Source organism: Eumetopias jubatus, unplaced genomic scaffold (assembly GCF_037043125.1).
Source record: "Eumetopias jubatus isolate StellerSeaLion01/CBP00866 unplaced genomic scaffold, mEumJub1_p1.0 scaffold_4, whole genome shotgun sequence".
Taxonomy (NCBI): Eukaryota; Metazoa; Chordata; class Mammalia; order Carnivora; family Otariidae; genus Eumetopias; species Eumetopias jubatus.
In genome coordinates, this window is record NW_028274810.1 from 136,779,703 (window position 1) to 136,851,791 (window position 72,089).

The following is a 72,089-nucleotide window of genomic DNA, read 5'->3' on the forward strand; positions in this document are numbered from 1 at the left end:
AAAAGATTATAGAAAAACATATAGGCAGGAGTTACCAGTTTTTAACGTCAAGGAATGCAGGTAGGAGGAACTTTGATGGACAAGATGGTTTTCCTTGAGGCTACTCACTCATACAGCAGGTGTACAATGCATGCTTGGTGGGCCATAAATGAGGCTTTGGGTTTAAACAAAGTTTATGTACAGTCATGCTGACTTTGAAATCAATCTAAAATGGCTTCCCTTACATATCAACCCTTTAGAGAGAGAGTTTTTCTCCCATCACCCTTGACCAAGGCCTTGCTCCATTTTCCCAGCCAGGCACGGGGTGCTTCTGCAAGCCCAGACCAATGCCTCTCTGCACTTGTCCTCAGCTCTTTTTATAACTGACAGCTTGTACCAGCCCCACTGTCAGGCGAAGCACAATGGGGCGAACACGTGTGTTCTGGGTTGGGCAGGAGTTATGGAAAGTATAAAGAGCAGTGCTGAAGCCAGGTAGTCAAAAATTCAGGAAAACCCACTTTTAGAGCACAATTTGGCACTTTCCCCAGGGGTCTTTCAGCCATGACATTCTGCCCTGGTGCTTTCTGTCCTCTTTCTGACCCAGGCTAATGTGTCAGCACCTGCACCCGAGTTGCAAGTTTCATCCATTTTTATTTTTCTATTTGCAAGTACCTGGGCTCCTACATTTTACTGAGATGCACTGGCTTCTGACTCTATTTCTCCTAAGCCTTCTTGGATCTCCTGGAGACCGGGCGCCTTTCCTGCATCAGGTTCTCTTCCTAATGAAGAGGCCGCGTTGCTCTGCCATTTATGCAGTCATTCATATTCATAGAAAAGCATAAAGACAATTTTCTTAATTACAGTACTTGATGCTGCAGTGTGTCTCCCAATTTTCTGTGTGTGGTTTCATCTGTGTAACAGGCACTCTGCCTGAATTCAACATCTTTAATTGCTGGGCAACGTGCTCCAGGAGAGGGAATATGCAAGAAGAGAAACAGGATTCCATTTAAAGAATGCTTCTTTGACTCCGGTCCTACAGGGTTCAGGGGGCCTGGCTGAGCTGCTGCTTTGTGATTGGCATGTACAAACCCAAATTAAGCTTCTGATTTGCATCCTTCATTTGCTAACAGAATTCTGTTCTGTATTTACCAGCAACTGATGACGTAGACCTCTCTCTCCTGAGACCGCTGTGAATGGAAGGAATGAACAATTGGATAGTCTCTAGCACGTGGAGAGAGAAATGCTGCAGCTTTTCACCATAAAATTGAATTTTGTGAAGCCATCACTAAACGGTTACAGATTGTAGAGAAAGTAGAGTGTAGCAGATTCTGTGGCCTCCCTCCAAATGCACTGAATAAAATCAGCGGGTCTAGGTTGTTGGTTGGAATGCTGTCCTCTCAGTCTGGCCTGTGGGATTTCAGAGGAACGGCTGGAGAGCAGAATGAATACCACTGAATATATTTGCTTTTAGCATCTTAACAGCTACATTTCCCTGTGGGGTTTCAAAATTCCATTTTTATCAGATGTCAGTTTTGGTTAAACTAAGCAGTTTGCAGGTTTTTTTTTCTTTCTGTTCACTTATAGGCTAATGAGAGCCAAATATGTCTCATTCTGGCCCTTCCTCATTCATGCCACCTGAATGCTTGAGGGACCTGCTTATGCAGAGACAGTCTGAGGTCATGAATGATCAGGTCTAAAGTTGGTATCAAAAGTTCTTGTTTGAAAAGAAAAACAAACAAACAAACAAAAAAACCCTTCTTGTTCGGGTAGGGCTGACCTCAGATTTGCAGCAAGCCAAGGAACCCTTGAATTTTTCTTTCCTTTAATAGTTGCTCTTTCAAGTCCCCAAAAGAAGTAGTAAACCAGCAACACCTACTTTGTCCCTCGTACTTAATCCGTCTTCAGTAAAACTAATTTTCGCTGAATTGAAACTGGGATTCAGTCTGCTGCTCTGCTGGGCCAGGGAGCTTCATCATTTACATTAGTGAGTTGATTTATATTAAAGGAGAAAAAGACCTGAGGCAGAAGTCTTCTGAAAAGTATCTGAGTCAAGCAGAGATTGGAGGGAGGCAAAGGACAATGTGGTGTTTTTCCTCAGCCTTGCACCTAGGTTGGATTTGATCTTCTAGCAAGAGAACATTTGCAACCCATTTTCATAGGAATCATTGTTATACACAGAACATAAACAGTGGTATACAGAACCAGGTTTATTACAAAAGACGATATGAAGTAGGGGAGAGAAGCATTTTATGTGGAGCAGAAAAGAAGTGCAGTCCTTCCTGGCAACTCAGAGGCTTTGTATCTTTTGAAGTCAAAAGTGATGGTTCTGTACGCAAAACTACATTATCATGGTGAGAAATGGCAGTATGGCAGCTGGGCGATGATGATAACCGTTGGTGGTTTGGATGAATGAGGAGGCTGAGGTTGAAGAACAAGATGACACAGGATCTGAGCCATGTGATACACCCTCAGGTCCGCACCTAATAACTGAACAGGATGCTGATGCCCCCTGGTTAGGCAGGCGGGTTGACCAGCCAGTGAAATTGAGTATTAATGTGACTTCATTTGTGTTTGTGGACTGGTGACACCCAGGAAAATTCAGAATATATTTGCTTCTATTTTAGATAGTACAAACACCTATTTGGGACCCCAGATTTCAATTCACTTGGAAATAGAGACATTGCACTCTTGCCTTGGGGCAGTTTGAGTTAATGTCAAATTATTAGCAGAGAACATCACCCTTTTTGCTGCATTTCCATTATTTTGGTATATTTGCATTTGATATCTTTTTCTAAAATCTGATAAGAAAGGTTTTTTTATTTGCTTTGTGTCATTTCAACAATAGGAGACTATAGAATGCAGTATCCTGTGGTATCCTCCCTGGAGTGACACCGACAAATGTAAAAGCTGCCTTTCCGCAGTCTGGGTGGTTTGTGGGCTGTGTTCACTGTCCTTTGACAGAGGGATGAGAATGGAGGATGCTGGTGTAGGAAGGGAGTTTCATTGAGACTTCTAGAATGTGAACAGTAAGAAGAGGAGGTACTAAGAGTAACCCTTCAAATATTTAAAGAAAGAATCTGTTACCCTTTAGCAACTTAAGTATTCCCATAGCTGCCCATCTAGTATACATAGTGCATTTTGTATACCACCAGTCATAGTGTTGGCGCATTGTAGATGCTCAGTCCCCACTTGTTGTCTTGAATTATGTGGATGCCATTTTTCCTAATGGACCGGATTCCCTTTCTGATTCTGTAGATAGATGGCCTTCACCTCAACTTCCCTCTCATGCTTGCTTCATGGAAGTAGCAGTTTTGATGCTGGGTCTCAATCCCTCTGGATTTTCTAAGTATCACTCTATTTGACTATATCATTCCAGTCATAAGATACAACAATATTCACTTTTATAAAAATCCAAATATATGTAACTGACATATGAAATTAAAGGACAGAGGGACACGTGGATGGTTCTGTTGGTTGGGCCACTGGCTCTTGGTTTCAGCTCAGGTCAGTGTCTCAGGGTCCTCGGATGGAGCCCTGCCTCAGCCTCCACACTCAGATGGGCAGTCGGCTTCTCTTCCTCTCCCTCTGCCCCTGCCCTCACTTGAGAGCATGCATTCACTCTCTCTCTGAAATAAATAAATCTTAAAATAAAAAAAGAGGGGAGCCTAGGTGGCTTGATGGGTTAAGCGTCTGCCTTCGGTTCAGGTCTTGATCTCAGGGTCCTGGGATGGAGCCCCACAGCAGTTCCCTGCTCAACAGGGAGTCTGCTTCTCCCTCTCCCTCTGCCCTCCTGCCCACCCCCCCACCACTCATGTTCTCTCTTTCAAATAAGTAAATATAATCTTAAAAAAAATAAAGTCTTAAAAAAGAAATTAAAGGGTAGCAATTCATACTAATTCATACTAATAATGTCCATCACTCTCTTATCAGCAAGCAGGACAGTGTGAATTATAGCCTAGATGAACAGTGTGTGATGTGGGTAAACTTAGCAAATGTCTGATTTGAAATAAGCTGCAGTTCACCATTTAGCTGTAAAAATCAGTGTTTCCACATCCTTCACATCTTGGCATTAAAAAGAATGTGTTCAATGTTCCAAGCCAGGGCACTGATTCTTTCAGCTGTCTCAAGTCCTTCTGGTAACTAATTACATTCTTCCCAGAGAAAATGACTGATTGTGTATGAAATAAGGGTGCTTACATTAAATATTGACTATTAAACACTAAAAGAACTCTTTCTCCAATAGATCTAACACAGAGTACGTTATTTGGAAGAATTATCTTCATTGATCCTGAATTTTTTGTTGTTGTTGTTCTTGCGTTTCTTGCCTTCATCTGACTGTTGGGGCGGTGTCTCAAGATATTTCTGTAAACTTCTATCCAGTCACAGCTGATAGGACTAAGAAGCTAAACAAACAAACAAATATTCTAATTGTTATTATTGTCACCAATTTTTTTTTTCAATTCAAGACTTAGTCTTTCTCAGAACTTGGAAGTTGACACAACGATGTCACCTACCATAATAAGACATGTGACATTCAAGATTTAGTGTGAGGTAAAAGTTGAAACGTCATTTTAATCATCAATGCTGGAGTTTCTCTGAGAATAAGTTGGTAAAGGCGGTCATTAGAAACAAGCTGGAGTCAACCAGAGTCTGTTTTGTTTTGTTTTGTTTTAAGATTTTATTTATTTATTTGACAGAGAGAGAGAGACAGCGAGAGAGGGAACACAAGCAGGGGGAGTGGGAGATGGAGAAGCAGGCTTCCTGCCAAGCAGGGAGCCCGATGCGGGGCTCCATCCCAGGACCCTGAGATCGTGACCTGAGCCGAAGGCAGATGCTTAACGACTGAGCCACCCAGGCGCCCCAACCAGAGTCTGTTCTCTAATACCTGAGAATGACCAAAGTCGTACTAGATACATAATATATTTTAGGTGATGAATAAACGTGTGGATAAAGTGAAGAAAAAATATGTCTATGGTTATTCTGAGTTTCCTATTATTTTATACTTCTATAAACTCTGTTATCTGGGAGTGTGTGTGTGTGCGTGTTTGGGGTTAAGTGGGAGCTTTTCTGGCTTACACTGCTATATAACAAAATGTGAAGCTAACTGACTCAGGTGAGAGCCATTTAAAAAGCTCTCTAAAAAAAAAATCCCTGTTGCACTTGAATTATAGTTTGACAGTTATAAATTGTGTTAGTGATTCTGATAAGAGGATTGTCCTAATTTTGCCATTTGACTAATTTTAAAAAACTGTAAATGTCAAAATAATTTTGGGACTCATCAGGAAAACATTCTAGATCAAACTGCTTTCCTCCTTGACTTCCATGATCAACATTTAAATTTTGTTTTAGTAAACATATTATTTTGGAATAATTTAGATTTATAGACAGGTTCAAAGATAGTACTATCATTCTGTTTACTTTCTATTTATTCTAAACCAGAGACAAGTTAAGCAAGATAGTATTTGTCTTAGCTCATTTGGGCTGCTATCACAGAATACTATAGACTAGACGGCTTATAAACAAGAGAAATTTCTCATAATTCTGGAGTCTGGGAAGTCCAAGATCAAGGCACTGATAGATTTGGTGTCTCATAAATAGATGGTAGCCTTGCTGTGTCCTACCTAACATGGCAGAAGGATCAAGGGAGCTTCTGTGGTCCTTTTATTAGGGTGCCAATCCCATTCATGAAGGCTCTATTCTCATGACCTAATCACTTCCAAAAGCCCTACCCCCAAATACCATCACCTCTCGTGGTAGAATTTCAACATATGAATTTCAGGGGGACACAAATATTTGGTCCATAATAGTGTTATTATTTTCATGCCTGATATTTTCAGAATGTCTTAGTTTGAAAGAAAACAGCCCAGCAAAATTCCTTTTTCAGATGAGCACTACCTGATTTAGACTGTTATTCGGCTCTTGATATCCTATTGTAAGCAAGTTAATTTCCCATAGTTCTTATCACATTCCTCTGTCTCCACACCATCTTATTCCTTCTCAGTTGCTGAGGTGTGCTTCAAATGCCTCCCTTCCTGTCTATTCCAACTGATACCTTCTCTGCTCTTTCATATCTTACTATGAACATTCAACTGAAATTCTACTGCCTCCTCTTGCTGGCTTAGCCTGGAAGGATTTCTCTCTCTTCTCAATTTTCTTGGCAACTATTCTCTATGTTAATAATTGGGGGATTTACCACGTACTTCCTTTTTGCTTCTCTTGGCATCTTGAACTGCTAGTTAAATATTGTGCTGTTACCTAAATCTTAAGGTTTGCATTTGTATTTTTTAGTAAGATCATAAATTATTGAGGATGATTATTATTGCCTTTTTGTCTTATCCTAGCTTGTAGGAAAGCGCTTTGCACACAACATTTCTCAATGAATATTTGTAACTTGATATGGTTGGAATTCTGATTAGTTTTGAGTCTGATTAGTAATCGTTAATGTTGAGAACATATCCTTGGCCGTGTATCTTATAACTACTTTTATATATCATTTAATTTAATCTCCACAGTGCATGCATAAATTAGGTGTTTCTATCTCTGTTTTACAGATGCAATGATTATATGTTAAGTACTTATGAATTACATAAGAGAGAATGAGGAGACAAAAATGAATTGACAAGATCCATTATGGTTCACTAGTATAGAGAAGCAACTTTTTGGTGAATCATAAAACTGTACCATATGAGGGGTGTAATAACTGATATATATATATATAAATATATAAATGCATACAATGTCAGCTTTTTGAGATTTTAGAAGGCAATCTGATTAGAAATACAATGAGATCTATTCTTGGTGTCACTATCTGATGATGGCATCTAATTCACCACTCATTAGAAAAATTGTAGCACAGAATGGTACCTAAAGCAAAGCCTCAGACAAGGATTTGGGTGGACATATTACATGTTGGAGGTAAATTCAGGAAACAGAAGTGAGAAAGCTGGGAGAGTGGGACAAAGAAGGAAGAAAAGTGAATGAAGAGTATGTTTTTGAGTTGGCTACCAATGTGGAGAATGGCGTCTCAATCATGCTGAACCTAAAGAACCATTTTGAAGATGATTCAGAAATATTCCACCAAAAGAGAGGGTGGAGTATTTGTCCCTCACTGTTTCCCTCCCTTTTCCCTCCTCAGTTCCTGTCTCTCACCGAAGGGGTGCTTAACCCCTATCTAATTCTTGGCTACCTATGCTCAAGCTGAGTAGTTTCCACAGCTCTGGAGAAAGGTGTGAGGAAGAAAGCAGTCACTTTGGTTTTCCTGGAGATGGGAGAGTGGCTGTGGGTGAGGAACTGTCCACCACAGCTGTGCTGAAATCTTGGGGGCTAAAGAGGAGATGGAGCACGAGGCTCCACAAGTGGCTTGCTACCACCATGCAAATCTATTTGCACAGATTCATCTACATTACCTCAGCTTTTATGACAAATCTAGCAGCAGAGTTGGCAGGTTTGTGGAGTGGATGGAGTGGGCAGATTGAGCACTGAGTGGATTTTCAGGTCAGAGGGAACAGTATTTAATCATGAGGCTGAACATATTTTAAGGTTAATATGAAAAGGTAGATGGTTTTTGAGATTTAGGAGGTCTAGGACTTTTCAGTGTCTATATGCAATTTATACTTTTAATAGTTATTATCTGTGGTATGAAATTCTTTCTTTTCATTAAATTTAATCCTTTAATAAACACATTCATTTACATCCATTAATAGATATTTGTGGAGGATCCATTTTATGCCAGGCACTGTGCTAGTCACTGTGCTTTGCTAACCACAGTGAGCAAAAAACATGTCCTCATTGATTTTTACAGCATTTTCAGGAGTTCTGGGACTGAGGAATATGCTATTTGGTATAATCACACTAAACTAATTACCTGGGGGAATTGCAAAAAATTTACATAGGCTGGCAGTGTTATACATCATAATATAAGAATAGTTTGAAAGGTAGATAGTGTTAGTGGTGGCAAGGTTGCTTTATTCTTGAATAAAAAGAATTCAAAGAATCCTCTCTTGTTCACTGAAAGTTACAGTGCTTCAAGTATATTTTTTATTTTATTTCCCCCATGTTTTCCAAGTATGAAAGAATGATGTCATTCAAGCAAAGCTTGAGATTTGCTTAAGCGAGCACTCCCTTTTACATGCCAAAATGAACTTTATCAAATGGCATCTGTTTACTAGAGCGGTGGCCCCAGGGACTAACTAAATCCAGTTTCACACAGAGCCGAACTTTATAGTCTGTATATTTTTGCCTGTTTATTCTGGGTATATTGAAGATTACTTGGAATTACAAAGGTAATGGAGCAATCTGCTTTACAATAACACACAAGTGTTTGAGTTTACTTTACTATTGTTAAAAAAGGGACAGCTAGAGACATTTGAAAGACTTACTTCGGTCTTGCCCAAACTTCAGCTTATTTAACCCTCATGGTTTTTGTCTTACCTAATGTCAACATTAAGTGAATTCATTAATAGCAATGACATCATGAATTTGATGAGGTAGTTATATTTGTTCCATCCAGTACACATTAAATTTATTATTAAAAAGGGAAATGTCTATCTGTGTATTACTTATAATCATCTCAACCAACCAACAAACAAACCTAAAGTGGATCATGTTGAGTGCCACTGGATTAAAATGAAGTCTTCTAGGCAAGTGGTTTAGGGTTAAGTAACACCAACAATTAAGTAATCGTGAAGAAAAAGAAAGCTGAAGAGCCGGATCTCTCAGTTTGATTCTTTATTGCTCACAGTACACATATTGGGACAGACACACAGTTTCCCACAGCAGCACACGTAATACTGCCCTTTCTTATAGAAGAGACTTTGACTATAGAAGGACACAACAGTTAATTCCCAAGTAATGAAGCGAGTCAGCATACAACTTTCTAAAACTGATAGAAGGAAGCCAATACATTCAGAAGCACATCATAAGCAACATGCGAGTCTATGATGTTGTCAGAAGTAATCTGAAGCTGAGCACTAACATGCTTTTCAATTTTATATTTAATCTTGAAGCTTAAGCTCATGAAGGGCCTAGGTCCCTGAGCTAGCTCTGATTTCTATGGTTAGGATAACTTGATAAGTCCAGAGTTGTTAAGGACCCCTGAATAATATACACAGGTATAAATACTTTTAAATATATTATAATAATATAATATAGAAACAAAGATATATATATATATGTATACAAGTATATATTTTCCCTTGGAAAATCAAGACTATAAGAACACTTTTAGAATTATAACACCTATAAGACAAATCGGGTACTGTATTTTCTATAAATAATAAATGAGATTCACAAAGTTTAGAAAACAAACATGCTGACCTAGAAGCTTTTATTCCCCTTCATATTCATACTCATAGCGTATGGGTGGAATATTTTCTCACCAAATATAAGTGGACTTCATTCACTTTTCCCTTAGTTGGAGCTTTATTGGTAGTGGCAAATATTAAAGGACTAGCTGCCTTCCTTAATTAATCCCTCATGATATGGACATGACTTGGATATCTATCCTTAATGTCCAGAGGCCTTCCCTAAGATCTGTTGCGTCTGTCTCCACTCATCTTATTTCTCCCACATGTATTGTTTTTCCTTTAAATATCTAAATCGAATGTATCCTTGAAAGAAGTTCTACCTTCTCTGCAAAGTCTTCCTTAATTACTCCATGTCCCACTAATGCCCCTTTTGCTCTGAAGCACTCAGTTTTTTGTAGTCTGAAATCATACAACTTGGCTTCCAATTATGTATTCTGCATTTCTTATATGTTTCTCTGTTAATATGTTGTCACTAAATTATAATCTCCTGAAACAATGTGTAAGTCTATTTTATTTTTCATTATTAAATTAGGAGAATTATTAATTAGGACACGAAAGTGTTACTGAAATTTAAAGCATTATGCATATATAAGGGATAGTTCTGACCATGATCCAGTACACTTAATACAGTGCCTTTCCCTGAGCTGAAAACTGTTTAAAAACAAACAAAAAAAAACCCAAATAGAACTAGCTATCTTATTGTGAGGCTAAATCTACCGGCAAATTGGGCATCACCAGAAAATTTTAGAATATATGCTTATAGTTTGGGATTGACTTGTTCATTAATTTAACAGATACTTAGGGACATCATCCAAGTTTAAATAATTTGTGGAATACAAAGATGAAATACGCTTACTCACGAGAGGTTTTCCGTGTAGTTGCTTATCAAGAATTGTGCAATAAATAAGAGCCTTAAAGGCTCTACGTGAGGGACCAGGACTCAGTAGTTTTCAAGGTGTGGTCAGGGGACTACAGGCATCAAAATCACCTAAAAAGGGAGAATCTCTTGGAGGGAAGGGCCAAATAAAGTGCGTTTTAAGATAAGCTTCCAGGTCATTCTTATATGTACCAAAGTGGGAGTGGTTTATTATTGCTAGCTAAGGAGTGAACACTTGGCCTCTTTACTGGAGCATCTAACGCCATTCCAGGAATCTAGAGAATATGCTTATTGACTTCTGAATTCAGACCTCTGGTTAGGTGGATTCTTATTCTGATACCATGTTGTATCTCTTTCTCTTTTTTGGAAAGTTTCCATCTTTATCAGTAACAGTCCATAACATTCTTGAGAAAGTTCATACTTCCTCTTTGTTGCAAGTCAAAGAACAGTCACATGCACAAAAGTTAAGTCCATTATTCTGAGAGGAACAAAATAATCACTTAAGAGTGTTGCTTCGGGGCTCAAATGAGCTGCAGGAGCTCTAGCCAACTCCACTGCTTATCCCATCCTTCTTTTATAATTTTCAAAGTGCTTTCATTTCCATTATTCTAGTAGAGAGCCTGCAGTATGGACTTGACCCAGATGCTCCTCCATGAGGACATACAGGTGAACATTACGCGAATTGGCTTTTTATTGGCCACAAAACTGTCTTTTGTTTTCTTGCTGAATCCAGATTTGACAGTTCCAACAATGTGCTGTTCCAGCTGTACCATTTCCCTGAGCCCCTTTAATTTTCCAGACCGGATTTTCACAGCATAAATCAATCACCCCAGGTTGGATTTTCCATGAATGTGTTTGGTGTAGAAGAATGTAAACAGGCCTAACAACATTGTATACAAACATTCATGGCAACTCTTTTCAAGAGAGATTATTTGAATATCAAAATTAGAACCACCAAGATTTATTTACGTCAGGAGAGCCCATTTGGTGCTAACCATCTCAGCAACAAAACTATTCCCTAGTGTGCAAATTTGTAAATGAGATTTTCTGTTAAGTGATTTGAGGTTATACTTACAGACCGAACATATAAACAAAAATATTACAGGGCCTTATCTGACCTTTTTTCCCCTGTATAATCAATGAAATTAACAATTAAATTGATATTTCTAATTATAGTTCACAAAAAAGAATCACAATACATAAATTATCTTAGCAATTGCTTCTTTAAAACATTTCTGACACCTCTATTTGTATTCTAAATATTGACAGCTGTTATATCTTGAAATGGTATCACGTTGGTTTTGTTTTTCCTCATTGGACTATGAGATCCTTAAGAATGGGCAGAGCCTTTTTTTCCCTTAAACACGTTTCTGCAGTGGCTTTTCACATATCAAGTGTTCTTCCATTGGCTTCTCACTGAAGCTCTGAGATGCAAAACCTCTGCTTGGTTCTGTGAGGAAGAAGCCACATCGAGCTGCTCAACGCTACACCTGAGCCCCACCATGAAAATGGGGACTTAAGTTAAATAGAAATGTCAAAAGCATCCGTTTTTCCATACTTGGAACATGATTTTATGAAAACATGAAAGTATTCAGAACAACAAAATATTCTCTTACATATAAATATATTTGAAAGAATATTTGCACTTTTCCTTAAGCTAGTTCATGTCCAGGTTTAATCTTGAATGAAGTCAGATGAAATTGCCTGCTCTAAGGAAAACCATGTTTTAGGAGAGATAGGAGTTTGATTGGGAGGAAGGGGGGGGAGGGGAGGAGGGAGGAGAGAATGTATTTGTTATTATAGAGCTCTGTAAGACTTCTTCATGAGTATTATTCTGAACACGTACATTCCCTCAGCCAAATCTTGGTTTTGATGGCTATTTACTGTAGACAACTAAAGATAAACAGAAAACAAATGGCTAGAGCTTTTCATCTTCTGCTTCTTCCAAGAGAAATGAGTGATTCCAAACATTTGAAAAAGTTTTCTTTGAATCTGGGACTGACCAGTTGTTTCTGGTTGCTCTTTCACACCTGGTTTCCTTACTCTATGTACCAATATTCCAACTCCTTCGTGAGTTTTAGTTGAGAGGCAAAATAATGGTAAATATAGTATTTATACAATTCACAGAATCATGGGTAGACTGTCTAAAACCTCCTTTTCCTCCAAAAGTTAATATTGTCTCTCTTCTACCAAGTTTACAGATTTAACATAGTTTAGAATGATGTAACTCTTTTAATCTTTAAGAGCAGACCAAAATTGTATGGACCCACTTTTACTAAGACATACTGTCCCTGGTATTCTAACACATTCTTCTGAAAATGAGACAATTCAAGTTTAAGATTCAGTTACGCTAAACCTTATGGTTAAAGTTTTCCTTTTACTTTACTAGTTGTTTAGCTCAAACCAGCCATTTGTTTTGAAATCTTTTCAAAGTGTATTGTTTTGTGCACTTCGCTTGTTTAAGAATGAACATGGTTTGGACTTTTCTCTTTTCTCTTCAGCATATTTGCGTTGGAGTGAAGCTCTAGAAATAGACTCACAATACTGATGGAAGAAGTCTTAAGAGGTAATTTACGTTTACTTGTTTTATTTGTGATCTGTGACCTTTAGCTAATTACTTCAGGTGCAAGATCTAACCAAAGACACTCAGCAATTAGTGAAATTGGAAGTAATAAAGTAACCCAAGGGGTTTTATTAAGGGAGGCCCTTAATAATATTGCTCTACTCCATCAGCAGTGTTTTTCAAGTTCTTTATTTTTCATTTGATGGTGTATTTAAGTTTTGATGATTTAAGGAAATACTTTTTGATGATTTAGTACACTGTGATAAAGAATACTTTAGAAAGTCCTAACTCTTCTGTGTAAACCCAACTACCTGTTGGACATCGCATGGGAACATTTAATTTCATAGTGGCATTTGCTTTAGAGTTGAAACACTATGAACTATGTTCTCTTGAACTTCCCATGTGGTCTAAAACTAACAGGTTATTAGCAAATAATTCTTTAAAAGTGGAAATGGAAAAACTGAGCCCCTAAATTAAATTTCCAATGGTGAGAAGAGTACATTGTGTTCTGTGTGTAACATGTAAAACTAATTATAATTTCTTTCAACAGCTAATATTACCACTCAGCAAAATATTTATGTTTTTTAGTTATTTAGCCCATCGGGTCACAAGCTGTCATCAGAACAAAAAAGAAAGACGACTTTTCTCTCTTCGGTATCTATACAATTTAGAGAAGCTGCATTGATCCCTGATCCCTGATCCCTGGTTTTATCATCAGAGAGATCACAGCTGTAGTGAGACTGTGATGAAGATACCGTGGTTTAAGTACCTACCAGCAAGCCTGAGACATAGCTTGTTATGATATCAGCTCCTTTCCCTAACAAAAAAGCGAATATATTCCAACACCATCTGTTAAACAACTTAGGCACAGGTGTGTGTATGTTTGTATGCAGCTGCACATGTACCTGTGTGATTTGGGGTGGGGTCACTCTGGTGCTTCTATCCATATGATTCCAATGTTAATATTTAATCCAAGATGAAAAGTCAGTTAAAATAGATTTCTTGGTGTCATGCAGATAGACTTTTAGTGTATTTCCCATAAACATTTGCTTGCATTTGTTGACTAATACAGTGACAGGATAAGAGTGTCTTCCTGGAGTAGATGAGGCCAATTTTCTCAAAAGCATATTCTGGTCTGATATTCTGGATGGCAGAGTCTCCACATAGCAGAATTTTAAAACCGAAGTTTCCAAAATAGAAATGATGTATATTCTTCATAAAGAAGGTGGGGAGGGGTAATTGTCATTAGTGATTAAGTTTACAAAAAATCCATGAAACAGGAATATAGGCTGGAAAGGGCAATTGCCAGTACCCAGTACTTTCTGACTTCACCATTAAAAATGAGCTATTATTGAACCATCACCAAGGAGATACACTTGGAGATACTGATTGGCCAAATCCTAGTAGGTGAGCCATCTGGAAGGGATTAAATTGGACCCTGACCCTATGTCTTGGGCAAATTCACATTCACACCCTTCTCATAATCACTGCAATAGAATAGCAGGTATAAGTCATACATAATAAAGATATTAATGATGAGATGAAATCAGTTTTAGCTCTATTAAAAGTAAAGCCAACAGAATTCTGCATTGCTTTGACTTAGAATCTGTAAACAAACTATCACTAGTATAAAAAAAAAAAAAACAAAACAAACCAGAAACCTACAAATGACAAGCAGGCAGGAAGAAAAGACGATTGCAGACAAGTTAAAAATCCATAGACTACAATGCTCCGTGGGGAGTCTTCATTTGGAAGTGTGATAGACTTTGGCTGACTGAGAATAGCAACTAAGCTTTTGAGAATGTTTCAGACTTTTAAAGCTAGATTCACTTGAAGGATTCACTTGACATGGCTTAGTACTTTTTACGCAAGAATGCTCAGAAAGGATTTTCTTCCTTAAAAATTTCAGAGAAAAAGTAAAGCCTTATCTTAAATACTGGGTCTTGTCTTGGTTCCACTTTTCAATAATTACTTACATTGTTAGTTTGAATCATCAAGTTCTTTAAGCTGCTCTATTCTTTTGTCTCACGCATCATTTTGGAGGCTCAAAGAGCTGGTTAAGAACTGGATTCACCTAAAAATCACAGCTACATGTCTTCTCAACTTGTAATTCTGGCTATTTTAAGGTTTATTTTACAGTAGAGTGGAATGGTGACATCTACTTTATAAGACATAAAGATTATCTCAGGGGATGAAAGGTGCCGCTGAGAAAATATAGTCTCTGATAGGGTAGCAGCGTTGCACAGTGACAGATGGCAGCTCTACTTGCAGTGAGCGCAGCATAATGTATACAGCTGTCAGCTCACCGTGTCGTACACCTGAAACTGATGTAACACTGTGTGCCAAACACACTGGAATTAAAAAAAAATCATCTCAGAATTTTATAAGGATTATGGCATGTGTTTTTGTTTTTCTTACAGGGACTCTATTTGAAATCTCATTTTCACTCAATAAATAATTTTTTTCCATTTTTCCCTGTAGTTTCAGATATTCATGAAATAGCACTATACTGTGTTAAAATGAAATGCTAAATGCAAACATTTAAACATTTACACGTTGCCCAATTCCTAATTGTACCAATAATTTGGGGGAGTTTGAGAAGTTACATTTATTATGAATAATGTTAAATCAATGTCTAGATTTTATCTAAACTTCACAGCCCCAGAAAATGCAGTGAATTTCTCAGATTCAATGGAAAGAGCTACACTTTGTCTCTATCATTTGGCTTTTTCACAAATCTCCATTTTGGGGGAAACATTTTTGTGATACTAGAAGGAAAATATGAATCATTCTTATGGGTTAAAGTATCTTGGGCCAGGATTTATTAGAGCCTTGGCCAAGACTTTATCTGCTCTCTCTTCATGTACAAGTATTGGCTGTTTCCTCTTGGGCTGATAACGGCACAGATTCTCATTTACTCTCTGGTCCATTTTCTTCTCATTCATGAATCAGCTTTGGCTAAAGGTTATTTCAGAAGCCAAGCAGGTATCATCAAAAGATACTTTTGTGGCAGATAAATAAGTGTCAGTGACAGTGATATCATCAAGCTCTGTGCTGAAGGGATCTGACTCCTTGATGACACTGTAATTTAGGGCCACACTGTAGTTAGTGGGTTTCTCCACTGGTTTCTGCTTGCATTTGCAGAGCTTGCTGAAGGCTGCACGGAATTTCTGGGACATGAGATTGTAAATCACCGGGTTGATGGCACTGTTGAGATAAATGCAAATTCTGCAAAAGAGCAAGAACCAATTTTCTTGGAAAGGGCTGGAGAGAAATGAGTTGACAACCACAAGAGTCCTGTAGGGCATCCATAAAAGGGCAAACAGAATTACAACCACTGCCAGCATCTTGGTGACCTATGGAGAAATAAAGAGAAATGCAGTGCAAACACAAATGAAAACAAAACAAACAAATTAAAATAAAACACCTCCCTTCCCCTCCCAACCCCCGCCAACCATTAGTTCCCAAGAGGTAGTCTGAGACAAGGGCTTAAATGCAGGCAGTTTATTTGTGAGATCATCCCAGGAAGCAGGATTAAGGGTAAAAGAGAGAGTGTGATAGAAGAAGAAAAGCTAAAACAGGATGTATTATTGCAATGACTCTCCTTGTGGGCAACTGTGGATCAAGTAATGCATTTCAGGATTATCTGTCCAGGGAAAGAGAGGCTGGGGCATTTATCCACTGGCTGCCAATCTCTGCTTTGTTGAGGAGTGCCCTTGGGGGCTTTAACTGGCCCACACTTCCTTGATTCTCCTGCATGGAAGCTTATGGGGGCTTTAAAGAGAAACTTGAGGCAGAGAAGATAGACAGGGGACAATGGATCCCAGAATCAGGATGTTTTCTGCAAGCAGGAACCATCCACTGTAGCAATGGCTGCAATCAGGGGCCAGCTAAGAGAATGTGACTCAGGCCACCAAAAATGTCTACGACAAGTGTTAGGAGACCTAGATCTAATCCCGTCTTTACTTACCTTATATGTGGCCCTGAGAAATGATCTTAACGTTATAGCTCATCTGTAAAATGGAGCCAATATTGCTCCCCTAAATCAAATGAGGTAACATAATAGTTTGAAAAGGATAAAATATCTTTTAAAAAAGCCAATGGTTGTTGAATGTCTACTATGCTCCAGATGCTAGACTAGCTGCTTTACATATGTTATCACATTTCAAAGGCTGAAAATCCTCCAAAATAGGTATTGCATCTTCCATTTTTCAAATTAGAAAATGAAGTGCAGGTGCTGGTAAGTACTTTGGCGGAAGTGGTGGAGTCTTAGAGCCGGGATTGGAAGCCAAGTCAGCCTGGATCCAAAGTTTTGCCCTTCCCACCATACAGCTCTCCTTCAGGGTAAAGGGAGATGCAGGACAGAGTAAACAAACTTTGAAATTTTACATAGAGTTGACCCTACTCCTAAGAATAAGCCATGCACAGGAGCTAGGACAGTAGGTAGGATGATATTAATATCCAAGATTGCCCAGGGACAAGATTATCAAAGAGCATAATTTAGCAGATTCTGGAGACTGACCTGGACTGAGTTAAATCATTTGGTTTTGTCCATGTTAAGTGGTTTTAAGACCTTAATGAAGTCATTCACCTGTACTTCCATGTCTACATCTGAAAATATGCCTGATTATATTGTTCATTTACTTCACAGAGATACTGAGAAAGTAAAATTTAAAAATAATGAACGTGATAAGGGCTTTGAAACTCTAAAGCACTATGGAAATATTACCTTTGATTAATGACAATATAAAGAGACCATAATATTTCAGTTCTATGGAGGACATATTAAAATTGTAGCAGGGGTTACCTTTGGGTGGAGAAGATAATAATTGATTGCTTTTCTTCAAAAGCAACACTTTATACATTTTAAAATAAGTTTTCAGGGGCACATGGCTGGCTTAGTCAGTGAAGCATGCAACGCTTGATCTTGGGGTCATAAATTCAAGCCCCACGTTGGGTGTAGAGATTACTTTAAAAATAAAAAAATCTTTTACCTCTGAAACAAATAATACATTATATGTTAAAAAAAAAGAAAATAGCAGGAAGGGAAAAATGAAGGGGGGGAAATTGGAGGGGGAGACGAACCATGAGAGACTATGGACTCTGAGAAACAACCTGAGGGTTCTAGAGGGGAGGGGGTGGGGGGATGGGTTAGTCTAGTGATGGGTATTAAAGAGGGCACGTACTGCATGGAGCACTTGGGTGTTATACACAAACAATGAATCAGGGAACACTACATCAAAAACTAATGACGAGCCCCACGTGGAGTGTGGAGATTACTTCAAAAAACTAATGATGTAATGTATGGTGATCAACATATAATAAAATTTTTTTTAAATAAATAAATAAAATTTTCAGTTACCTTTAGTCTCTCACAGACTTTGAGAAATTCCAGCTTCCTCAGCCCAGACTTTCTAGATGTTCTGAACTTGGAAACTACCCAAAATGGAAGGAACAGATTCATCCCCCCCCCCCATCCCTTTTGACCTTCCGGCTGTTTTACTAAAGCTAGTACTAGCAGCCTCTATCTTGTTCTGGCATTGAGGGGGATCCTGTTTTGAGAGAGGGCTTTTTAAAGGTCTTTAGTGTAGAAATAAAGATTCTACATCTAGACACGTACTCTGTCATCAGTATCTACTATAAATTCATCTCCCAACCTTGTACTTAATCCTGGTAATAGAATCCATCTTGATCTGTGTTGGCAAATCTCCCTTGTCTCCCTAGCACATTTAGTCTTCTGATCCTGGGGCTCTGTTTTACTCTTAGCCATATCTCTTCTACCTTAGCTAGGAAACCCCTTGTATCCTACATTGTGGGAGTGAGGCTACTCTCTTGCTGTTATTCTTCCTGGATCTGTAGTAATTGCCTCTTTCCTTGGCTATCCAAATATTTGCTGTAAGACTTTTCATCTATGGGCACAAATAGACTTTGTCTTTTTTTTTTTTTTTTCTTTTTTAACCATTACTATCTCTTTTTGAACAACTCCTACTACTTCCTTGCAGTGCCACCTATGAGCTATCCATCTACTCTCAAGGCAGGAACTAGTATTTCCAGTAGATATTAAGTACTCCTAGTGTCCACTGATTCTAAGAGATAGGTACTGAGTATGACAGAAGAGGCTTACTTTGATTTGTGTTTGAGGATAACAGAGACAGCTTCATAGGATTTTTAGGTAGACTGGTGAATTCTCCAAATGCTATAGTTTCTTGGGTTAGCCATAACATTAGTTCTCTGGAATTCCTTTCATGGAATAAGATCAATCCCATTGTGCAATTATTTTCCCAAAAAAACTTCATAGGTAGATCTTGTAATACCACATAAATATCCCATGTGTTTTGATGAACTAGCTAAAATCTTTATAAAGTATACTAATCACCATAAATTGATCAATTATTGCCAGTACTCCTCTGAATGCATTGCTCATTGCTGTATAATCCATCCAGCGACATAATCATAGAAGATAAATATGGAGATCACTAGAATTGAATCTCCAAAAGATATATCTTAGAATTTTCCTTTTATTCCTTTGCATGCTAAGCATTTAAGACTGGAATTAAAGTCATGTTTAAGAAGAGGGTTAAAGGGCGCCTGGGTGGCTCAGTTGGTTAAGCGACTGCCTTCGGCTCAGGTCATGATCCTGGAGTCCTGGGATCGAGTCCCTCATCGGGCTCCCTGCTCGGCAGGGAGTCTGCTTCTCCCTCTGACCCTCTCCCCTCTCATGCTCTCTCTCTATCTCATTCTCTCTCTCAAATAAATAAATAAAATCTTTAAAAAAAAAAAGAAGAGGGTTAAAAGAACAACTGGGGAGAGAGAACCAATACTTATTGAGCACCTACTATGAGTTAGGTATAACTCTTTTTTTAAAGATTTTATTTATTTATTTGAGAGAGAGAGAGAGAGCAAGAAGGGGGAAGAGTCAGAAAGAGAAGCAGACTTCCCGCTGAGCAGGAAGCCTGATGTGGGACTCGATCCTGGGACTCAGGGATCATGACCTGAGTCAAAGGCAGTCGCTTAACTGACTGAGCCACTCAGGTGCCCTAGGAATAGCTCTTTATAAATATCTGATTTGATATTCACAACTTCTTGTAGATTATAAAATTTATTTTATGATTGAGGAAACTTGAAAAATACTAGTGATATTCTCAGGATTTGAGTCCATGTCCTTCAGACTATTGAGGTCATTCTTTTACATTTATATTTCCTCTATATAAGATAAATGAAGTTGAAAGTTGTGTTTAACTCTTGATCTTCATGTCAAAACCACATCTATTTAAAATATTTCAATTCATTCACTCAACAGCCAACATTTGGAACATCTGCTGTGTGTAAAGTGTTAAATTAAACCTATCTCTATACTGCTTATTCTCTATCATCTTGTCCTGAGCAAAGAACTGTTCTTGCTCTCAAGTTACTGTTTCCCTCCCTTCTAGGGCCATTTTGTCACTTTCCTGAAGCTCTCCCTGACCTCCAAGAATGTGCCCCAAGTCCCCTGTTCTGCCTCACTCACTGTTCCCTGAGCTTCTCTTCAGACTCAGTGCATGGAGGGTAGTTACACTTCATATTTTGCTCACTGGGGGGTAGAGAAGTTGTTCTGTGTGAGAAGGTGTAATTTTCACATTGGTTCATATAATACCAGATAAAATATTATTCCAGAGATTCTGACTTCTTTCAGAGATTAAGAAGGATTTACTCAGTCAAGAGGTTAACTGAAGCCTAATTTTTTTCTGAGCAGACTTTTAAGATTATGAGTAAATACTTTAATTGGTCCTAGGAAATCAGACTTAATTCAGTGATAAATATTCTGAGCTTTAGAAGAAGCTATAGTAATTATCATCTTTATCATCATCATCACTCACATCCCTGTCTTTGTCTCCTGTCTAGTACTCCAGGTTCTCTGACATCAGGTCACTACTTCATACCTGCCAAAATCCTCCCACTCCTTGCCAAGGACTAAGCATCCTGTATTTGAATCTCTGCTTGCTACACAATGAGGTTGCTACTATCACATTTGAGTTCTTTATGATGGCTCATGGTAAAGATATGTAAACATTATCTTATTTAATGCTTAAAATAACTCTATGTGTAAGCTAGTATTAGCTCTATTTTGCATATGGGGAAATTGGGGTTTACAGAATGTATGTGATTTGTCTAAAGACACATGAGTAGTCAGTGACAAAGCTGTGATTCAACCTAAGTCTACTTAAGCCAAAGCCCATGCTCTTTCCTTTATAGTTTGCTCTTTCTCTCTTTGAAAGTCTTTTGCATTTCCAATGATGAGATTTCTACTGTGTTATCCCCGTTGTGGTCACTTAAACACTTAACTTCTTCTAAGCATAAATCCAACATACATATTGCTGCTAGATTTCCAAACTTAAAGTTTGAATTTCATCTGTCTTTGTGTTTTTCTCTACAATTGTCAGGTGAAACATTGAACCCACATTTAATATCTACCTACCCCTTTTCACTTAATGTCAGTGAGGGAGCATTGTCTTTAAGAAAAGCTACAGTTTCAAGGTTAATATCTCTGCCATGTGCTTCCATAGCCCCCCCGGGCAAACTTTGACAACACTACCAAAACTTTTTATTGCAATGATCTATATTTGTCCACCTCTCTAATACATGGTAAGCTTCTTCAGGGACTGGGTAAGTTTATTAATTTCTTTGTCCTCAGAGATTTAGTACAGTGTGTGACATAAGAAAGCCCCCAGTAAATGTTGAATAAATTCAGGCATGGAAAGAATTATTTCAGAATTGTAGACATGATCCTTTATTGGATTTTAATACTCCAAAATTTTGTTGGAGGATTTTTGCAAACATTTTATTTTTTAATATTAAAAAATCTCTTTTAAGTGGAGATTGGCTAATTAATAAAATGAGTCCTTAATACATTTCAGCTTTTTGTTGAAATAAATATATTTAAAAATTTTAAGGAAGTGTGGAGTAAAATAAATATAATGATGTTTCTAAAATTAATCAAATGGAAAATACATCTCCAGTGGGATAATAGAGAATACATTTAATCCCACTCATAATTATTTTTAGTTAATTCCCAATACCTTTGATTGACCCTAATCACTTTCTAAAATATTCACAAGTTTTTAGTGTATCCATAGCTTGGATTTTAACAGCTCTTATTCATTACAGATGTAAACACCTAGAAAAAAATGTTCTGGAGATCAGTTTTCATACACTGTTGTTGGAGTTTTATTTCTATTGCTATTCCTTATCCCAAATAAAGGGGCAAAGATGCAAATCTGAAAATATCTTTGGACCATTGTTTTAAGCCTTGACAATTTTGCTAGGACAATGCATGAGATATGTGATGAGATGAAAGATTGCTTCTTTACAAACCTCTGTACCAGTATGTAAAATTCCTTGAGAAACAGTATGACACAATCTTCAGGGGAAAATGATTTTACAATATATTTGGATGGGGAAAGAATTTATCCATTCATTTAGGAGATTCATTTGCATCTGTCCTATGTTCCAGTCAATGTCCTGGCTCTTGATTTGATAACGATCCAGAGAGACATTGCTAATGGCTTCACGTAACTTATAATCTGATGAGTAGTTATAATACATTGTGACGAATCCAAAGACAGAGAAATTTTGGGTTCTATGAGAGCACCTGATCTGGAGTTGAGGTCAACGGGTGGTTTGTAAGGGCTCTCTGGTCTCAGTGACATCTAAGCCAAAATCTGGAGGTAAAGAGAGGCAGGAAGAGTGTTTCTGCAGAGACTGGATGTGTGTAGCAGTCTGGAGGCATGAGATAGTGAGGTCTATCATGGGGACCAGAAGTAATTTAGTATGCAAGTTCTGGGGTGCCTGAGTGGCACAGTCCATTGAGTGAACAACTCTTGGTTTCAGCTTGGGTCTGATCTCAGGGTCATGAGATGGAACCCTATGTTGGGCTCCGTGCTCAGCACTGAGTCTGCTTCAGATTCTCTCACCCTCTGCCCCTCCTGTTCATACCCTCTCTCTCTCTCTCTCTCTCATAAATAAATCTTTAAAAAAAATTTTAGTATGCAAGTTCCAATTGCAGGTCATGTGAATAAGTGGAACTCCATCTTTCTCTAGGAAGCTTGTGGAAGCCATTACAAAAGTCATCATTTTTACCTGATGAGGTGATGTCACACTCTGTGGGGTGCTTGGCCTTCCATTGCTACGACAAGAAGGAGAGATGCAGCTGTCAAAGGAGATACAGTGTCGAGTTCTGAAAATGTCAGCTCCATGAAGCCTTTTAGTAATGAGGAGGGAGGCAGCCACTTTTGCACAGTATAGTGAGGACAAGAAAGGAGGCTGATTAAGTTGATTAAATTTAATCGATTGATTAAAACATAGTATTGAGAGAGAGAGAGAGATTGCAGACATTGATGGTTGAGGAGAAGAGCAGGGAGGGAACAGGAGTTGCTAAGCAAGGGCCTTTGTCCTTGGCCACCATGGTGAAGGGTTATCTTTCTCACGAGGATCAGCTTGAAAATTTTAAGTCAAGCCCTACTATATATATTTTACTTTTCATTATATTTAATTATGTGGAATAGTGGCATATAGCTCTCATAAAAGAGTTTGGATTCAGTCCTTCTCAACACATCCTTTAGTAATCTTTATAAAACCTCTAGATAATGATCCTACTAGGGATTTCTTTTCTTCTTCTTCTTCTTTCTTCTTCTTTCTTCTTTCTTCTTTCTCCTTTCTCCTCCTCCTCCTTCTTCTTCTTCTTTTCTTCCTTCTTCTTCTTCTTTCTTCTTCTCCTTCTCCTTCCTCTTCCTCTTCCCTTTCTCTCTCTCTCTCTTTTTTTAATGTGAACTGGACAGATTTCTAGCTTCTGATTTTTAAGGTTGAGATTATGGTTCCTTCAGGGGACACTAGTTCAACTTGGCATGTATGTGCTGCATATGAAAAACCAGGCTAATTAAGTTCTCTATTTCAGCCTGCTAAGGATCCTTGTATTACTAACTACTATCCCTATTACTAGTACTATGACTTTTACTACAAGTTCTAAAACTATTAACTAATGTTTGTATATTGCTTTTAAAAAAAAGTGTTAGATTTATGGGAAAGTTGCAAAGATAATACAGAGTTTCCATCTATTTTACATCAAAGTCCCCCTATTATTAACACCTTTTATAGGTATGGTGCATTTGTCACAATTAACAAACCAATATTGATACTTTTTCTATGGAGTTAGTTAACTTCATACTTTATTCAAATTTCATTAGTTTTTTCCTGGTGCACTTTTTCTGTTCCCGGATCTTATCCAGCATACTGTGTTATATTTAGTCATCTCATCTCCTTAGGTTCCTCTGGGAAGTGGCAGTTTCTCTAACTTTCCATAATTTTGATGGTCTTGATAATTTTGAGGAGTACCAGTTAGGTGTTTTATAGAATATCCATCAATTTGAGCTTGGCTGATGTTTTCTCACACTTAGAATGAAGTTAGAGATTTGGGGGAGGAAGGCCACAGAGGCGAACTGCCATTCTCAACACAATATTTGAGTGCATGTTATCAACTTGACTTATGACTAATGTTAACCTCATATCTTGCTTTATTGAGATATAATATACATATAATTAAATTCACCCACTTAAAGTGTGTAATTCAAGAGTTTTTAGTATATTCCCAGAGTTGTACAACCATTACCACACTCTAATTTTAGAACATCTTCATCATCCTGAAAAGAAACCCCATACCCATTATAGGTCACTCCCACCTTCCCCAGCTCTAGATTGCCCTAGGCAACTGCTAATATATTCATGGCCCCATAGATTTGCCTATACTGAACATCTCATTTGAATGGAATTAATCTTTTGTGGTATGACTGGCTTCTTTCACTTGGCATAATGTTTTAAGGTTCATCCATGTTGGAGTATGTATTAGTACTTCATTTCTTTTTATTGCTGTATAATATTTTACTATTTGTTGGAAAAGGGACTGGTAAAAAAGAAGGGTTGCAAGAGGGAGATGCAGAGTCGATTTATTTTTCTCAAAAATGGAAGATATTATATCTTTGTTTTCTTGGGGAGCAATCCCACAGAGAGAGGAAAACTTGTGATCCAGGAGAGAGAGAAAGAAAGACAACTGGAAGAACTGTGCTCTTGAATAGGGAACAGAATGGGGTGCACAAGTGGTGAGGTTGGCCTCCTCTCAGTCATATACACAAAAAAAACACTTTTTCAATATCTTCCCCTTTTTCTTAGCCACACTTGATCTAAGATATCAAGATAATGCAGGAGAAAATTCTACCTTTCTTGTCAATACCCTGAATCCTGAATGGAGTCCTAACAGCAGCTAATTGTTTAATTCCTTGTATTAGAAAAGTACTTTCATTGTCATCAAGCCATTTTGTGTTTATATCCCTATGAAATCTGTAGGGCAGGTGTTATTGTTTGCATTTTATTGATGAGGGATGGAAACTGAGCTCAGAGAAGCAGAGAAAGGTCATACAACTCATATATACATATAAGTAGCAAAGCTAGTTATCAGATAGTCTTTTGATACTACCCCTAGATTTTTTTCTAGATAATTACAGAAATCAACATATATACAGAGCTGAAGACTTCCAATTGTTGTAAATAATGTTTATGAAATACTTGGAAAGGCCAATATTGTTGGCAGGAATCATCAGTAGTCCTGGGATTACATGTGTTTTTTTGCTACATTTAGAAAGTACTGATTAGAGAGAAGAAAGTTGTCATAACAAGGCAGAATAAGGATCCTTCACACCAATCTATCTCCTAGGGAAAAAAAAATAAACAGTAAAATTTAAAATGCAAAAGTAATAAAATGGAATAAAAAATAAAATGGGAACTTCTATTTCTGGGGCCACAGTCCAATTAGTAGCATGTTATTTGTGAGGATCTGATTACATGGGATTTGGGGACACTTTAATTATCAGCAATTAGTTTATTAATCTGTCCAGGAAGTTATAGGGAGTTGATTGACATCTCAGTTCTCTGGAAGATTTAGTTGGAATTCTTGCATTGATTCAGAAAAAAATTCTGACTTTTGATTTTATGTATGATTCAGAAAAGATTCTGTGCATGATCATGGGTCTTGCTATCATCTAGACATTCTTCCTTAGGAGAGAAAAGCTGCGGCATACTGCTGTATGTCAGTGAATGGCCAAGTCTAGTGGGTATGGAAGAAAGAGTTGGAATTGGCGTGTAACACCTTGGTTGCACAATCCCTCTCTGACCCTGAAGAGATTGGGCAGATCACACGACTTATGTTTGAACCTCATTTTCCAGAGTCAGTAAATGTAAAATCTATATTTCTCCCAAAAGTCTCTCCAGTTCCAACATTCTAAGAAAATCTAACTTATGTTACTCATGGTAACAAAATATTTAGACATGCTTGTGATCATTTTCACATAATTGGGTTTTGTTATTTGGGGGTTGTAAGGCCAGGCAAAGGGAAATAGTACCTGGAGCATAAATATTCCTCAAGGTACTGATAAACTATAGGAATAAATTCAATTCCTAATAATAGAGATTGTCAGTAATCATCTTAATTGCTGTGTTCACAGGAAGATGCAGTTCCCTGAAGTGCTGAAAAAATTACTAGAATTCATTTTAACTTCCTGTAGCTAATTAAGAACATGGTGCATCTCTAGACCCAGAACCCTGGCTTCCTAGCCTTCTATTATTTTCCCTTTTAAAGTTTATTATAACTGAAATATGGTTGAAGAACTTGAGTCATTGAGATGTATTGGAGCATCACCTTGAGAAGAAAGCAAATAATTGAATCCTCTTTTAGGAATACTGTCAATTTAAAGACTGAATCTGTAGAAGTTATAAAAGGAATGCTGAAATAAAAATTATTTAATAACAGGTACCAGGGTCCATTCAAACATTTGGTTGAAATTCAGTGGCAGAATATAAAGATTTCAGGGCAATATTAAATACTGTGGAAAAGCTTTCTTAAAACTAAAAAGGCAAAGCTATGTAAGAGGAGATGACAACCATATCAATAACTGGTGTTGGAAGACTACCACTCTTATAATGAATGATCTTCAAGAGCGTCAGAACAGGTAACTCTAATTTGTGGATCATTGTCTCTTTATTTGTTTTGAATCTCCCACATTCTATAACACCAAAGTTCTGTTTTTGGCTTCATGACCAGAGTAAATCAACAACAAACTTTTATTGGATCCCTAGTACACAAAAGTTTGGGAGAAGTCCTTAGTAAATATGCCTGCCACATAATAAGTGCTCAATGCACAGTTGAATTATTCCTGAGTAAATATTTATTTTTCACAAATGTTAAAATATAATTGTGGAGGTATGTGTAGGTTTAGGACTCTTTAAATTAGCAAAGTGTTCTAGTTCTTGTACTTCTGGCTGGAATATACCCAATTTCAAAAGTGTATTTCCTTCTGGAAACATTCTCTTGGTTAATGAATACAAAACAGTTAGCTTTAATATTCTAATGCCATTCTTTGAAGAGTAACAATACGTTTTATGTTTGGCTCCTGTCCATGTTCTCCTGCATTGCTACATTTTAACAAAGTGTTCTGTTACTGGGAATATTTTGCTCTCAGATGGCCTTCAGCAAAGTGATCAATGACCCTTTGCATTTTGTTACATAAATTGAGCCAGTTGAAGAATAAACTTGAGACAGTTATATAAATCTGAATTTAGGTAAGCTTCTACACTGATTGTGAGTTCTGGGATTTTCCTCTTCCAGAGGTGTTCTGCTTTGTTTTGACTTAGAGTCTGGCAATGTGGTTTGTAAAAGACAGTTGTAATCAATGTGGGGTGCTTTGTACTATGGAGTGAGATAATTGGTGGGGTTTAAAAATTGAATGATGGGACCACCAACGGGCTTAGAATCAACTCAGTTAAAGTATAATTAGTCAAAGTATAATAAAAGTGAATAAGGTCAGAGTGGTGATTTATGGTGGGGAGATCATGGACTGTCAAATCCTGCCTTGTGGATTACTTACAAATTTCTTGGCAAGGAGCCACTTATGGATGCTAATGCATGGGTTCGGTTCTTGACTCCACCTGTCAAGTACTATATCTAAATATTCCATTAAGAACTTAGAGCCATTCTGGCTAGAATTATAGAGTATTTTCTGGACTCTATTCTGATTAAAGATGTCCATGAAAATAGTAGAAGAGATTCACAGTAGAGAAATTTTGGTAGTATTTGGTGATGCTTAGGGAAGAAGTGGGGATTAAGGGAGAAGTAGGGATTACAGAAATAAATAGTGATACAAGCTTTTTAAATATAAATTTGTAAGTGTGGTGCATCCAGTGAAATTGAAAAAAAAAAAATGTCTCCACAATTGTAAGTGTGCTGAGAAAGCAGACTTGTCAAGCAGAGCTGTTCTCTGAGTGAGACATTTGTGGGGACAGGAAATTGAGCTCTATCTCCCGGGGGGCCATGCGCTGGCCCTGCCCTTGGTAGGACACATGAGCACAGTTGAGAGGTGGAGCTGCAGAAGGACATGTTTCCATATAGAACACCATGTGACCCGTCCTCTGTGACACCCCCAGATGCTTTACTGAGCATCACCAAATACCAAGTGTAAGGACGCTTATGGGAAACAGAGAGAGCTCTGCACCCAGGTCTGATACGGGATGAACCCTCAAAGCCCATTCTTTCTTTCAAAAGCCAAGTTAGAGCGAGGTACAAACACACAAAGAGTGGAAAAAGTGATAGGACCCTGAGCTATTCTGGTTTGTGGAACTAGAGTTCAGGGCTAAATTATACCCAAACCTCTCAGGGTGAGAGAGAGCCTGAGTGGCTGTGAGCCTCACTTTCTGAGAATATCTGAGTCTGTGTTAGAGGACAGACTGTGCAGTATTTCTTAAAATGTTTCAGTATAGAATGAGGAAAACGGGATGAAAATGGAAGACAGTCTAATCTAGCAATAGAAATTAGCAGATGAGAGGGAGTAAGAGCGTTCAGATATACGCAATGTCTCCTGCGTGCTGGGCAGTGCGCTTGGCATTTTCTTCATATCAGCCCCTACTTTATCTGCATTCTACCGAGGATAAAACTGATGCCAAGGAAGTCCTATGCTGATGAATGACAGCCACAATTTAAGGGCATGGGTATTTCACTGCAAAGTCTCCCTCTTCTCTTCACCATAATACCTTGAATTGGGGGCAAAAAAAAATTTCTTTTGAAGTTTGCAAAACCAAAAAACAGGTGGATTGAAAGTTTAGACGTGGTAAAGACTGCCAGAGTGGAACAGGAGAATGAAAAATGAATTCCTAGTTCGCCCAAGGGTTACACCTCAGCACCTACCAGAGCTATCCTGTTCCCTCCACTAAGTTCTGAGGGAACATGTTTTTTGAACGTTTCCATTTTGTGGGCCTTCATGTTAACAGTGGAGAACTAAAGATAAAGTTTGCAGCTGGACTTTCGGATTCGCTACCAGACTTCCTGCAACACTAGCAGCTATTGCAGTGTGGGGGTTTGAGGGTTGGTTACAGTCTGATAGTTGTGGGAGATGAAAGGCTGTCTCCCTTCCTGTTGCTTTGATGTTTTCTTGTTCACAGGATGCCAACGTTTGGAAACATGCTGGGAAGGAGAAAACTCAGCCAGTAGAATTGGGATCCAAATTATAATAACATCTCAGCTGTAGAAAATAAAATGTCATTCTAAATTCTTTCATGAGCCGCCCTGGAACAAGGCTACAGTGCGTCTGCTGTGGGTTGAGTGTGCTACTTAGCCTTTTCTAAATGTTCTCTTCCAGGTAAATCACTAGTGAATGACTAAGCATGCAGAAAACCCTGCCCTACCACCTTGCGTGGGTTTTCTTACCCCTGTTCTCTAGGATGTGTTTACTTCTCCTGATCATTTTTCTCTTTGGAACCACACCTTAAAACTTCTGAATGAGGCATCTTGGCTGGCTGTGAGCTGGGCATCCAGTTGCTGGCTCTAACACTTCTCTGAAGATATTGATCCTTTCTGAGGGAGATATTTCCAGATCTCATCTCTCCCTTGTGCTTCTCTGGCCCTACAGCCTGGTGAGGGTAACACTGTAGACAGTGATCTAGACACACAATCCCTCAGCTCACCCAGCAGGGGATGGGAAATCAATGAGAATATTTTAAAATGTAAAATGTGAATGATAGAGGGGAAGAGAGGTAACCTCTAAATAGAAGTAAAGCTCTCAGGGCTGCCAAAGTTTTAGTGGGCATTTAGTGGTCTTGCTCCTAAAGATCTTGGACAAAGTACCTTATCATGGTGGCCAAGAGCACCTGGAAGGCAGCCAACTCCTTCTCTATCTGGGTCTATCCCAGGAGAGACTACCTGCACCATGCTTGGGCCTATCTGGAGTTACAGAGAGAATGTTCTAGCTGTCCCCAAAGAACTCACAACAACAGCCAAATGGGGAAAGTATGTTTCTTTCCTTCAGCAAGTCATAAACTCAGCACTTTTCACTGATTTTTAGCTCTCTGATGGCTAACCATGGGACTCAGAATCAGAAGACTTGGTTTGAAATGTCAGCTTTGCCAATCATTACCCCTCAAAGCTTTCTGAACCTTGCTACCCCAGTTAAAATGTGAATACAATATAATTGAGGATTAATTCCAAGGAGGATGTGAAAACACATTGAAGCATATAGTATAACTTTCTAATATGAGGTGCTGTTATATTCCTTATCCTGTCTTGAAATCTGCGTCCTTGGCAAGGGGTGCCAGCTTTATCACCCCTTGTTCGCCTAACACATTGAATGGAGCTACTTTGCATTTATCTGCTTTTAGCGGTTTGACTCAAAAACCTCCATGAGTCTATAAGGTGTCTGATGCAAACCACAGCATGCTGGGCCTGTGCTATGAAGTCCAAGCTTTTACCACAGATTATTAAGTCATTAGAGTTTCTTTGCAATGGTATTGTCCAGGTGGTACTAATATAGTGGTTGAGGGAACAGGCTGGATTCTAATTCTAGTTCTGCCTCTCTCTAGCTGTATAAAGTTGGGCAGGATATCTCACGCCTGTAAGCCTCAGTATACTCATCTGTGAAATAGGAGTAAGTGTAAAGAATACATGATGTAATTTATGTAAAGCATCCGCATAGAGTATGGGCTTCCATAAACAACACATCATTTAAACTATCTCTGGGAAAATGTGGAGGATTTAACTAAAGAGCCGAGAAGACTGTGACAACCACCACCACCACAATAATAATTCCTTACTATACTCAATATATCTTAAACATAACACCAGGGATTTTATTGAATTACTTAATTGTTGCAGTATTTATGAAGTAGGTATTCTTTTCATTTTATAGATGAAGAGAAAGAGATCCAGAGAAGAGAATATTAACTTTCTAGAGACAGTGGCAGGTACTAACCTTTTCCTAGGTTGCTTTCTCTCTTATCTCCCTGCTTACTTCTTTTTTTTAAAAAAGATTTTATTTATTTATTTGACACAGAGAGACACAGTGAGAGAGGGAACACAAGCGGGGGGAGTGGGAGAGGGAGAAGCAGGCTTCCGGCGGAGCAGGGAGCCTGATGTGGGGCTCGATCCCAGGACCCTGGGATCATGACCTGAGCTGAAGGCAGATGCTTAACTGACTGAGCCACACAGGTGCCCCTTTCCCCGCTTATTTCTGTGTACTAACAGTCCCATTCTGAGAGGATCCTGTTTCTTCATTTGTTTATTTGTTTCTTGTCTTTTTTTCGTCTCTAGAATGATGGCTTCTACCTACCCTACACGCAAGGAGCAACATGAAGGTCTGACACCTAGTAGGTGCCAAAAATATTCAAGAAATGAATGAATGAACAATTCACTAATGCTACTCTAAGTATTGCTTCTTCCATGGAGTTCCATGTGGTTGTTTGGTACTTCCAGCCCTAATCACAAATGTCATTATTATTTGGGGTCTGATTTCTTTTCTAATATGTAAGATCTCGAGGGCAAGAATAGGGTATACTGCGTATTTTTATCTCTTGCCCTTGAATCAAGGTTTGGTATTAAAAAATGCTTAGAGTCAACAATTAAAATCAATGTGTAAAGATTCAGTCTCAAAAAGGGGCCATGATAGATCAGACTGGAATTATGGTGAAGAAAATTTTCAGGGAACAACCTGTTATTCTGTAGAAATAAACAATTGTTGGATATAATGTTACAAAGAACTCAGGAAATGTGAACAACAAAAGAGATGCTAAGTCAATATGATTTACGCTGAGGTCACTTCCCATTATCAACGTTGACTGATACTGTATTAATATATACCAGGGTGGGGTTTGCCTACAAAAGATACAAACCCCAGTCATTTGACAGTCATTCTTGTACTGTCTTCTCTGTCTGCTGTCACATCTAATCATCCGTGGTTTTTCTGTCCCTCATGAAGCTGTAGACAACTATTTCTCGGGATGTCACTCTGCATCTTAAATTTGTACTTTAGAGCCCATTGAACTCAAGGATTCTCCCATATAATGGGCAAAGCAAAAAATATAATATTTAGGGGATACAGAGTCAAGATGACGGTAGGGGATACACTAGCTGCTAACTTAGGCTGCCTGCGATAAGCTTGAACTTTCTTGTTTTGGGCAATTTTGTGGTAATTCTTGTTTGGATAATATTTGTTTAATATGTATTTATAATTTATTTCTTGAGCACCCTTCACATACCTGTACAAAGTATATAACATTTTCACAAATAAACTTTTAAATAGGAATCGTTCAAGGGTCAGCAAGCCTTTATTATAAGGAGCCAGACAGTAAGTATCTTAGCCTTTTTGAGTCCCTGTCATAACTATTCAGCTCTGCCCCTGTGAGAGAAGCCACGAAAGACACATGGGTGAATGGGCGTGGCTGTGAGTGTTATTTAGAAAAACAAGCCATAGAGCTGGATTTGGCCCATGACTGTAGTTTGCCAACCAATGGAATAGTCCAATGCTTCTGGTAAAGCAAGGTAAATGGCGCATAACTTATTTCAAACCACTCTTGTGATTTTCGGTGAAATTTTTCTAATTATTCATCTAATTATCAACAGATCCTATGAAAAATACAGACCGAATAATGCTGGCTGTCAGCGTGGGGACCAAAGTTTTGATTGAAAATTTGACTTCTCTATGACAGAATCATCATGAGCATTACTACTCGAAACAAATGTCACCTAAAAAAATATCCTGCTGACACAGTACTTTTAATAATCCTGGGAGATATTTTCCCAGAAGATGTGTGCTCCTACAGACGCTGGATTCAGGAGTTCGTGTAGAAACCAGTACCAGAATCAGCTGGAGGGGATGCACTTCCAGGCTGATGGCCGTGGGCCGTGCTGGCCCAGAGCAAGCCAGTCCGTTGGTTCTGCTATCAGACTCTCCTCATCTGTGCCGGAATCCTGGCTCCAGCACTCACCAGTTGTTGGACTTGGCGCCCATCTCTAATTTCTGAGTCTCCATTTTCTCTTCAGTAAAAGTGAGAGAAATTTTACCTATCTCCCAGGTTGTGTGGATAAATGAGATGATGTTGATCAAGGGCTTATGTAGTGTTTGGAACATAGTAAATGCTAGAAAAGCAAAGCTAATTTTAAAACTAACATTAGAAATCACTCATTACTTACTGTGCATCAGACACCGTTCTGAGTGTTTCATTTACAAATCAGCTCATCGAGTCTCCACAATAGCATCGTGAGGAAGGTGCTACCATGACTTCCATGTTACCAGCGAGGGAACCCATCTATACTTACAAGTGGCAAAGCTGGGATTTGATCCAAACAGTTTGCCCCTGTCTGTGCTGGAACCACTCTGGCTGCCGCCAAGAAGGCCTCTTGAACTATCTGTCCCTAAAAAGGCAACTGTTTCTTATTGCTCAGGTGGAACTAGGTAGACATATTTCGTCTTACAAGAATGAAGAGAACTAGCGCTGTGTGTGGGTAAAGGAATGCTGATCACAAACCTCTCTCAATCTCTGACCTACCTAGAGGTCTCCATCCCCACTGGTGGAAAAATGTTTCGGTCTGAATTAGAATGGAGAATGCCTTTTCTTCTAGAATAAGTGTTTTAAAAGCTTATGAAAGACAACTGAAGAGTATCATGCTATACTTCCTGTGCATAAAAGCTAAATGACTTATGTAGGACAGCATGGTATTTTAACATTTCATTAATGGGAAAAATCCTGTTGTTTCAGGCATTGATTTGTAAGCGACATTTGCTCGTGTCTGCATATAGTCAAAATAACACTGCACTCTGAAAACGGACTATTTACTTTATATCTCTGACTACCTTATTGAAAATCGTCTCCCTCCTACTTCAGCATTTCATATCCTCCTCATCTGCTTCATTTTCTCCAATATCTTATACACTATGTGTATATATTTATATACTGTATATATGTTTATATACTGTTTCCCCCATCCTCCTTAGGCTGTAAGTTCCAGAGGACAAGGGTTTTTGTCTTATTTGTTCACTGCTGTGTTCCCAAGGTCTCACACAGTGCCAGGAACACTCAAGAAGGTGTTCAGCACATTTTGTGGAACACGTGAATCAATGCAATTGTCACCTATATAAGAAGTGCCCTTTTTCTTAGGCAGAGAAGGCCTAAGCTATGTAGCTCATCTCTGAGATACTAGTACTGTGGGCAAGTGCGTGAGGAAGGAGAGTATAATGTCACTATCCCAGGCTTTGGATTAGATGCTAGCATTCGATCCCTGGTTCTTCCATCTCTTGATTGGATGACCTTGAGGTTAATGTTGCTGAATCTCAGACTCCTCATCTTTAAAACTGACATGATGAATTATACCTATGTCCTAGGTGCAGATGTGATGCTGTGCAGGCACCCCCGAGCACCATACCCCGAACACCATCCCCGAGCACCATACGGTCCGAGCTCAGGAATACTGGCCATCTGAAAGGCAAGTAAATGACTGACTGCCATGTAGGTGGGACACACCTTTTCCAGGTTACATTGGTGGGAGGGGGAGCAGACAAGTAACCTGGTGCATGACATTAACCAAAGAATCTAACCTAGAATATTTAGGCAGTGACTCAAACTGGGATGCAGAGGTTTTGAGGATCACTTGGGGGAAATTTTCAAAACTCTCCCTGCTTCCAGGGAGTTGGCAACACAGCCTCCCTTTACAATTTGTGTGGGGATGTGCTTCTGGACTGAAGGGAACATGCCCTATTCTTCAGGGGTTTGGGAGTAAAATAAAAGTGGATAGCAATTTACAGTACATTACTAAGGTATAATATGTTCAAATCTTTCTGATGACTGCAAAAATGGCATATGTATAAAATATTGGCTAGTTAGTACACAAGGGAATGAATCATTGCTCACCACAGAGGCTTTTGTGCACAGCATTTCCCTAGCATGACTGTGTAACAGCTTCCCGAGATGTTTTCCTTCTGAATGAAGACATTTCTATTGCTCTTTAGGGGAAAATGGTTTCGTGAATTTTACCATTACGAATTATCGCAATTCAAGTCATCTTTATGATAAATTATTGTTTTTGAAAGAATTCTTTATATTCTCCAGTGTTTCTAAAGAACTTGACTCTATCCTTAATACTGAGATTGTATTGGGTCAGTTTAGCTGAGGCAGAAAGATAACCTTGAATAAATAGAATTCTAATTACAATAGCTTTACTTTCACTCTTTATGAAAGATAGCAGGATTGTCTGAAAGTGCACTCAAATTTAGATATCCGTTTGCAAAAATTAGAGTACCTTTCTTCAGTGCTACCAAGAACTTCTTAATGACCATTAAAAATTATTTGAGAAGATAATTCGCACTGTCCCAGCCCAGAATTTTCTGTCTTTTGACTCACTGGGCATCATGGGAACATGAGTTTTCTTTCAGTACCTCAATGTTTGTGATTAAAAAACAAATCCAAGATGGCATTTTCTACCTGTGGTATATGCATGGATAACTGTCTATATCAAAACATGTTTAGGATGGGTACAATGAGCCTGATGCAATTTAATAACCATTCTTAATTGTTCTGAGGAAATGAGCAGAGTTGGGAAGGAGCCAGTAACAGAAACCGTTCATTAGCTTAAAAGCCACAGTCCATAACGGCAGTTTCCTACCTGTCTAAGTTTGGGCCTGCACTGGATTTTGAGTGGCTGGCACTGACTCCTTGAGTTGGGAGAGCTCCCCTCAGGAATAAACAAACATCATGTGTGATGTGGAGAACCGATACGGAAAGGGTTATTATGTGGAAACCCTCTCTGGCTTTTGCCTTTAGTATCTCAAGGGTCTTGCGAGGCACAGAGACTCAGTGTGCTCGCATCCACAGGAGAAGGGTCAAGCACCGTCGATTCCGCCCATCCCTGTTTTTATTAAGAGTATTTGCACTTCATATTGCCCTCTTCCTAGGAGATAAAGTCACTAGCAAAGTAAAGTCAAGAACTGTCTGCAAATGGAGTAGTGTTCCTTTTATCAAAAGGCTAATTGCTTTTAAGTATGTTCCCGGTGTCCTTCACTGATAAATTGGAAATAGCCGGGATGTTTGAGGAGAAGGCAAAAGACTGTGAACACCAGACAAGTCAGCTGAGGATGCTCATAAAGCAGAGACCCGGCTCAAGTTTGCGACGAAGGAGGTATAGCCCATGAACTGGTCCTATTCACAATATTTTTGAGGAAGGGATTTATTGAGGCACCTGACTTCCATCAGTTTGGAGGCAGGGTTTTAGATGGAACTTTGTGGCAAATGTAGAAATCTCTGCCCTCGGTGTTGCATCAAATCCTATCTATCTTTATGGTAAGATCCTTGCCCCAGTGAAAGGGAAGGAAGTGCTAAGTGTACATTGTACTGGTCGTGGGGGTGTCATTCTTTGTCACAGAAAAGGAAACAACCTTGAGGACAATGAAATGGCTCATCTAAATATGGCACCACACACCTAAAAACCTTCAGGATTAGTGCCTTTGGTTGCCCAAACAAAGGGATGGGTTTTCCTAATTTGCTTAAGATATTTATTGGGAATGAGTCCCAGAACAGGCCCACTGCAAAGTGTTTAGCCGTCACTAAGAAATTCAGATTGCCTGTCATTTACTATCACACCAGCTCCTTGTTTCTAAATGTGAATGTGACTTCATCCTGCCATCATTCCCGCTGTCGTCTCCCTCTCCCACTTCCCACAATGGACTGCCATGCCTCTGCTCATGGCCCCTCGCTCCACCACTGTATCTCCATGCTTATTAGTCCATGAGTTTCCATTCCATGTCACCAAGGAAAGAGAGACCAGACTATGAGAATAAGCCACATCCTACCCCCTAACCTAAAAATAATCTGCAACCATGGTCATCCCGATCTCTTTTCCTGTATCATTCATTCTCTTTAAGTCACACGTTTATCCATTTGTTTGACACTCATTGATACTTCTACGTGCCACATGCTGTGCCAGGTGCCACAGACGGGCCAGGGAGTCGGATGCAATCCTGCTGACAGCGTTACCATTACCTTGCCCTCTCCAAGGTTATGGATTTGCCTGTGCCCTTGCTGGTACCCCTTTGTGCCTCTGCAGGGACCAAGCCCTATCAACAGTGAGTCTGGCTCATGTCTCTGCCAGCAGTTCCTCCCACCCTGCTTAGCTCTTTCCCATCAGGATTTAAAGGCTTCAGGCTGGGGCGCACAGGTGGCTCAGTCGGTTAAGCATCTGCCTTCAGCTCAGGTCATGATCCCGGGGTCCAGAGATCAAGTCCCACGTCAGGCTCCCTGCTCAGCTGGGAGTCTGCTTCTCCCTCTGCCCCTCCCCCTGCTCGTGCTCTCCCTCACTCTCTCTCTCTCAAGTAAATAAATAAAATCTTTCAAAATAAATAAATAAAGGCTTCAGGTTTCTCCTGTCTTAGGCAGGAAACAAAACAAAGGAAACAAAAATACTCTGCCTTTTTTCTCCCTGTCATTACTGTGCACTCCCCAGCTGCCCCTCTCTCTCACAAATGTGTTAAAACTTGTCTACTCTTAACTCCCTGTCCAGTTTCCTGCTGCCTGCCCCAATCCATTCATTTACAACTTCATGAAAGCTAGTGTAGTTCCCCTAACACTTTATGGGAATGACTCACAAAGGCTGCCAGTGCCTGTCTGGAGTGCTTTTTTGGTTATCTTTACCTCTTTTTGTTGACCTCCATGGAAAGTCTCCTCCTTTCGTTTTTGTGACTCTACATTCTCCTGGCTGTCTTCCTCCCTCTCTGGTAATTCCTTTTATTTGTTTTATTTATTTATTCCTTTTATTTGTTTATTTCATGGGCTCTTCATCCCATTCTCCCCAGAATTATGGCTACTCCAGGGTTTCTTTTCTATTCCACGAAATTTCCCCCAATAATTGTATCTACCCCAGAGTCCCCAACGAACCATCTGGACACTGACTGCTGCAAATCTCTATCTCCAGGCCAGGTGTCTCTTCCGAGCTCTAACTCTGTATTTCAAACTGTAACCTTATAAACTGTATTCTCCAGACACTTCAAATGCAACATGGGCAAAGCTGAACTTAATATGCTCACTGCCCTGAACTGTGCTCCTCCACCAATTAATTTGCAAGGTGCAGCTCAGGAGTCCTCTTCCAGAAAGACTTTCTGATGCCCATCTGCCCCCGAGCCATCTAGGTCAGGAGAACTGTAAGTACACCACTCTGTGCTTTTTCTGATAACAATCCTTTATGGCTGGAATTGTCAGTTTACTTTCCTGTGTTCCCTATTAGACTGTGAACCTTTTGTGAGCAGGAATTCTAACTTGCTCATGTTTGTATCCTCATACCTAACACAGTGCCTGATACATAGTAGGTTTTCAATTAAATCATAGATGAGTGGGTGCAAATTTGTCCTTACCTGCACTATTTTCCCATTCTATTTAATAACACACTGGAAGGGATTGTAATAATTTAACAAGGATAATACCTCCACTGTGCACTACAGTTGGTTTATACAAAAGTATTGACTTGATTGCTCCTAATTGATTAATAGAGAAATAGCTGGAGATCCATCCTAGCACTTGATACTCTCTAGTTAAATATTTCTCCTGTAAATTCACCCTGAAGCAGAGCCTATTCCTAGCTTTCTTTGTAGAGCAGAAAATATATCAGTGCACATTTTTTTCTCCTGCTCTCCCCCACCCTCATTTTCTATATGCCTAATCTTTCAAATATTTGCCAAGTAGAATCAGTCACCAAGCCGAACTCCTGTCAGAGCAGTGTGGCAGGGTATCAGTCCCGCACATTGCTGGAGGCTCCCGTTACTTGACTTTACAAATGATCTTTAAAAATTCATGGGGTGTTCTGTGTTTACCCTGCCTCTGTTCCCTCTCACCCTCACAATGGGCTGCCTCTCTTAGAGTCACGGCCTCCTTCTCTAAGCGAAGAGCTGCTGCCTGCAGAAAATCTGCTGAGTTCTCCCAGAGCCATAAATCCCGTGAAAACTCACAACGATGAAGGCCCAGGATGGAGAGGCACAGGGCGCTTTAGCTACTTGCAAGTACTAGATGATTATGCCCAGGCAAGCTATCCTAGAGGGACAGCCAAAAGTCACCAGGGCTGTTTATGAAAGGTTGGCAGGATTTTCTTTTCCAAAATGACTGTATCTATTTTTATTGCAACGAAATAGGGCCATCAGGTGTTTTTGCATTATTCATTCTATTTCGTGTGCACATTTAGCCTTGTTTAATTTTCAGAGCAAATTTAATTTGTAGTTTAAGTTCTTCTCGTGCACCTTGCATGCATCTATGAAGAGCTGTGTTTAATTCTAGTTCGTGAGGCCATGACTTCCCAGTTTTAGATAAATCCACTTGCTCTTTTAACTGAAACTTCTCTCTCCTTGAACCTTCTCTCTCTCCTTGGCTCATTCTTCCTTCTTTATTTTCCCTCCCAACTGGAGGGAAAGCATCCACTAAAACTCTGTCTTTGGCCCGCTGGCCGTGTTCCAAGAGGGAAAAATAGGTCTTTCTGTTTCCGGCAAAGACTGCAGTCCTCTTCCAGCCCCCTAATTATAAAGATTCCTCCAGAGCTCAATTTTTGTCAGCCTCTCCTTTCCTCTCTTTAGATTCAACCCTAATTATATCTCCTTTCCATTATTTTGATGATCCCCAAAGTCCCATATTTGAGCTTGACCACTCAACTTACAATGTAAATTTTTCCAAATCCTAAAGACTTACAATCTAAAATGTCCAAATCCTCTTCTTAAACTGAAGGTTTCTGACGGTGCTTTTAACTTCTCTCCCTCCACATTTCTCTCAGCAATTCCACCACTTGCGGTCTCCTCGGAAGAACTGCCAGGTCATTATTTGACCCTTCCATCCTCCTCATTCCTTACACCCAGTCTTTACTAGTCATTTATCAATATGCCCCTAGGCACCTTGGCAGGCGCTGTGGACGCAGAAACAAGCGGGGTGACGTTGCTGGCCGCTGGGGGATGCACGATGTGGTGGGAGAGACACTTGGACAAAGTATTACAGCAACACAGTGTGCTGCACGGATGCAGGGCAAGGTGCTGCCCAGGGGAGGGGAAGCCCCAGCCGCCGCTGCCCGTGGGCTCAGGAAAGCCCGCCCCGCAGGCGTGAACCTGGACGGGCCGGTTGTAAGTTAACAGGTCCAAGGAGCGGCTGCAGAATGCGGCAGGCTGGACGCAGTACACAGCGGGGTCAGTTTAGGAAACTGTTTGTGGAACGGTGGGCCGGGGACAGGGAGAAGATGCGTTTGGGGGAACAAGCAGGGAGCAGATCGGAGACGGCCCAGTATGCCATGATCATGGTGTTGTGTTTATGCCTGGAAGACAGATGGATATTGGCGATTCCAGACATCTTAACCCTGTTATCAAGTGTGCATTTTAGAGGATCCTGGCAGCACTTTGGGGGGTGAACGGGAGGAGGGCGATTAAGGGCCCCGAAAAGGCTGGGCAATAGGTGGGCAAAGCAGGGGCCGGGCGGTCTGCAGTGCAGAGGGGCGGGCGGGTCGAGGGGACACAGGCGCTGAGGAAGGAGGGCTGGAAAGGAGAGGTCGGACACGGGAGAACTTTCACTGCAAAACATTCCCAGTATAAAGGCTTGAGGAGAGCTGGGAGCTTTGAAATAAGCATTTAAAGCACAAAAAGTGGGAACTGCTTACAGTCCTGTAACGGGACAGACAGAGGTCACCAAGGCCCGCTGGAATGGGAACGCCAAGGGGGATGGAGCTCACCTGCCTTCCGATACATGTCCAATATATGGGACCTCTTGATCCAGCTGTAGCCTGAGCTGGGAACTTCAGATTCACAGATAGGTATGGAAGCACGGGAGTGGGGAGGGCTTTGCAGGTGGGGAAAAAAATTACATGACCAAGGTCGCAAAATATGAATGAGCCTGGTAGGTGTGTGAGAATCTGGTGTGACACGTCTGAATCTATGGGGAAGGAATAAATACAGATAAGTCCTCTCTTCCTCTTTGCTCTGTGCCATGCTTAATAACACCGCTTCCTGTCCAGTCACCCCAGCTGAGGATCTGGAACTCCACTTAGGAGCTTCTCTCTCCTTCATCTACTGAACTGGTTGTTAAATCCTACTGACTTTACCTCCTAAATATTTCTCATATACATTTCTTCCCACCCATCCCTACTGTTACCCCCTAACCGAAGCCTTCTTTTATTCTTGTCTGGATGGCAAAAGCTTCATCTCTCTCTCCCTGACCTCGGATGGCTCGGTTGTACAATTTTATGAGCAAAGTTCCCAAAAGTCAAGGCCTTTAGTGGTTCCCCAGTGCCACAGAATCAAGTTCAGACACCTTCAGATGACACACAGGGCCTTCTGTGGTCTCGCCCTGGGCTCAGCTTGGTTACATAAATGACTGTTTCTGCTGGTCTTAAGGTCTTCTTGTTCTTCATGGTGGCCTGGTGAATGCCCCCTCATCATTCTAGAGTGGAAGTGACTCTTATTCTGTTGGGGGCTTTAAGTACAGTGTTTGCCCCTCTCTGTTGCCTCTTCTACACACTGTACGGCCCAACCTTTTTTTCAATTTTTTTTTTTTTAAGATTTTATTTATTTGAGAAAGAGAGAGAAAGAGCACACAAGTGGGGGTAGGGGCAGAGGCAGAGGGAGAAGCAGGCTCTCCACTGAGCAGGGAGCATGATGTGGGGCTTGATCCCAGGACCCTGAGATCATGACCTGAGTGAAGGCAGCCTGCTATACACAAGACAGAGTGCTGAGGTCACTGAGAACACAAAGCCCTACTCTTAAAGATATTAATGGCAGTAGGAAGGTGAACAGACTAACAATGATGATACTTAAGAATTACTAAACTAGCAGTACATGCAAGGTATTATGGAAACATAGGTAGAACACCTAACATACATAGTTACAGCTAGGCATTTAGTTATATAAGTCTGCCTGAGAAATTCAGGGAAGGCTTGGTGGGGTGCATGGGGCATCATTTGATCTGAGACTTGGAAGATCATGGGTCGTTGGCCAGATGAAGGGCATTCTGACTGAGAGAACACAACAAGTTCAGAGAACTACAAATAATTCAGGATCACTGCGGCTAAAGTGTAAGTTAGGAGAGCCACAAGAAAATAAGCTGAACACATAGGAAGAAGGAAGCCAGGATCTTAATTGTTAATGCTAAGATGCTTAAACTGTAGGCCTCAGGGAACTATACAAATCACTTGGCTAACATATCTCTGTTAGCGAGATCCCTTAGTGAGCAATGTACAGAATGATCTGGGGGAGATTGGAATTGGAGCCCAAGAGGGTGCTGAGGTATGTGCTGGATGAGAGCATGGGAGAAGCAGGGAGCAAGGACAATGGTGGTGTGCATGGGGTACCACAAACAGGAGAGTTATGAGCTAGAATCATGCAGACATGGCTATATAGGGTGGAAGGCACCTTAGAAGGACTCCCAGATTTCTGGCTTGGGACTATCAGATAAGAAAGAGGAAAGTCGGGACTTATGAAGAAAAATAATGGATTTAGTTTTAGACACATTGGATTTGATGCACTCACATGATGTCCAAAAAGCAATGAGGTGTTTGCTAGAGCTCTGTGCTAGAGACTCAAGTGGTTAGGGACGAGAGCAGGTGGAATGACAAAGGGCGAGGCTGTAGAAGCAGGAAGGGGGTCAGATGCCGCAGGCGCAGACCTCCTTCACTGGACAGCCGTCTTTTGTGGGCCCACTGCAATGATACCAGACTGCTCTGTCCCTGAACCTGCCTGGTCATCTCCCGGCCTCTCTTCTGTGGAGCTCTGCTTCTTCCTTCTCTCCCTGTCTTTTCAGTGCTGCTTTGAGATGTTCTGTCGATCTTTACAGGCCCAACTCAGCGTCATGGACCCCACAAAGCCTCCTTCCTTTCTCCCCCATTTTGCTCCTCCCTTCCGGATGCCGTGTCCTCTATCCAGAACACAGTGGGCTGCTCAGGATTATTTGTGCACGTTGCCAACAGTGAGCTCCTTGGAAGATGAAGAGCTCGTCTCTACATGTCCCTGTGTCCTCCACACTTAGGCCAGTGCTAGGTGCTTTTTTTGGATTGTGAGAGGACATTTCATTAAACTGAAGAGGATACTGAATATAACGTGCCTACTCCACAATTTTGCTTAATGTTGACCTCACTCTAGCTTTATATTTCTCACCCTTCCCCCAACTCATAAAGGAGCCTAAAGACAGGGCACCAACCGAGCCGTCTTCTGTCTGAAACTTGGGATATCTGCTTGCTGTTTGAAGAATGCACAAAAGGCTATGTAAAGAAATATAGTTTGTCATTTTCAAGGTTAGCTGATTTTTAAAAAAGTTTTATTTGTTTATTTGAGAGACAGCTTGAGCAGGGTGGGGGGCAGAGGGAGAGGGAAAGAATCTCAAGCAGATTCCCCGCTGAGTGCGGAGCCCGACAAAGGGCTCGATCTCACAATCCTGAGATCATGACCAAAAGCCGGTTAGCTGACTTTAAAAGGTGTGTGTGTGTGTGTGTGTGTGTGTGTGTGTGTGTGTGTGTGTCCAAATTAAGAATGCTGCAGGAGTACAGGTTTCTCCTTTTTTGTAGGCATAGAGGAAAATGTATTTTTCTCTCCTGGTGAAATTATGTCTCAAAGCTACAAATATAAAACTGGGAATAAACAATGTTCATCTAACCAAGGGACACAATGCACATAACTGCAGGGGATTTTCACTGAGGCAGTTTATGGGGTATGTACAAAGTCTTTCCTTATACAGGATGGGAATGCGAAAATGGAAATCTATTCGTTGATGATAAAAATAAGATGGCTCACTTAGATACCTGTGTGCTAAATGAAAAAAATCACACTTTTTTTTCATATCTTAGTGACCTTTATACTATGAAGGATACAGTTGAACCCAGACAAATGCGACAAATAAAACAATTAGAAATGAGAAATGGATTTGTGAAAACAGTCTCGGTAAACTTGAGAAACCTCTGATTTAGGCCTGATGCTGAAGAGTTTAGTATCATTAATTTGCCTGTTAAGATGAACCACTGATGAATCTCCCCACACACCCTAAGGGACTTTATCCTCCCAAATACCAGCCCTACTGCCTGCTATTACACTCTTAGACCTCCTTTCCCTCCTGTCTTGGAGGGTTTTCCTTGTTCAAGATTTCTTGAAAAAGCAAGTAGCACTGGAGGCAGGAGTTGGAGGGAGGCGGGGAAGAAGAGAAAAGACATATTTAAGCCCTTTCTTTATCTCGGTTCTTCATTTTCCAGGAGCCTATTGCACTAGTGGAGCGTGCCGAGGGGGCCGCAGAGCAGTGAGAAGGACAGGCCAGAGGGGAGGGTAGCAGAGGGGGCTGGCGGGAGGAGAGCAAACATGAATTTGGTCCCATGCATCTCACTGGATTTGAACAAAAAGTCTATGAGTAATTGTTATTCCTCTTTTATTAATGAGAAAATCAGGGCTAAGAAAAACTGACTCAATCTTACCCATGTTCTTTTACCCTGCTATTTTCCTTGAGAATATTAATTTCAACATTTTATGTAAAGGCAGGGTATAAATTATATATTTTATATATATGTATATATACACACACACATATATATTACTGTAATTATATTAAAAGGACCAAGCGAAAACATAAGAAAAAGAATATAAGCAAATGCTAATAAACTGTGCTTTTGGGAGGTGGGGTAAAGGATGCCTTTTTTCTTATCCCTCGTTTTCTGTGGTTTTCCATAATATGCATGATTGCTTTTATATCATCATCAGCAATAACAATAGCAACAGCAACAAAAGGCATGGATTGCTTTAAAAAGGATAGCATCTTTTGCTTCTTGGGTGAGCAATGTTCCTCTGGTAAGGTAGAAGTCTTGTAAGAAATATATGGAAACAAAGACCGGTATTTTAAAGGCTTCTTTAGTCAAATAAAACCTATAATGAAAAATTTGCCATAAACTCGTGGAGTTTGTATTTGGACTCTGTCCCACAGTTCCCCCACCAGAGAAGAAAAGAATTAGGGAGACTCAGTGCAAAAGAAAACTGGTAGTCTGCTCCATATGATATTCTGCACACCCCTGCATCCCGTGGAAAGCAAATATTTGCATCCGTAGTATAGTCCGTTACCAAGATTACTTGTGCCTCCAAAATACCAAAGGAACCAATCAATTCCTTTGGAATATACAGTCAGTAATTCAGATATTTTATCTACCCAATGCTCCACACCAGAATTGACCAAACTGACAGGCTCTTCTGGTACTGTGTGGATAGAGCTGAAATGTGACAAATGGGTTCATTTAAACTGTATCTCCTCAATATCAAAACAACCAATGGTAAAGCCAAAGATTTAGTCAATCAGATAATCCTTTGTCTAAGTTCCAAGTTCCAAGCCATTGTTTTGAGTAATTCCTTTGATTCAATTTACCAAATATTTAGCCAGTTTGCTAAAATATAATCAAATCTCTAAATAATAGGGGAAAAAAATCTCTGATCTGGATTTTCTGCATGGGAGATAAAAGTTAAAAACAAATAAGAATGCACATTTGTCCCTTACGTATAAATGCTCTTTTATTTCCTTTTTAAATGGAGTTCTCTTGGGCTATGCACATTTGACTTTAATAAATTGGTTAGAGAGACCTGTCCCAGACAGAATATTTATTAAAATGTAAATTAAACTTGCCTGAAAGAAAAAAAATGCAGAGAAAATACTGAAACAAAAGACTCTCGGTTACAGGAGGTGGAGGCTTGAACCTTTTGCAGATTTGAGAAAAGAAAAATTTTAGAAGAGAAAAAGGCCAAAGGAAAGGCCCATTGATTTTGGACAAAACTGGTTCCCTGGCATGGCTCTCACCCCCACTCATCAGTCAGGGCACTCGTGTCTCCTAGGCTCTGAGCCCTGGTGCAGGGCTATCTTTAGCTGGTGCTTCTGTTTTGTTCACACCCCACCCATTCTTTCTTTGAAACATGTCTCTGGTTCACACCTTCCCTTAATTTTCTGCTGATGGAGAATCTCACTACCTCATGCCTGAATCACCACCAACAATTTCCAAAGCGGCCTTTCTGTCACCTGTCTCCTGCCCTCCAAATCCGTCTCATCCCCATATTGATCATCCCCTCCAAACCAGTTTGCTCCTGTTGCTTCCTGCTCACCACCCTCCTTGCTGGTTGCCCCTATACCAAGTTAAAACTCCTTTCTCTGCCTGATAGTTGGGATCCTTCACAACCCCTTTGCTGTCTCTTAAACACACACACCACACACACACTCCTAATTAATCCAATCTTCCTTTTTCCTGCTCCCCCAAATACGTCACTCATTTTAGTCAACCAGATCACTTGACACCATAAAAATCCCACCCGTGGGCCCTTCCTTGCCTCCTCTCCAAGCCCATAACATTCTCATCCCAGCCAGGTCCTTTGTGTGTGGCGTGCTGTCCCTCTTGACTTTTACTTTCCAAATTAGCTCCATCCTAATGGAGCCTTCTCAAATGCCACCTCTTCCAGGGAGCCTTCCCTGATCACTTTAGCCCCATAGTTTTCTTTCTCTTCTCTGAACACCCATCTCATCTGTCATCAAGACTGAATTTCATGACATATTACTTCAACGCACATCTATGGATTCATATGCCGTCCTGTGTCTCTCAGCGGGGGTGTTATTGCCATTTGTACCAGGGCACTTCTTCAAAGGGCAGGACTGACTGGCACATTTTGGGACACTTGGCGCCCCTCCCTCTTGAAGGCTGACAGTGATGCGATTGTGAAAAACCCAAATGCTCCAAATACATTTCCAAATGCCTTAATAAATAAAAAGTCCCTTAGAGAAGTTACTAGAACATACACACATCTGTTCAATAGCTAATCTGTTTAAATGGTGAATGTATATAGTATTTTAAAGAATGAATCTGTATTTCTCTTACAGTTGCCAACACACTATAAAACTAGGAAGGAGGCTAATTGTCAGGTGTTAATCACCACTCCATTTCATAAGATGTTCCACTGAACCCTCATAGCAACCCCGGATGCTGCTACTGATCCTCCTTTTCTAGATTAGGAAACTGAGGCTCAGAGAGTTCTGCCTATTCAAGGTCATACTATTCGATTGGAACCCTGGCATGTAAGCCCAGGATTGTTTGGAGCCAAATCTTTGACTTTTTCTTCTACCACCAGCCTCTATAAAGGCAGCCTATCTGTAACAGCTTTGAAATGGGAGTGTGAACATGTAACATAATTAGCAATTTAAAGCACATTATTAATGCTAATAGGTACTAATGACTATAATTGAGAAGAAGGACGTTAGACCAATTTTTTTTAGAATTTATAACAATATAGATTGGAGTCTAATGAACAAATTTACTCACTGACCTTCTTTGCTACAGACATTAACCCATGTTTGATCTCTAATTGAGATGTACATATTCTTTACTTTCTTACTGTATTTGTTAATGTTTGTCTTGGCAGATGGTCAACAGCTCTCTCTAAGTTTCCCTTAATCAGGTTTTGGGTAACTGATGGCCAAACATGCCTTGTATTAGGTAGCATTGCTAGACCCAAAGCAATAGGAATCTAAGAGCCGGCAAAAGTTCTCAGGTCCTCCCTATCTGGTATCCTTAACAAAAAACGTTCTATTAGATCTCACAGTATCATTTAAAATGGTGTATATACTCCCTTTAAGTTATAGTTCCTTATTCATTTCATGCATATCTACAACACCCACATTTATTAGCAGCTCATTTCAGTGTGTGCCCATATGTCCAATTAAAATTTTTCATATATCAGCTAATCTCAAGTTTTGGAAGTAATAGCATGTATATAATCCATATGCGTACTTTAAAAAGTATGCTGTTTCTATCTATGCACACAGGAAGAACTGTATTCCCTGCAGGGGGAAAAAAGAGAGAGAAAGAGCCGGTATTGCTGATTTCAAGTTTTCTTTTTCAGCTATGAGAATAAATGTTTTCTATGTGTTTATTCTGTTCAGCAAAGAAGAAAAAGGAACTGAAAGCTAAGTTCATTAAGTAACTTAGAACAATTGTGTAAATATAGCTGAAAATGTATATGACATACAAGTATTTTATTCTTATATTGTCTTATAAACTGTATCTACTATAACAAAGTTGCACTTCATCCACTAGTAAAACCACTATTTAGCTGTAACCACATCCACATTTGGTGATCTGAAAGCATAAAGGGATTTTTAGTTACGCTTACCAGGAGAAACACATTTAAAAAAATGTAATCATTCTTTCTAACCAATGAATTGAGCTTGGCGTTAGCCTTTTTACCAGAACATTTCCTGAGCAGAGTGCATTTTCCATTTCTGCGTGCTGGGACCCTTTGTAGGGAGCTGGGGGAGAAGGTGATAGGCTCTTGCCCCACTAAAACTAGTAAGTCCAGGACCGGGAAGCCCTCTCAGTTATTATATCTCAGTGAGAAGCTGTAGAACGGTAGGAAAGTTTCATTTTTGCTCTGACTCATCTTTTCTCCAACTATCTTATCAAATCCCTGTCATGCCATAGAATTCTTAAAGCTACCCAGCTGCTCGCCAGAGAAGCCACAAATGGTGCAGGTATTTCGATTACATTTCCCAGAGAATCGCAAAGTGGATTTCTAGAGTTGCTGTTTATATTTCCTTATATCTTCCCAGCACCTACACTGATACCTGCTGGTGTGCTATCACATTTTCCCCACCCATTTTTAGATCTTCGGTTGCTTTAGAGATGGATTTCACATGTAAAGCAGATGCTTACACTGTGAAACATTGGCATGATTGTATTTTGATTTTGCCGTCAGCTAAGGAGGGCAAAGTTGATCCCATCCTGCAAGGAACTCTATCCCACATTGTTTCCGTGGACTTGCTGGCTCAGGTTTGCTTACCTGCTTCCTCGAAGATACTGTGCTGTTGAAACATCTATTAGAGGTCTTTGAATTCAAATTCTTGTTCTGATGGGTTGAGTCATTTTTCCATGCCTTAGAGTTTTCTTTAGGATCTGAAGGAATGGGATTTAAGAAGAGGATCCTAGCTATGAATCCATAGAGGACGGTGGCCAGTATCATTGGCACAACATAAAAGATACCGAAGTCCATTAGGTAAATAGGTGAGTAGTAATTCCTGGAGATCTTGTAGCCACAGGACACCACAATAGCATCTTTGTAGGTGCTAATATTGAGATCCAGCAAGAAGAACCAGAGCATACAGTAAATGGATGTGAAGGCCCAGACAAAGATGATGATCTTTTTGGCTCTGGAAAATGTGCAGAGAAACTGGGCTTTGATGGGGTGACAGATCGCTATGTACCTCTCGATGGTAAAGGCTGTGATCGAACAAGAGGATGCATTAATGCCCAAGTACTGGAGGTAAGTGATGCAGAGGCATCCAACGTAGCCATAGACCCAGGAACCATAGATACTGTCTGTTATGTTGGGGAGGCCTGCAGCCACCAAGACCATGAGATCGGCTACTGCCAGACTCACCAGGTAGCAGTTTGTGGGGGTCCTCATGTGCTTGGTTCTCATGACCACCAGCACTACCATGATGTTGCCCACGATGCCCAAACCACAGATTATGAGCACAAGTAAGATGGTGACCACTTGGTACTCTAGGGCCACCGCCGCTCTTGGCTGAAGCTGTGTTTGGTTCAGTTCACTTACTGTCTCGTTTTCCATCTTCACAGGTTTGAAGTTTCTCTGAAACACTTCTCAAAACATCCTCTGCCCAGTGGCCTTCCTTTATCTCCGTGGTTCTCTCCCCCTGTGAAGAGTTAGAGTCCAAATTCATTCACAGCTTCCCCGTTTGGAATGGAGCCAGTCACGGGCAGGTAGCTCTCTCTCCCTCTGCTTTCACCTCCCGGGTTTCTCCAGTAACAGGGCTCACATGTATTTCTGAAAACTCCCTTTATCGCAACTCCAGTGTAGGATGGAGGAACTGTCTTTAACCAGCTTAATAAGAGGCACCTGTTTCCTCTTAATGGAGAAAAAATGCGGAAGAGAAACAGAGGAAGCTCCCTACTTTGAAAGGGTGCCCAGAAGGAAAAGCTAAGTGGTATCTGCTAGCTGAAAAAGAAATACAAAGAAACCTCTCAGGTGCTTGGGAAAAGTGTAAAGAGGAAAAAGGGGCCAGGCGTGGGGGGAAAGCGGAGAGGCTCAATGATGAAGCTTGGTAGGAATTTAGCGTTTGCCTACTTTGCTCTCAGAGGGTGGGATCGCTGGGCTACAAAACCCCAAGTCTTTGAGCCTGCATTTCCCCCGCTCCCCGCCCTACCTTCCCCAGAGCGACCAATTTCTTCCCTTACCTTTCCCTCTGGAGCGCTGCCTGCCTTTTTTCCGGGTGGATGAAGCAGTAAGTAGTAAGTGCAAGTTTCCAATCCCGCAGGAGGTCTGGTCTACTTTGCGGACTGGCAGACCGCTTTGCAGCGCTCAGTCCTCAGCATCGCAGTTCCTCTGAACCCTCTGGGCCCTTTGCGAGCGTGGCCCGACCACGGCCGCAGCTGCCGGAGCTGCCTGGAGAGCCGCGCGGCGAGCCTGTCAAATCAGAGAGCGTCCCCTAATGAGCACACACGCTCTCTGCCTCTCTCCCGCCCGCTCTCCCTCGCCCTATCTCCCTCCCCCTACCCCCGGTCCCCCGCAACTGCCCGTCCGTTCTCACTGATTCATTATCTTCTCCCCTTGAAGAATCTCCTTTTAAATGTGCTGATGACACCGTCCTCCATCTGGAAGGCTGAAATCCTAAGCAACGGGTCCAGGAGCAGCGGGGACTGCACTTGCTTCTAGTCTAAGTCCTGCAGGAACTCCAGGACCCGAGCAGCCCTGAAATATATTTACACACCCTGTGTGATAGGACTTTGGAGAGAGCAAATTCTTCTCAGTCCAGACACAGCCCTTGAAGCTTGAAATATCTGTCTGAACTGAAATCAGCTGCTTTCTCTACGATGGAAACCCTTAAACCGTTTCTCCAGTGAGCCAGTGATGATGGCCCCCTCCTCTCATGTTATATGAATGGAAGATGAGTTGAAATTGATTTTAAACCATTTCAGCTGCACTCTGCCGAGGCTTATAAAATTATTTTTCTAAAAACTCTTTGAGCTAAGAACACAGACTTAAACCTACATATTATCTGTTCAGTTTGTTTTTCAACTCTGGCTCTGCATCACTTATTAGAATCTCTCTACCTGTTCCAGCTGCCTCTCCCCTCTTCACCCCCCTCTGGTATACCCGCCAGGGTCCCACCCAGCAATGTTTTGTGTGTACACAAAACAGCTCCGAAAGGAAACTTCATAGGTGCTTCTTTTTTAGAAAAGTGTACTTCAGCTTGATTTTTATTGCTCTGAAGTAACCCATGGGCAAATCCTTACCGTTTTTTATAGAGGCTCAGAAAACGTGTCTCCCTTCCACAGGCACCAACCGAATATACTGAATGTTAATGTTTGTCCACTTTTATTTTATGAACTGACACCAAAAACCAGCCCTGAACCAAATTCCCTATATGGCGAATAGTTTGATTCTCCATTTTAAGAAGTTTAGTTGTTCTTCCTTCTAGATGTCGATGGAAGTGTAGATTTAGAGTATACAGAACCATGGGGATACCAAAACCATGTGCAAGGCTAGGTACCAACAAGATGAAGGTAAAGCTCTGGGTCCTATTGGGTAATCCCACCCTCTGAACCACCGAGGGCTCCTTGACTATCTACTTCTCTTTTCAAAGCATCATATCACAAATGAATGACCCACAACCCAGATTCAGCTTTGAGACATTTATTGTTTGGTGTGTACAGGGCAGGCTCAAGTGTGATTTAAAAGGATTTGACTGTTGTCTCCTTTTCAAAATTGGGAGATTGTATACTAACTCTGAATTTCTGCCTCTCATAAAATTAGAAAGATCGGGCAATCCTGGGCCTCTATTCCTGAATAGAAATAATCAGTTGAAGTTGAGTTGTGGCGGTGAGCAGCAGTGTGTGGGGGGTCCTTCATACAGGATGCGCCTTCTGGGATTTTCCTCACCCCTCACTTCCTCCCTTTTTCTCTGTCACGCGTGCTAACTTCACTCAGTCATCACACATTCCTGGCCTCTGTAGCCATTTGAAGCTTGGTTCCGTAACGCATGCAAGTTCCTCAGAGACAGTGGAGGGTACCAGCTAAATGCGCAGTCTCTCACCCCGAGTAGGATTTCTGCTGGCACTCTACTTTCCTTCCCCAACTGCCTTAGCACACTGGGTGGCAGATCCCCTTCCTGCCTCTCTCTCTGGACCAGAGGACAGAGGTTACTCTGAACACCCCATTACTTGCTTAGCCCTTTACATTTTGGAATAAAAAATGCCTTACCGAGAGAAGGCATTGCCTTCCTTTTCCACCCCAACCCACCACTCCAACCCAGAATATCTTTTGAAAAGTCAGAATTCATATAGCCCATCTTCCCACTCCTCCCCAAGATTTGAGCTTTCAGGACTCCTGGGAAGACTTGACTGCAAATCTTACTCTTGGGTAGTGTAGGTGAGGGGAGAGAGCAGCCATAATGGTCTCAGCTCTGGCAACTCCAACTCCATGCCAAATCTTACCATATTCCTCACTGTTTCTATATGATGTCATCATTTTGAGTCTCTATTTTGTATCTCTATTCATTTTTTTAAAGATTTTATTTATTTATTTATCAGAGAGAGAGCGAGAGAGAGAACACGAGTGGGGTGGAGGGAGAAGGAGAAGCAGACCCCCCGCTGAGCAGGGAGCCTGATGCGGGGCTCAATCCCAGGACCCTGGGATCATGACCTGAGCCTAGGGCAGATGCTTAACCGACTGAGCCACCCAGGCGCCCCTCATTTTTGAGCACATAATTGTTACACTCCGACTATGTACCAGGCACCTAGTATGTAAAATTTTGTTTTTATCTTTGCATAGGTCATGGTCTATTGGGAGAAGCAAACTTATAAACAGTTACAGGGAGAAATGCACTAATAGCTTATGTTGAGAGGGTTCAGGTGTGAAGGGAAAGGCATCTGTCGGTGGTAGAGGCCACATTATAACCAACCATGGCTTTTATATCTTTTGAGTACTTCTGACTAGAGAGAAGTTTGAAAACAGTCTAGTGGCATCTGTTTGGAAAAGACTGGTGAGTCCTGAGTACAGCCATGTAGATGGCAAACCCACACACCACACACATTGCTCATGGCCATTTCAGTCCGTTTTCTCTGACCTTATGCTGTTAGGCCTTCTCACTCACGTGCCACTCAGCATCAGTAACAACGAGCATGAAACTTCACAGCTTCCTTCGTAAGAATGTCCCTGGACTTCTAGCTGGGACTTTGTTTCTGGTCTGGACTCAGACTTGCCCCTTGAGCTTGAGGAGAGATCTAGCACTTCTGCTTCTGACCTCTGGCATTTCCAGTCACACAGCTTATTCTCAGAATCTGGCTTGCCCTTTCCTGGGTACCCCAGGAAACCATTCGCTTGGCAAGTCTCCATTCCTGGGACACATTGGCTGACGTGATATCACACCTGCCAGGCCTGCCTGTGTCTACGCAGGAAGAATTAGGGCAAGCCCCACCCTTATTTCTGGAGGTGATCTTAGCTATCTAGGGAGGAAGTGGCTGTCCACAGGTTGTCTGTCATGAATCCACGAGTAGACAGATGATTATTTATACCATCAGCCTTTCTTAAACTTTAGCATGCATCTGAATCTCCTGGAGAGCTTATTAAAATCTAGATTCCTGGTTCCATTCCCGAATTGCTGTTTAGTAGCTCAAGGATGGGACCTGAGCCTTTCTTATAAATATTTTTTTTTTTTTGCAGCTCACATTTCTGTTTTATTTTTTCCTTCTTGCCTTTCCTCTTGCCCTGTCTCTCTTCATTCTTTTTTTAAATTTTTTATTGTTATGTTAATCACCCTACATTACATCATTAGTTTTGGATATAGTGTTCTATGATTCATTGTTTGTGCATAACACCCAGTGCTCCATGCAGAACGTGCCCTCTTTAATACCCATCACCAGGCTAACCCATCCCCCCACCCCCTCCCCTTTTCTTCTTTATCCATTCATCTGTCAGTGGACATCTTGGCTCTTTCCACAGTTTGGCTATTGTGGACATTGCTGCTATAAACATTGGGGTGCACGTACCCCTTCGGATCCCTACATTTGTATCTTTGTGATAAATACCCAGTAGTGCAATTGCTGGATTGTATGGTAGCTCTATTTTCAACTTTTTGAGGAACCTCCATACTGTTTTCCAGAGTGGCTGCACCAGCTTGCATTCCCACCAAGAGTGTAGGAGGGTTCCCCTTTCTCGGCATCCCCAGCAACATCTGTCCTTTCCTGGCTTGTTAATTTTAGCCATTCTGATTGGTATGAGGTGGTATCTCATTGAGGTTTTGATTTGGATTTCCCTGATGCTGAGCGATGTTGAGCACTTTTTCATGCGTCTGTTGGCCATTTGGATGTCTTCTTTGGAAAAATGTCTGTTCATGTCTTCTGCCCATTTCTTGATTGGATTATTTGTTCTTTGGGTGTTGAGTTTTGTAAGTTCTTTATAGATTTTGGATACTTTATCTGATATGTCATTTGCAAATATTTTCTCCCATTCTGTCGGTTGTCTTTTGGTTTTGTGGACTGTTTCTTTCGCTGTGCAAAAGCTTTTTATCTTGATGAAATCCCAATAGTTCATTTTTGCCCTTGCTTCCCTTGCCTTTGGCGATGTTTCTAGGAAGAAGTTGCTGCGGCTGAGGTCGAAGAGGTTGCTGCCTGTGTTCTCCTTTAGGATTTTGATGGACTCCTGTCTCACGTTTAGGTCTTTCAACCATTTGGAGTCTATTTTTGTGTGTGGTGTAAGGAAATGGTCCAGTTTCATTCTTCTGCATGTGGCTGTCCAATTTTCCCGACACCATTTGTTGGAGAGGCTGTCTTTTTTCCGTTGGACATTCTTTCCTGCTTTGTCGAAGATGAGTTGACCATAGAGTTGAGGGCCCATTTTTGGGCTCTCGATTCTGTTCCATTGATCTATGTGTCTGTTTTTGTGCCAGTACCATACTGTCTTGATGATGACAGCTTTGTAATAGAGCTGGAAGTCCGGAATTGTGATGCCGCCAGCTTTGCTTTTCTTTTTCAACATTCCTCTGGCTATTCGGGGTCTCTTTTGGTTCCATACAAATTTACGGATTATTTGTTCCATTTCGTTGAAAAAAGTGGATGGTATTTTGATGGGGATTGCTTTGAATGTGTAGATTGCTCTAGGTAGCATTGACATCTTCACAATGTTTATTCTTCCAATCCATGAGCATGGAACGTTTTTCCATTTCTTTGTGTCTTCCTCAATTTCTTTCATGAGTATTTTATAGTTTTCTGGGTACAGATCCTTTGCCTCTTTGGTTAGATTTATTCCTAGGTATCTTATGGTTTTGGGTGCAATTGTAAATGGGATCGTCTCCTTAATTTGTCTCTCTTCTGTCTTGTTGTTGGTGTATAGGAATGCCACTGATTTCTGTGCATTGATTTTATATCCTGCCACTTGACTGAATTCCTGTATGAGTTCTAGCAGTTTTGGGGTGGAGTCTCTTGGGTTTTCCACATAAAGTATCATATTATCTGCAAAGAGTGAGAGTTTGACTTCCTCTTTACCGATTTGGATGCCTTTGATTTCTTTTTGTTGTCTGATTGCTGTGGCTAGGAATTCTAATACTGTGTTGAATAGCAGTGGTGATAGTGGACATCCCTGCCACGTTCCTGACCTTAGGGGGAAAGCTCTCAGCTTTTGTCCATTGAGAATGATATTTGCTGTAGGTTTTTCATAGATGGCTTTTATGATATCGAGGTATGTACCCTCTATCCCTATACTCTGAAGAGTTTTGATCAAGAAGGGATGCTGTACTTTGTCGAATGCTTCTTCTGTATCTATTGAGAGGATCCTATGATTCTTGTTCTTTCTTTTGTTAATATATTGTATCACGTTGATTGATTTGGGGATGTTGAACCAACCTTGCAGCCCAGGGATAAATCCCACTTGGTTATGGTGAATAATCCTTTTAATGTACTGTTGGATCCTATTGGCTAGTATTTTGGTGAGAATTTTTGCATCCATGTTCATCAAGGATATTGGTCTGTAATTCTCCTTTTTGATGGGGTCTTTGTCTGGTTTTGGGATCAAGGTAATGGTGGCCTCATAAAATGAGTTTGGAAGTTTTCCTTCCATTGCTATTTTGGAACAGTTTCAGGAGAATAGGTATTAATTCTTCTTGAAATGTTTGGTAGAATTCCCCTGGGAAGCCATCTGGCCCTGGGCTTTTGTTTGTTGGGAGATTTTTGATGACTGCTTCAATTTCCTTATTGGTTATAGGTCTGTTCAGGTTTTCTATTTCTTCCTGGTTCAATTTTGGTAGTTGATAGATCTCTAGGAATGCACCAGGTTATCTAATTTGCTGGCATAGAGGTGCTCAGAATATGTTCTTATAATTGTTTGTATGTCTTTGGTGTTGGTTGTGATCTCTCCTCTTTCATTCATGATTTTGTTGATTTGGGTCATTTCTCTTTTCTTTTTGATATGTCTGGCCAGGGGTTTATCAATCTTGTTAATTCCTTCAAAGAACCAGCTCCTAGTTTCGTGGATCTGTTCTACTGTTCTTTTGGTTTCTATTTCATTGATTTCTGCTCTGATCTTTATGATTTCTCTTCTCCTGCTGGGTTTAGGCTTTATTTGCTGTTTTTTCTCTAGCTCCTTTAGGTGTAGGGTTAGTTTGTGTATTTGAGACCTTTCTTGTTTCTTGAGAAAGGCTTGTATTGCTATATACTTTCCTCTCAGGACTGCCTTTGCTGTATCCCAAAGATTTTGAACAGTTGTGTTTTCATTTTCATTGGTTTCCATGAATTTTTTTAATTCTTCTTTAATTTCCTGGTTGACCCATTCATTCTTTAGTAGGATGCTCTTTAGCCTCCATGTATTTGAGTTCTTTCCGACTTTCCTCTTGTGATTGAGTTCTAGTTTCAAAGCATTGTGGTCTGAAAATATGCAGGAAATAATCCCAATCTTTTGGTACCAGTTGAGACCTGATTTGTGACCTAGGATGTGATCAATTCTGGAGAATGTTCCATGGGCACTAGAGAAGAATGTGTGTTCCGTTGCTTTGGGATGGAATGTTCTGAATATGTCTGTGAAGTCCATTTGGTCCACTGTGTCATTTAAAGTCTTTATTTCCTTGTTGATCTTTTGCTTAGATGATCTGTCCATTTCAGTCAGGGGGGTGTTAAAGTCCCCCACTATTTTGTACTGTTGTCAATGTGTTTATTCACTTTTGTTATTAATTGCCTTATATAATTGGCTGCTCCCATGTTAGGGGCATAGATATTTACAATTGTTAGATCTTCTTGTTGGATAGACCCTTTAAGTAGGATATAGTGTCCTTCCTCATCTCTTATTACAGTCTTTGTTTTAAAATCTAATTTGTCTGATAGAAGGATTGCCACCCCAGCTTTCTTTTGGTGTCCATTAGTATGGTAAATGGTTTCCCACCCCCTCACATTCAATCTTGGGGTGGCTCTGGGTCTAAAATGAGTCTCTTGTAGACAGCATATCGATGGGTCTTGTTTTTCAATCCAATCTGATAGCCTGTGTCTTGATTGGGGCATTTAGCCCATTTACATTCAGGGTAACTATTGAAAGGTATGAATTTAGTGCCATTGTATTGCCTGTAAGGTGACTGTTACTGTATATTGTCTGTATTCCTTTCTGGTCTATGCTGCTTTTAGGCTCTCTCTTTGCTTAGAGGACCCCTTTCACGATTTCTTGGAGGGCTGGTTTCGTGTTTGCAAATTCCTTTAGTTTTTGTTTATCCTGGAAGCTTTTTATCTCTCCTTCAATTTTCAATGACAGCCTAGCTGGATATGGTATTCTTGGCTGCATATTTTTCTCGTTTAGTGCTCTGAAGAGATCATGCCAGTCCTTTCTGGCCTGCCAGGTCTCTGTGGATAGGTCTGTTGCCAATCTAATGTTTCTACCATTGTAGGTTACATATCTCTTCTCCTGAGCTGCTTTCAAGATTTTCTCTTTGTCTTTGAGACTTGTAAGTTTTACTATTAGATGTCGGGGTGTTGACATATTTTTATTGATTTTGAGAGGGGTTCTCTGTGCCTCCTGGATTTTGATGCCTGTTTCCTTCCCCACATTAGGGCAGTTCTCTGCTATAATTTGCTCCAATATACCTTCTGCCCCTCTCTCTCTTTCTTCTTCTTCTGGGATCCCAATTATTCTAATGTTGTTTCGTCTTATCGTATCGCTCATCTCTCGAATTCTGCCCTTGTGATCCAGTAGTTGTTTATCTCTCTTTTTCTCAGCTTCTTTATTTTCCATCATTTGGTCTTCTATATCGCTGATTCTCTCTTCTGCCTCATTTATCCTAGCAGTTAGTTCCCCCATTTTTGATTGCCCTTCATTAATAGCCTTTTTGATTTCGATTTGTTTAGATTTTAGTTCTTTTATTTCTCCAGGAAGGGTTTCTCTAATAACTTCCATGCTTTTTTCAAGCCCAGCTAGTATCTTTAAGATCATGATTCTGAACTCTAGGTCCGACATTGTACTAATGTCCATATTGAGTAGGTCCCTGGCAGATGGTACTACCTCTTGTTCTTTTTGCTGTGGTGATTTTTTTCGTCTTGTCATTTTGTCCAGAGGAGAACAGATGAATGAGAGAACAAAATGCTAACAGGTTAACAACGTCCCCTGCAAATATACTCTAAACAAATCAGAAAAGACCTGAAACCAGGGGAAAAGAAAGGGAAAGAATGAAAAAAGAAAGAGAGAAAAAAAGAAAAAGAAAAAGAAAAAGATAAAAGCAAACAAAAACAGAACAAAACAAAACAAAAAGAATATGATCAAATATGATCAGGCTAGTGATCAGTGCCACACACAAGATTTTGGGTGTATTTTGGTCTGTGAGAAGAAAGTGCCTCCTAAAATTTTAAAGAAAGAAAGACTTATATATGTACAAAATAAAGGTTGATAAAATGAAGGGATGGAAGATGACTGTAAAGATGATAATTATAAAAGATTTTATAAAAGGAATTGATGAGATAAGAAGTTGTTTGAAAAAAGAAAGAAGAAGATTTAAAAAAAAAAAGAAAAAAAAGGGAGAGAATGTGATCAGGCAGGAGACTAGAACAAAGCCATACACTAGTGATTTAGGGTATATTTTGATCTGTTAGAAGAAACTGCATCTCAAAATTTTAAAGAGGGAAGAACTTATATATATATATGCCAAGAAGAAGGATATGTACTATGAAGGGATAGAATATGACTCTAAAAATGAAAAATAAAATTTTTTTTTTCAAAAAGGGATTGATAAGATGTTGGTTGAAAAGGGGAAAAAGAAAAATTAAAAAAAAAAAAACAGTTAAAAAAATTAACTTTGAAAAACTAATGAATCATGGTAAAAAAGCCATGAATTCTGTTTGCAGTATTCCCCTAGCGCTGGAGTTCTCCCATTCTCCTTGATGGGTAAACTTGGTCTTGGCTGGCTGTTCGTGCTGATCTTCTGGGGGAGGGGCCTGTTGCCGTGGTTCCCAAAGGTCTTTGCCGGAGGCAGAATTGCCCCGCCCTTGTCGGTCCGGGGTAAGGAATCTGCTCGGGTTTGCTCTCGGGAGCTTTTGTTCCCTGCAAGCTCTCGGTACAGCTTTGGAGGACGAGAGTGAAAATGGTGGCCTCCCAATCTCTGCCCAGAGGAGCCGAGAACTTGGGGCCCCGCTCCTCAGTGCGCCCCCAGAGAAAAGCAGTCATTCCCATCTCCCTGGTCTCTGGCCGCACTCCGTGCTCACCCGGCCTGTGAGGAGCATTTCTATCTCTGGCACCCGACTTGGTGTGGAGTCTCCAAACCCAGCAGATCCCTGCAGTGTGCTCCCATGCCGCTCCTCCTGGGGGGGGAAGGGGAGTCTCCCCGAATCTGCTGCTTGTTGGGTCCCTGCTGGAGGAGCAGTGGCCCGACTGTGTCGCAGATCACAGTTTATGGCAACCCCAAGCTGAGAGCCCGCGCCTCGGCTCCGTCTCTGCAGCCGGCTTCCCCGCTCCGATACCCGGGAGCTCTGCCGCATTCAGGCTCCCCCGGTCTTTCTGTGACCCCGAGGGTCCTGAGACCACAGTGTCCCACGAGGGTTCCACCCTCCGCTTAGCCACTGGAGCGACGTCCCTCAGCGGAGCCGACTTCTAAAAGTTCCGATTTTGTGCTCCACGGCTCTATCACTTGCCAGAAGCGGCCGACAGAGACCCCCTCCCCCGCCATCTGTCCTCCCAAATATCGCCTCAGATTCACTTCTCCGCACGTCCTACTTTCCAGTAAGTGGTCGCTTTTCTGTTCAGAGAGTTTAGTTGTTGCTATTCTTCTCTTCGATCTCCTGTTGAGTTCATATGTGTTCAGAATGGTTTGATCCCTATCCAGCTGAATTCCTGAGACGAGACGAAATCCAGGTCTCCTACTCCTCCGCCATCTTGCTCTGCTCCCCCCTTATAAACATTTCTTATAAACTTCCAGGTGATGCCCATGCTGTTGGTCTGTGGACCAAACTTGGAGCAACACTGACCTAGCTCAGTTGTTCTAATGTGGGAGGTGGGGAGCAATGATGGATCAAAGTCACCTAGACAGAATTTTAAAAATGTACATACTAGCTTAGTCCTCCTATGTGTTTTGGGTATAGGTGTATTCCTACAATTGGACTCAGGCTTGAGAAAGAGATTGGAACTTCGAACAAAAGCCATTGACTTGTATATATAGATATATATTATATATATAATGTGTACATTATATATAATATATATGTATATATTATATATGTTATATATTATGTATATATTATATGCAATATATATGTATATGTTATATATATGTTATATATTATGTATATATTATATGCCATATATATGTGTATATTATATATGTTTCTCTATCTTATACTGTCATAACTGGAGCTTGGCTTGGCAGGTGGAAAATTGTTGGGAAAGAGAATATCTGTGCTCACTTCAGTCAACTGGCACTAGGGTCAGAGGTAATGCAGAGCATGTGACTAGGTCAGTGGTTTGTAGGACGCAGACCAGGGTGAGGAGAAGGCAACATTTCAAGGAGTACCCAAAACCTCAGTGATTAATAGAATCAATATTTTCATGGACTATTTTTTAAATTAAGATAATTGCAAACAAGTCTATGATGAATAACATATCAAAATTTTAAATAAAGAACACTATCAATATTATGAATTTTTCCCTTCCACCTCAGGCTTCAAGTACTGAGCCTTTTTAAAAATTTTAATATTTTGCTTATTATGGATTACTTTGCACTTATTTTTTAAAAGATTTTATTTATTTATTTGTGTATTTGTTTATTTATTTGAGAGAGAGAGAGAGTGCAAGCAGGGGGAGGAGCAGAGGGAGAGGGACAAGCAGACTCTGCATGGAGCCCCAAGCCCGGAGCTGACGGGGGGCTCAATCTCATGACCCCGTGATCCTGACCTGAACCAAAATCAAGAGTAGAATGCTTAAGCGACTGAGCCACCCAGAAGCCCCTCCTTTTAATTTTTAAAAATAGTACATTAAAGTTATATCTTGATTCCTGTTTTTTGGAGCCCCCTTAAATTTTGCACTCTCCCTTGCCTCACCCCATTCTCAGCCTTCTCTTCCCTGTCTGAATTTCAGAACCATCTGGAGGGCTTTTAAAAATGCAGATACTTAGGTCTCTCTCCCAGATATTCTTACTTAATCAGTCAGGAAGCAAAGCCTAAGCTTGGTTAGTTAAACACTGGTCAAGAATCACTGAGCTAGACCAACAGACATTGGTCTCTGGGGATGAAGGATTGGTGGTCCTTGGTGGTCCAGGCTGTTGGAGGATGAAATAAACGGAATGCAGAGAATGTGCAATGATTCAGAAAGGTGACAGCATCAGAACATTTTGGCAACAGAACAAAGGACTCGAGTTCCTGAGGGAAATTATAGAACTATGCGGGTTTCTAGGTTTAGAGTTGCTGAACCTGTTACAGTCTATCAAGTTAAGATTCAGACACAAAACCAAGGCAAAGACTTACTCACTGGAACTGAGATATAAGGTCTGGGTTCTGGAAGTAGAAAACAAAGTCAAAAGAGGATTTGATGCTGAGTCCACCTAAATACTGAACTAAGAATCCTCTGGTTTCCTCTGTGCAGTATAAGCTTCAGCAAAGAGCCTGGAGTAGGAGAAGGCATTTGGCAAACTCCAGAAAAATGTCAAAATCCATTTTCACTGAAATTTAAATATTAGCTAAAGAAAATTGTTGGCTGTTGATCAACAAAAGAAAATACTTTACGTAATGGATTTATGAAGTTGTGTTTGTGCTAATTGGAAAAGGCATGGAATCTTTGTGCCCTAAACAGTAAATAAAGTAGGCTAGATGGTAATGGGTCTTTTGGGCACAAACTGCCCTTCCTTTTTGTTTCTCTATTATATATACTTTATATTACCTAATGTCCACATTTGGGGAGAAAATAGGACCTTAGATTTAAAAACAAAATACAGTAGAACTCAATCTAAAAACACCCAGCCAATTCTGTATTCCCTGAACAATTCTGTGTTCAGGCAAATGTTGCTCAGCTTTCTATGTCAAGATTATATTCATCTTTTGAAGAATTTCATGTAAGTGGAATTATACGATATGTACTCTTTTGTGTCTGGCTTCTTTAAATCAGCATAATTTTTTTAAATAAATATCCATTTGTTGCATGAATCAGTAGTTTATTCCCTTTTATTGATGCATCCTATTTCATTGTACGGATATATGGAGATATCATATTTTGTTTATACATTCACCTATCTGTGGACAATTTGATTGTTTTTAGGTTTGGGTCATTATGAATAAAACTTTTATTAATATCCATGCAAATACAATGTTTGTGGACATATTTTGTCATTTTTCTTAGATAAGAGTAACCAAATTCCCCAAGAGTGAAATTGTTGGGACATAAATTTAGTATATGTTTATGTTTTCTAAGAAACTGCCAAAATGTTTTCCAAAATGATTGCACCATTTCACACAAAGCTACATAATATTTTGTTTTCATACAAATCTACATAATGGCTAGATGTAAAGAATTCAAAGCAGAAAGTAACCATACACGTTAAGGGTGAACTCTGTTTTATGCATTTATGTGCCTGGCAGCATGCAGCGGACAGAACATACAGAGTCCACAGAGAAGGCAGTTTGTGTACAAGACAAATTCGTGTATACATGAGTGAGTTAATTTTCTCAAATTATTGACTTAAAATACAATTCATAGAATAGATGTGATTGAGTAAATGACATGATACCTATCAAACACTCACTCCAGCCCTTGGCACAGAGTTAAAGTTTAGTGTATTTACTACACTGAACTTGTAGTAGAATATAAAACAAGTAGAAACTTCTTTGTAGAATATAAAACTAGTATTAAACTCGATAAAACACCACATAGCACCTTTATAATATCTAAGTTATAAAGTGTGTCTTGCTGTATCCAATGGGGTTGTTTTAGCAGTTTGACTAACTTATGTCTCTGTGGAGATACTAGTGCCATATTATTTTTATTCTTTAAAACTGAGTTAATGTAAAATATAACATTGAATGTTTTTATGCCTCTAATTTTATTAACTAATCAACAAAAATGCAAGCATTTGTTCATTCATCATAATTACGTTCATAGCAAGTTAGGGAATTTGTAGAATTGAAATTCTTACTGATACCTTTGAAATTAGGATGGTAATATAGAAAACTCTGAAAATGTGATTTGTTTTCATTGTTAGGAATTGTTGGCTTAAAGAGTTTTCTAAGACAGAAAGAAGAGCACAGATTATTGAAGTTGTATATAATAGTTATTATTTAATGATCGGGTCACTTAATTATCAGGTTGTTAGTTGCAGCGGGATATTTGATGTCACTGACAAGATCATCTTAGCACTGAGGTGCAGAAGGGGTCTTCATGAAGAAAAGATTTGTGACAGTCCCACGGTGGCTGAAGCTATAGGAAGGTGGGTGGAGTTAAAAGAATAGAATAGAATAGAATAGGAATGCAGGTTTGTTTGAAGGAGTTAAGAAAGATCTGCCAAAATTAGAAGTATAGCATCTTTGAGAATCAAAGGCCACTGTAATATTGGAAATGATTAAAAACCAAAAAAATTAAAAAGAGGCATTAATGTGGAACAAATTTTCAGTTTGTGAAATCATCAGAGTAATCTCTACTAGGACAAGATATTTCTGAAATATTTTATTATATATTTTTTTAAACTTTCCAGTCCATGGGGAAATCGTTTGCAAAGAAGTATAGCAGGGAAGCAGTATGGTGGATGAGTCAGGACATGACATTACAGAGCCATTTCTCACCTTCAGGAGGAAAGGTTCATTTGTCTGTCCACCTGTTCTTCCATTCATACTTGTTAAATGCGTACTTAGTATGTGCCAACTGTTTGACAGGCTCTGTGCCAGACACTGTAGATAGAAATATAAATATGAAAAGAACAGAGCAGCTCCCAGCCTGGCAGGGATGACTTCCATAAACTGCTAATTATATTGCAGTGTGTTAGCTGCTATAATTGAGGTGTGTACACATTTTTAAAGATGTACAGGGTTAGGAGAGACTAATTCCATGTGAAAAGGTATGGAGCAATTTCAAAGACCAGGGAGAAGATCAACAGGACTCAGGGCCAGGAGAAAAAAAAAACAACAACAAGCAATAAAGAGTTGGACAAATAGCCCCTGGCCAGCCACCTGGGGAATGGAGAAGGTAGGAAGCATAGAAAATTCTCAGTTGGAGAGCAGCAAGTACCTGGTCTCTGAGGATGTCCCACAGTGAAAAGCTACCCCGTTAACACGCAGTGCCTGACTCCCCCACCCTTGAACGTGGAGCCCTATTGCAAAGGCAAATGCTGAGCCCGGGGTTCTTTACTCAGACCAACTGGTCTTCAGTCCCAGCTCACTTACTGTCTGTGTGACTTTGGCAAATCCTTGAACTTTTCTGTGTCTCAATATTTTCCTTTGTCAAGTAGGGATAACAATAGTAGCTCTCTCATAGGGTCTTGTGTTCTTTTTAAGGATTACATGAAATAATAGGAGTTAAAATTATTAGAATTATGCCCACACAAAGAGTGTACTGAGTAAACGTTAACAGATCGTATACTTAAAGTAGAAGAAAAAGATTGTCTTCTAATTCTGCTGATTTTGGGGCACGGGCTTCTGAAGTTGTACCCCGCTAACTGCTTATCGGTTTCAAGAAGTGGCAGAACCAGCTATGAAGCTGAATGTTTATCTATATATGTAGAGTAATGACAGAAAAAAACAGGACTCAACTCTACTTAATGATGAACGGAATGGATAGTGTAGGTCCTTCTGTGCGGAATAAAATGTTGAAATAAGTCAGGGAGGCTGGAGTGTCCATTCTTATGACTCCTGACAGATGGTTTATGGTTTTTCTGCCTGTTCTCAAGGGATTTTTATTATTTTTATTTTTTTAAAGATTTTATTTATTTATTTGACAGAGAGGGAGAGCATGAACACAAGCAGGGGGATTGGCAGGCAGAGGGAGAGCGAGAAGCAGACTCCTCTCTGAGCAGGGACCCCAATGTGGGGCTCAATCCCAGGACCCTGGGATCATGACCTGAACCGGAGGCAGCCGCTTAACCAACTGAGCCACCCAGGCACCCTCAAGGGATTTTTTAAAAGCAACTGGTGTTTACCAAACTCCAGCAAATGAATATCTAAAAAGAAAATGAAATTGCTAAGCATTGTTATTTTCAAACTGCAGTTGAGACCCAATATTTGGTTGTGAAATCAATTTAAAGTTTCTTGAAAAAATTTTTTTAGGTTACAGATAATATGGATAAGTATTATTTCATAAACTTCTTATTCATATAAGTAATAACATCATGGTTGACACCTGACATAGAACACTATATATATGATAGTAAGAACTTGAAGTCTACTCAGTTAACTTTTGTAACAATCCTATCAGATAGATCTTACTATCAACTCCATTTTGCAGATGAGGAAACCAAGGGGTTAAACAACTTTATAAGGACAGAGCTGATATATTCCAGAGCTAGGGGGCAGACCTGGAAGTCTGGCTCTAGAAGCTATGAGGTACATGAGTATAATATAAAATGTACATCTTAACTGTGGGTCTGGCCCAAAAGAGTCTTGAAGCCAGTATGATGAAGAGATGCGCACCTTCCACCTCCCAACAGCCCTAGGCAAGTGCCGTCTTCTCAGAACTTCCACTGGCTTGAAAGTCATGTTAATGCTCATGTGACTTCTGATGATTTAATCAACTTAAGATTGAAAGAGGAACGGAAGTGTATGCAAACGAGTAAGATGTCCAAATCTTCAAGGGCATAGTTTCAGAGAGAGAAAATGATGAACTAGTAGATTGGGCAGGTCATAAAAAATTCAGTTAGTATCATTCACGAAATTGTGTTTCAGAAAATAAACGCTTACTGTGCACCAACCTATTCCAAGTACTGTGGGGAGCAAAGATAAATAAAACAAGGTCCCTTGTTCTCAAGTAGGTTATGGTCCAATGCGGGAGACAAACAAACACAAAATATGAGTTACAATATTACCTCGTAAGTTCAAGAAGAGAATGTGAAGAAATGCAGTGAGCTCTTCAGTTGTATGGAAGAGTGGCCACCAACCTGGTGTAGAGGATCCAAAAAACTCCAGGAGGAACTAATCACTGTCCTGATTCTTGAGAGTAGAAAGAGGGGGGTATTTCGGGTTGCGGGGAGAAGGTGTGTAATAAAGCAGAGGAGTGATGGGTGGAGCATGTCTATAGAATGAGGGGTTGTTTCATCTGACTCACTACCACGAGAATGTCTTTGGAGAGAAACATTTTATATTTTTCTACAACATCCTAATAACTGAAGAAATGCCAGACCTTGCCCAGATAGCGGCATTCTCCTGGCTCTACTGATTATGTGTAATTGAATACTAGTGCAGCTAGTTTCTACAATATTATGCCTGTCCCTGATAAATTCTGGCTGAATTGGCTTACCTAAGGGTTGAGTGTACTTCAAAGGTCAAAACACTTTGTTGATTGATTGTCTGCCTTTCAAGGGAGATGCTGCAGGCAGCAACTTTAAACTCTCCTTGCTTATTGTGTCAGTTAGATGATGGCAAGTGTTCACCACCTCTCCAGGGCACAACAAGCCATGAGAATATTTTCTCCTCATTCTAGACACATGCTTCTAACAACATGTTTCAACAAGCAACATGAGCTTTTGGCAACCCAGAGTTCAGTATACTATGTAGTGATCCAGTGCCATTTTTAAAAAGAATCAGTCCATCGTTGGAAGAACAAGGAGACAGGGTGGCATGTGCCGTGGAAATGAAAGCCTTGAGTGTCCCTTAAAGGATTTGAGTATCCCATAAATCAGCTGGATGACCTTCAGCAATTTGCTTCACTTCTCTGAGCCTCAATTTCCTGGCCTATAAAATAAGGATGTTGGAGGGGCGCCTGGGTGGCTCAGTCAGTTAAGCCTCCGACTCTTGGTTTTGGCTCAGATCACGATCTCAAGTGGGATCAAGCCCTGCATGTTTCAGAGTCTCCCTCCTGCTCTCTCTCTCTCTTTCTCTCGCAAATAAATAAATAAATAAATAATAAAATCTTTAAAAAATTAAGGGTGTTGAATAATTGACATATTCTGATTTTAAGTGTCTGATTTTAAGAGTATTTTAGGCTATTCTTGAGAACCAAGAGATGTTTACAGTTCAGGTAGATCAGAGTCCGACTATCGCATCTCCCTTACCCCATCGGCTCAAGGGAACCAAAGTGCAAGAAGTCCGTTTCCTCTCTGAAGTTGAACAAAGCTGCCTTCTGAACCGAGCCCGGGAAGCTGAACCCTCTGGTTGTGCCTCTGGAATTTCATCCCATCTCTAAAACCGCACTGCCTGCTTTGGCTCTCCTGTGTTGGTTTACCTCCAGGGTGGAAACGGCCCAAAGCTCTTCTGCATCATAGATTTAATGCCATTGGCTTCTAGCGTCTGCGGAGACTGAGAGCTGCATAAGGGAACAGAGCAGAAAACACACATGATGTCAAAGAATCAGGCCCTTGGGGACTTTTAAACCCACTGTACATATGCAGATAAGGCCCCTGAAGAATACAGGGTGCGATCTCCTCTTTGGAGATAATACTGTTATTTACCGTCCTGCTTTTTGTTCTTATGGAATGCATATTAATGCAAGAGAAACCCAGAGCTCTACTGGTCTAACGATGCATATTTTGTGGTTGTTATGTGGTAAGTTCAGCTCTTTTATGGGTTACTCCCTTAACTGTGGTTAAGGAAATGCCAAATCCTGCTCCCCTGCTGTTGCTATAGTGATTCTTGAGAAAGAGAAGCCAGGCATGAAGTATTCAGGTGAAATTTTTACCCAACTACTGTTTAAATTAAACGTGGATTTTATTTATTAAAACATTTGATATCCAGTGATCAGGGAGGCTGAAGCACTACTCTTCCAATTATCTTTGCCACTTCCTCTGACTGCTGTCTTTTTTTTTTTTTTTTAAGATTTTATTTATTTGACAGAGTAAGACACAGTGAGCGAGGGAACACAAGCAGGGGGAGTGGGAGAAGCAGGCTGCCTGCGGAGCGGAGAGCCTGACGCTGCTCCTGATGCGGGGCTCAATCCTAGGACCCTGGGATCTCGACCCGAGCTGAAGGCAGACGCTTAACGACGGAGCCACCCAGGTGCCCCTGATTGCTGCCTTATGCGCAGAGGCACCTTGGGCTAAAGCGAGCGCCTCACTGGCCGGTTCCTGTTCTCAGGTGAGAACTGCTGAGCCACCGTGAAGGCAGCTGAGGGACTGGCAACAGGTTAACCTATTCTTTGATGGGAGCCTTCTAATTTAAAAAAGGCTATATTTTGTTTTTTCATTTGAGTATAGTAGACACACACTGTTACATTACTTTCAGGCGTACAACACAGTGATTCAGCAACTCCATACGTTATGCTGTGCTCGCCACAAGCATAGCTACCATTTGTCACCAAGCAGCTACCACGGTACCCTCGACTGTAGTCCCCGTGCCGGACCTTTCTTCCCCGGGACCTGCTCACTCCATAACCGGAAGCCCGTAGCTCCCACCGCCCTTCGCCGATTTTGCCCATCTTCCCCACACCCGTGTTCTCCGGCCATCATCAGTTTGTTCTTTATAGTTCTAGGTCTGATTCTGCTTAAAAAGAGATTTTAAATGTTTCTTTCCCCACCCACTTGAACGCTGGCGCCAATATTTTTAAGCTCACAGTAACTGTACTCTGGAAACTTGGTTTTGTGTCTGGTTACGTTTTGTCGAATGCCGTCATCGGGTTTTGCTGGTGGGCTAGGCTTATATTTCCCTGCATCCACTTTGAGACACGATAAGCTAGCCTATTGGTGGTAGGTCAGAAATTTGGCACTGTGTTGTCACGTTCACACACAGGAGCAAAGATGTGAGAATGAAGAGATGGGGGGTGGATGGAATGGGAGGTCGGCTAGTCCCGCAGTGGGGCAGATCATCACTTGGGAGCAGCATTGCATAGACCAGGCACTGGGAACTTTTTTAAACGTTTGTTGGTTGTTTGTTTGTTTTTTGAGTGGGAAACTTTCTGTACTAGGCCGGAGGATAAATAGTTTTGGCCTTGCAGTCCGCACCACCTCTGCCGTCACTGCTCACTTCTGCCGCTGTAGGTACAAAAGCAGGCATAGGTGATACATACCCGAATACCTGTGGCTGTGTTCCAGTCAAGCTTGATGATCAATGACATTTGAATCTCTTGTGATTTTCAACAGTACTATTCTTCTTTAGATTTTTTTTTTTAACCGAACCATTTAAAAATGGAAAAACTCTTCTTAGCTCATGGGCCACTGAAATAACAGGCAGGGGGCCTGTTCGGCCAGCAGGCTCTGTTTGCTGAACCCCCGCACAGAATGTTAAGAAGATGGAATCTTGGGTGAGATCGTCGCTCTTTGAATTCTGCACTCTTCCTTTTTACCCCTTTTTTCCTTGGACAATTAATTTCTCCATGGTTTGGTTTAGTCATGTGTAGAGCAAAGTTGGTGATGGTACCCACTCATGGGTTGTTTTTTTTTTTTTAAGGTTTACATAAAGGAAAGAAACAAACCAGAAGAAGCCAATCCGCCAACACCTTGATTTCACACTTCCAGCCACCAGAACCATGAGACAATAAATGTCCTTTAAGCCAAATAAATAAGTAAATAAACAAACAACAAAAATCAATAAGAGGACAGATAAAGAGTGTTTTTAACATAAGAAGTGCTCACTAATAGGAGTCATTATCATCTCACCGAGAGGCTCAGGGCACTGTGGGAGTGGCTCTGTCATCATTGGGACGGGACTGAAGTAGCCAGATCTGATGTCACCAAAGAGCCAGGTGACTTAGAAAGAGAATGTGACCATTCCTGACTTTCTTCAGCAGTCACCAAAGTATTAGAGGCCTCCTTTCGTCCACCTGCCCTGGCCACCTGCCCCTGGCCGCCTGCCCCTGGCCACCACCTCCTGGCCACGTCCTCCTGGCCACCTCCAGCCCACTTATGAAGACTGTTTCCCTGTGGAAAGGGCTGCGGCGAGCCTGCACCTTCTGACACCCATTATTTATCATTTTTATTTCCCTTCCACTGTACTTTCTAAATGTTGACACGGTGATTTCAGGACTGGTCTCATCATTTTCAAATCTTATGATGGCTGTTTTTTATATTTCATAAATCCAGAGAGGCAAATTTTTGCTGAACATTACACAGCTGTTGGGCAGCCGACAACTGCCCTCCCAGAGCTGTATATGAAAATACAAAGTTTTTTTTATGATGCTTGTTTTCTCTCCTCATTTAACTGTTTCCATTTATTTCTGGGTCCTGGTCCTTTAGGGCAGCTTAGAGCTGAGGAATACTTGTTTTGAGGGAGAGCATAAAGGATAGAGAACAGGCATGTGTATGTGAATGAATTTTGGAAATATCTAAAGGCTATCCTCCTGATGATTTGCCTTCTTTTTCAATAATTGGTTTAAAATCTTTCTCTTAAGAGATGCCAAATCAGAATCTTAATTAATTTTGTTTTAAAGTACGAGCCACAAGAAGGAATGCTGTACTAAAATATCCCTCTCACTTAGGGGAGGCCAGGTGTCATTTTGGAGAATTTCATAGTGGAAGCCACTGACAACACTTTTTATTGTTTCTTAAAAATGAAAAATTTTTAGGCATGTGATTCTCTATTGACTTGTGTTGTAATTAGCGCCGTGTTTAAAACTTAATTATTCATTCATAAAACCTTGGTTCTGGAGTCAGTTCTAATCCCGATCCCATCACTTAGTAGGCTTTGTGGCTTTGTGGCTTTGAATAAGTTATTTAAGCTCTCTCTGCTCAATTTCCTTCTCTGTAGAAAAAAAAAAAAATAGAGGGCCTAATAATCACCCACCTTGTAAAAGAATTGTGGAATTGTAAGGAATAAAAGTCATAATTCATATAAAGCTTTTAGAATGGTGCCTAGCACAGAATAAGAATTCAAAAGATGCTATAGCTTTTATTATTATTATTATTCATTTATTATTCAGCAGGGAGTTCGTTCGTCCCTCCTGTGCTCAGATCTGGGGCCCTTTCGTTTACTAGGTCTGTTTCCTTGGGCACGTTGCTTCCCATGTCTGAGGCTCAGGTTTCTCATCTGTAACACAAAGTTCCTAGCAGTTCTTGAGAAGATGAGTTAATACATTCAAAGCATCTAAATCAAGTCCTGACACGAAGTAACTACATAATCAGTGTTAGCTATTATTATACTTCTGTAATTTGCCAAGTTCCTGTGGTAAATTCTGGGTGTTTTGAGACAAAAGACACTGTCGCTAGGAGGCAGCACAGCGGGCCCACAGACTGGTAAAGGGAATGAGTAAGCCATTGCTTGTGACACGGTGTGACAGTGGTGACCGCAGAGGTGTGCCTAGGCGGTGGTGTTTAGCTTAAGGCAACAGCCCTCACAGACCTGTACCTCTGAAACAAATAATACATTATATGTAAAAAAAAAAAAAAAAAAAAGAAGAAGATAGTAGGAAGGGAGAAATGAAGGGGGGGAAATCGGAGGGGGAGACGA

At 40.5% G+C, this 72,089-nt stretch overlaps 1 protein-coding gene across 1 annotated transcript; it reads right to left on the reverse strand.

The window, feature by feature from the left end:
• Nucleotides 1-15,672: 15,672 nt before the first annotated feature.
• Nucleotides 15,673-49,683, reverse strand: TRHR (thyrotropin releasing hormone receptor). The gene is made up of 2 exons (XM_028122505.1): nt 48,895-49,683; nt 15,673-16,080 (listed from the first exon to the last, which is right to left on the reverse strand). Exons 1-2 carry the CDS (start codon nt 49,681-49,683, stop codon nt 15,673-15,675), a joined length of 1,197 nt encoding a protein of 398 aa, XP_027978306.1.
• Between the last annotated feature and the right edge of the window lie 22,406 nt (nt 49,684-72,089).

Bases quoted from the DNA above. Each gene is read 5' to 3' on its own strand.
- TRHR (XM_028122505.1), bottom strand. From the start codon at position 49,683: ATGGAAAACGAGACAGTAAGTGAACTGAACCAAACACAGCTTCAGCCA. The intron at 16,081-48,894 runs GTAAGCAAACCT...ATTTCTCCATAG, and splicing joins CAGTATCTTCGAGGAAGCAG to GTCACCAAGATGCTGGCAGT.